At 57.6% G+C, this 60,744-nt stretch overlaps 2 protein-coding genes across 2 annotated transcripts; one reads left to right on the forward strand and one right to left on the reverse strand.

Moving 5' to 3' along the window:
• The first annotated feature begins 14,309 nt into the window (after positions 1-14,309).
• SLC6A3 (solute carrier family 6 member 3) lies at positions 14,310-49,499 on the forward strand. Its single transcript, XM_004274508.3, has 14 exons — positions 14,310-14,629; positions 15,772-15,903; positions 21,492-21,717; positions 25,925-26,063; positions 27,181-27,315; positions 31,144-31,247; positions 32,674-32,798; positions 36,226-36,338; positions 37,496-37,624; positions 38,262-38,361; positions 40,723-40,823; positions 41,970-42,137; positions 42,991-43,062; positions 48,217-49,499. The coding sequence occupies exons 1-14, from the start codon at positions 14,344-14,346 to the stop codon at positions 48,238-48,240; spliced, it is 1,854 nt and encodes a 617-aa protein (XP_004274556.1). The 5' UTR covers positions 14,310-14,343; the 3' UTR covers positions 48,241-49,499.
• A 1,104-nt stretch (positions 49,500-50,603) lies between these two features.
• Positions 50,604-57,044, reverse strand: LOC125963978 (uncharacterized; the record flags this gene model as incomplete). Its single annotated transcript, XM_049707887.1, has 6 exons — positions 57,032-57,044; positions 55,187-55,298; positions 51,843-51,876; positions 51,354-51,529; positions 50,865-51,178; positions 50,604-50,719 (listed from the first exon to the last, which is right to left on the reverse strand). Coding segments are annotated over exons 1-6 (765 nt in total), but the record flags the coding sequence as incomplete, so codon positions are not given.
• Between the last annotated feature and the right edge of the window lie 3,700 nt (positions 57,045-60,744).

Here is a 60,744-nt window from a genome sequence, read left to right on the forward strand (position 1 = left end):
TCGAAGGAAGGGGACAAGCAGCCTCTGGGAGCTGCGGTGGGGGCGGGGGGGGGGGCACACTGCCGCGGCTTGAGGGGGTTCCCAGCGCCCCAGAGGGGACGGGTGTTAAGGAGTGGAGGGCGCTCAAGGTGTTCCTGGTGGCGATTCCTACAGAAGCAGAAGGTTCACCTCTGCCCAACCCCCTGCCCCCATTTGCTGATCCGGCCGGAAGCCTTCCAGCCAGTGGGACAGTGGCAGACCCCGGCCCCCTCCTGGGGCAGAGCGCTGCACATGGGGATGCCGCCGAGAGCAGCAGGCGGCCAGTGGCCAGGACAGCCCATCCCTCCAGCCACGCAGGGCCCATCCTCGCTCCTTCCCGCGAGGGAGTGACGCACGTGATGTAATGGTCACTTCTGCAAACGCAGAGGCTCCGCCTCCTCCCAGAAAGTAAGATCCCGGGAACCCTCGCGTCCATCCCGGAGATGTTCACTCTTCTGGTGCTGGCAGACACCCCCCGATGCTCTGCCACACGGAAAACTAGGTTTTCCCTAGTTCCCAAAGTGCCCGCTCCTCAACACTGCCGTTCCCTCTGTAAACTGAGTACACACACACACACACACACACACACGCGCGCGCGCGCGCGCGCCAGGCAGGAAGGCGGCTGCAAGGGCGCTGCCGTCCTCACTTCCGGGGCCGGTTGTGTGGCTGAGGCCGGTATTTACTTCCTTCCTTCCTCCCTCCCCTCCCCCGTCCCCGTCCCCCGTCCCCCTTCCTCCGTGCTCCCTCCCCCTCCCCCACCACCCTCCCCTCCCCCACCACCCTCCCCTCCCCCACCACCCTCCCCTCCCCCACCACCCTCCCCCACCCCCTCCCCGCTCCCCATCCCCCGCCCCCCATCCCCCTTCCTCCAGCCTCCCTCCCCGCTCCCCCACCCCCCTCCCCCGTCCTCCCGTCCCCCCTACCCCGTCCCCCGTCCCCTGTCCTGTGGCCCCCACCACACCTTGGACGGTTGGGTCTTTGCCCAGTGAGACGACTCACATTTTCACTCCAAAGTATCCGGAGCCTGTGGTCTTGCCTCTGCTGGTCACAGGATTTGTCCTGAAAGTGCGGAGAAGCACCCAGAGGAGCCCCGGGCCCCCTTCCCCTGCTGCCGTTAGCACCCGTGACACCCCCAGCCCTGTCACGTCGCCGGCCGGAGGAGCCCAACGGCTGGTGGCCATCTGAACTTGCAGCGCGGAGGCTCCGCGGTGTCCCGAGTAGGAGTGTCTCATCCAGCGGAACGGAGACCCTCAAGACGGACAAGCCCAGAGCTGCAGAGAAGAGAACAGAAGCATGTGGCTGGCTCTCGGGCCAAGATTCAGGGCAGCGACGGGTTACCCCTCACTCACCTGTCCTGGGGCAGCTCCAGCTGCCTGTCCCCGCGCGTCTCCGTCTGCCAGCGCAGCCTCTCTCCCGGGTCCAGCCAGGCGGCCGCACAGGGAAGAGAAGAGCCCGACGCTTCTGCACAGAAATAAAACCCTACCGCTGCTCACATGTCCCCGGCTGGAGCGCAGCACGTGGCACCCGAGTCCCACAGGCTAGGGCATCCCACAGACGCAGAATCACACAGGCCACACCCTGCGGTCTCCGGCCATGAGGGTGAGAAGAGCGTTCCCACGGGCCCCCGGGTGTCGCGGACGTGCGTTGTGCGCGAGCAGCTCGAAGCACAGCCTGCATGCCACGGGGGCACCCATTAGGACGGGCCCCGGTCTCTGAAGCGTCAGAAGTCGTTTCTCCTCCCGTCAGGCCGGCGGCTTCTGGTGGGGGCTCGCTCAGAGCTGCCAGGCTTCCCTTGCGGTAAGATAAATCCCTTCTTGACGTAACACGAGCTGGGCGGCGGGAGTCAGCCACCAGTGAGGTCCGCAGGCCGTGCTGCCAGAGCCGCAGGGGCGGGAAGGAAGTCCACCCCCGGCACAAGTGCATCAGGATGACGACAAGCATTTCCCCTCGAGGACGGGGGTCCGGTGCGAGCAAGCCGACGCCCAGAGAAGGGGCCGCGCTGGGAGCTAAGTCCTGGGCCCGTGTCTGACAAGGCGGGGTCCGGCCCGGCCACGCCAGCCGGGGCTGCTCTGGTCGCTCGCCTCCGGGTGGGCATCCGTGCCTCACCCAGCGCCTCCGTCCCCTGCCGTGCTGTACTCGCTGGGTCGGCTGGGAAGAGAGGCAGGCCCATAGCCACCAGCCGCATCCCGCCCTGGGCAGGGGCACCTGAGATACGCACTACAGAGAAAACACCACGAGCCCATCGTGTAGCAATGTGTGGGCCCAATGGAGCAAAGACTGGGTAGAAAGCTGACCGAAAGAAACACCAAGGGTCCTATCACAGGTGACGGAGGCCCAGGGAAGGGGAGGTTAGGACAGAAAAACCTATTGGACAGAATAACGGCCAGAGTTTTCCCAAATCTAACAGCTCAGATATCCAAGAGGCTCCACTCGCCACAAGCAGAAGAAATATAACAAAAATACGGCAAAAGGCACTTTACAAAAAATTCTGGAAGCCGCTGGTAAAGAGGTAATCTTAAAAGCAGCCAGAGAAAAAGAAAATACTATCATGGAACGAATAAGAGTGACATGCATGTGGAAACCCGGCTCTGCAGAAAGAATTAGTGTTATTTAAAGAGAGACCGTGAAAACTTAAAAACGTATTGGAAGCCTTCAGAGAAAACAAAATAAAAACACAGAGGTATGACTAGTTAATAAGCCTATAGATAAATAAAATGGGATAGCTTAAAACAATAATTTCACCCAGACTAAGCAGGAAAGTAAGAAGAAAAAAATAAAGAACAAAGGACAGATGATACAACTAGAAAACAAACAGCGTGGTAAACTTAAATCCAACCGTACCAGTAATTACATTAAATATAGACTAAAAACTCCTAAAGGACAGTCGCTGGACCAAATTAAAAAGCAAACAAAAAACCCTAACTATATGCTGTTTAAACACATGTTGAAAGTTTAAAAAAAAAACAAAAAACGGAAATATATGTAATGTGCAAACATAACCACAAGACAGCTGATGTAGCAGGATTAATAATATCACAGTAAGTGACCTTTAAGAGGAGAAGGATTACGGTGTCAAAGACAAACACTGCAGAGCCATGAAGGGTTCAGTTCACCCGAGGACACAGTCCTCCTAAAGGGGTACATCCCCAGTGATGTACCTTGAAATATACTAAGCAAACATAGGCAGAATGAAAAGAGGCAATAAGTAAATCAGCAAACATAGCTGGAGATGTTCACACAATTCTCTCAGTCGTCTATAGAACCGCCAGGGAAAGAAGCACAGTTCTGTAGAAAATTTGAAAAACGCTGTTTACCAAATTGACTTCATTGCCATTAAAAATGCACATGAAGCAGTTGGCAAAATAGACTCCATGCTTGGCTCGAGAGTAAATCTCAAAATATTTAAATCGTACAGTGTATGTTCTCTCATCCAAAGGAAGCCGCCCACATTCCAGGGGCAGGACCGACCTCCATGGCCCCCCAGCCACACGAGAGTCTGGCAGGGGTCTACCACAGGATTGTCAAGAGCTGCTCGGGCTCTGATTAGTTCTTTCAACTTAATAAACGTTAATGAGGCCACAATTTTGCTTTTGGTCAAGATGGAGGGGCAGAGGCTGCCATCCTGGAAGGGGATTTCGGGTGGAAACTCAGATGGGTTTCCTGAGTCGTGAAGAAGTCGTAACCCCCTCGGCCAAACTCGACTCTGGTCTTGCTACACAAAGCTTAAGAGCAAGACCTGAAATAACGACCAAACTCTTTGTAAGTAGCTTACCTGCAGCCCAAAGTTCGAGAATATTCAGAGGAATATACAACTACCCAGCATTCAAGGGGTCAAATTCACAATGACTTGCATCCCATCAGAGGTCACCTAGACGCAAAAAAGCAGGAAGGATGATCTACAATCAACGAAAACAGACCCAGAAGTGACTCGGGTGATGGAATTAGTAGATGAAGGCATTGACAATCATTATGCAAAATCCGTGTTCCAAAGCTAGCCGGAAGCAAGACTAACCATGTGTAGTTAAGACATGACAGGTGTCTTTTAAAAGACACAAATCGAAATTCTACAGGTAAGAACTACGATGTTTGTACGCAAGATACCCTGGTTGGGATTAAGGGTGGCTTTGACATCACAGAGGAGACAGCAAGGGAACGTGAAGAGTAGTAGTACAAACTGTTCAAAACAAAATAGAGAAAAAAGACCAACATTTGCACTGAGCACCAGTGACTGTGAGACTTCAGGTGGCCTGATATATATACCACTGGAGTCCCAAGGGCAAACAAAAATATTTGAAGAAATACTTTCCCAAATTCAGTACAGACTATAAACCCCTGGGTCCAAGGAGCTCAATGAATTCCAAGCACAGGCGCCATGGAAGAAACACACCAGGAGCATCGTAATCGAACGCTTAAAATGATGATAAAGAGAAGGTCAGCCACCAGAGGAAAAGGACACAGCAACGACCGTGTGCACAGAGCAGATTCTTCATCAGAACGACAGAAGCCACGCCCATAAAATACGCAAAGAAAAAGAACACGGTCAACCCAGAATTCTTCACTCGGCAAAAACAGCTTTCACAACAGAGAAATAAAAATGTTTTTAGACACAAGAGCTAAAAGAATTTGTCACTGGCTGGCAGACCTCACTACACAGTGTGTGAAAGTAAGTCCTTACAGCAGAAGGAAAGTGATTCCATTCTGAGATCTCGATCCACACGGAGGCCTGAGGAGGCTCAGAGCCGGAATCATGTGGGTAATAGAAACACTTGTTTCTCATCATTTAAATCTCTGTAAAGGATGAGTGAGTATCTAAAGTAAAACTGACAATGCATTCTGGGGTTCATAACACACAGGTAACAATGGCACAGAGGCCGGGAGGGGTGACTAGAAGTGGCCCCAGGTCCGTCCTAATGACATGTACAGCAGTGTGATGCCACTGGAAGGTGACACGAAAATGACACAGCAAAGAGATACGGCTAAGAGTCCAACAGGGGAAGCAGAACGTGGGACTTGAAAACTCCTCAGTCTGAAGGACAGCAGGAACGGTGGTAAAGGGGGACAGAGGGCACAGTGTAGCAGATGGTAGATGTAACCCAACTGTATCAGCACTACATTAAATGTAAATGGTCAAACACCCCAATCAGTCAGCAGAAATCGTCAGATTGGATGTAAAAGCAAGAACCAACCACAAGATGCCGGCAAGAAGCACACTTTACCCGGCCACCAATGGGCCAAAAGGGAAAGGACAGCGCCAACTCCATCCGAAGAAGGTAGGGTAAACGTTGATCTCAGAGCCCAAGTGGTCAGCAGGTGTAAGAGAGGTCATTTCACAGTAAGGATTCAGCTCCCAGGAGGCCGTGGCAACCCTAAGAGAGCTTCCACGTGAACCATGCAAAGACAGCAGAACCACAAGGACTATAAGACCAGCCCCCATGGCTGTGCCTCAAGGTTTCAACACTTCTCTCCCAATGACCAATAGGACAAGGGTACGAACCTGATCTGTACTTTACACCATGGTAATTTTAAGTGGATCTTATTCATAAGGGTAGAACCTAAAATTTTAAAACTCTTAGAGGAAAACTTTTTTTGTGAAAATTTTTGTGATCTTGGGTTAAGTAAAAATTTCTCAGACACGGCACTAAAAGCAGGATTCATTAAAAAATTTGATAAGTTGGGCTTCATCAAAATTAATAACTTCTGTTCTTCAAAAGACTCTATTAAGAGAATGAAAAGGCAATCCAAGATTGGGAAAGATATTTACAAAGCACCTGATAAAGGACTTGTATCCAGAATATGTAAAGAACCCTCAAAACTCAATAATAATATAACAAACAAACAACCCAAATGTGCAGAAGATTTGAACGTCCACTTGACAAGAAGTGATACTGATGGCAACCACACACATGAAGGACTGCTGAAACACTTAGTCATTAGAGAAATGCCAATCTAAACGGTAATGAGATACTACTGCACACTTATTAGAATGGCTAAGATTTAAAAGACCGGCCGTTCTAAGTGTTGCCAAGGACGTGGAGCAATGGAAACTCTTGCACTGTTCTTGGAAATGTCCAACAGTATCACCACTTTGCAAAACAACCTGACAGTTTTTGAAAACAGTTAAACACACATCAACCAAATGACCCAGCCATTCCACAACCAAGCACTTAACTCAAGAGAGATGAAAGCACATGTCCACACAGAGACTCGTGCACAAGTGTTCACAGGGGTTTTATTTGTAAGAGTCAAACGTCCATCAGCAGGTGAATGGATGAATAGATTATATGCTCTATCTATACGATGGAACACTACTCAGCAACGAAAAGGAATTCACGGATTCGTGTAACAACACAGATTCAGCTCAAACCTGCTGCGTGGGAGGAAGAGACCAAAAAACAGCCCTTCCTGTAGGTTCCACTTATATAAAATCCTAGGAAGAAAAAAGGAATCTATAGCTGTCGGACGAGCGGTTGCCTGGGTGGGGTGGATAAAGATGGATACGCAGGAGCTTATCACGGACATGGTCTTACCACTCCACTTCCTCCGGCCCTTTCAGTTCTTCAGCAGTGTCTAGATTTCAACATTCACGTCTTGCACGCACGCATTTTATGCCTAAGCATTTTGTTTCGGATACTGTTGTAGATGAAATTATTTTACATTTTACTTTATAGTTGTTTCCTGCTGGTATGTAGACATACAATTGATTTCTGCGTATCCTGTGACCTTCTAAATTCACTTGTTAATTCTAGCTTCTGTTTTGCAGATTCATTAAGATTGTCTCCATAGGTGATTACGTCATCTGCAGATAAAGGTCATCAATTTCCCGATTTTCTTTGAACTCTCTTATCACACAACCAAACACTAGCCAATGTGTAAGAATCACTGAGACCCGTACCTCTGACTGTCTTCTTCCTGGCTAAGGTACAGCCCTGTGCACTGCTCAGGTATCTGCCCACTGGGAAGACTTCCCTGTGTCTTCCGAGCGTGGCTGCAGTGCTGCAGGCTTCCGCTCCCCGGTGGGATCGGTACACTGTGGGATCCATGTTTCCGCAGTCAGATGGTCATAAGAAACGCCCGTGAAGCCCAGGTACGGCTTAACGGGGTGATACCGGTGCAACAAGGGGGGCACCTGTTCCTGCAGCTTAGTTGTGTCTGCAGCACCCGCCCGAGCCTGAAAGCGTGTATATTGCCTCCACTTGGTGATGGCAAATTGCTGTCTGTACCAAACTTTATGGGTTGGCTGGTTAATTTATGCCAGGCAGCTCAGCTTATATGCTAACTGAGTTTCTTTGAGTTTCTACTATGGCTCAGCGGTCTACTAATTCAAACGGAGCATAAGGCTTTTCAGAAGACTGTTTGGTTATTCTCCAAAACTCCAAGTGTTTGCACTGAGTCCCTGCAGGGGCTGCCAGGGGCTCCACGCTGCATCTCTATCTTCCAGAATCTTCCACGCCCCATGGGTCCGGCCAGGTCAGTGTTTCTCAGAGTGTGGCCCCAGCACCAGCAGCAGTGGCATCCCCCGAGAAGTTGTTAGGAATGCAGGTCCCCACGTCCCACCTCAGACCTGCTGACTCAGAGCCTCTGAGGGTGAGACCCAGAATCCTTGCTTTGGGTGCGGGCCAGGGTTTACGCGGGTGACTTGGGAACCGCGCTAGGTCACAGCCCCCTCTTGCCAGTGCCGCCTGCTCTGTGCTCCCCTCAAAATGAACCCCATGAATAACTTGGGAAGCAGGCCCGCCCACGGGCCTCCTCCTCCGTCTCTGCAGCTGCCCCTGCGGGCTTGGCCGGTCTTCCCACCGCAGACCCTGAGCTGGCCTGACGGAAGCCCTTCGGGAAGCGCAGTCCTAGGCTCCAGCCTCGGCACGTGGGAGCTTGGGATGCAGGGTCCAAGCATCTATCCGGACAGATGGCCACAGCAGCATGGAGTGCCCGGGGGTGCGCCCAGGCTGCTGGCGGCTTTTCTTTCCGTCTGCTCGCTGCCCTTTGTCCCTCGGGGAGGAGAAGCCAGGCCAGGGTGGCCAGGACCCTCTGAGCGCAGGAGGCCGCTGAGCACAAAGCCCGGCGCTGCCCTGAGGGTCGCTGCCGGAAGCGATCGTCATTTCGGTCCCTTTCGCACCGTGTGAGGGTGGTCAGCAAGCAGAGGGGAGGACGGAGGCTGGGCCACCTCACGGACGTCGTGTGACCTGTGAACGTGGGGTGAGGCCTTGTCCGGCCACCTGGAGCCCGGCATCCTGGTCTGGTGTCGATGCCTGCAGCAGCGTAGGGTCAGAAAGGGCGAGGGAGCCGTAGCAGAGGTGCTCCCATGGGCTCCGCGCCCAGCGCCCAGTGAGGGTCTAAGCACCACGGTTCTGCATGGCCCCTTACGTCTAAAGCAAAGCCAGAGGGAGCGAGGCCTGCACTGAGCCCCAAGGGCCCTGCCAGTGCCTGAGCAGGGCATCTTCTCCCACCCTCTGCTGGCACCGCCCCCGAGAGTCCCTTCTTCCCTGGAAGCAGCAGGATGCCTGAAGCCAGCTCTCCTGCACCGCGCTCCTCCCCCTCCAAGACTTTGCGCGTCCAGATTAAACTAGCCTGAGCTGCTGGGACCACGTGTCGGGAGGCTCTGACATGTTCTAAGCTGCTCCCCTCGAGAACGGGCCTGTTAAGGTTCTTCTTTGTTGTGGGTTGAACTGTGCCCCCAGATTCAGATTGTGAAATTCTAAGCCCCAGGACCTCAGAATGTGGCCTTAATTGGAGCTGAGGTCTTCGCGGAGGTAATCAAGCTAAAATGGAGCATTAGGTCCGGCCCCGATCCAACATGACACAGACACACACACACGTGCACACATACAGAGAACACCATGTGAGCGTGAAGGCGGAGACGGGGCGATGCTTCTACAAGCCAGCAATGCCAAGGATGCCAGCAAACCCCGGAAGCTGGAGGGGGGCCTGGAACAGACTCCCCCTCAGTCCTCGAAAGGAGGCAGCCCTGCCGACGCCCTGATCTCAGCCTTTTGGCTCCAGAACAGAGAGGACGCTATTCTGTCGTTTAAGCCACCCCATCGGTTACGGCAATCACCCTGAAAACCTAGCCGGGGACCGACCCCATCACCAGTGTGGTGACACCTGAGCTCTCCAGCTCTTCCTAACAGAGCTTCGGGGTGGCGGCCCTCCAGCCAGGCACCTCCTGACAGACGTGCATCTGGGGATGAAGAAGCACCTCCCCTCTGCTGTTGGACTGCTGTGCTCACCGGGCACCACTACCCCGGCCTCACCTGCAGGTGGCTTTCTGAAGCGCGGATAGAATTCTGCGTTTATCCACCATGGCTCCAGCCTCTCGGGAACCTCGAAGGCCTTGATATCAGCGCGTGGTCTTTGTCCTCCCGTGGATGGGCCACCTGTTGGGAGAGCACCCACGCTGCCTTCCAAGTCAGGGTGAAGCAGGCTGCTCGAGACAGGACACAGGGCAACGTCCAGCAGCGACCTCCTCGGTTGGCGGCACCCAGATGGGTGTCACCATTGGGGCAGAGCTGCTCTGGGGGCAGCAGCTGGCAGCCAGAGCCCCAGGCTCTCCCCTGGGCCCCCCCACGGGCTCTGCGGCTGCAACGGGTCCACAGCAGACAGCGAGCGACTGCCCTGAGGGTCGGCAGGACGATACTCTGAGATACTTCGTCCATCCAGGGCTCTGAGCCAACAGCAGCCACGCCAATAATAAACCTTGGGCAAAGGTCCAAGCATGCGAAGGCCGCCGTCTAATCAGCTCTAACCCCACAGGTTCCACCCGCACAGGTGCCGACAGGGGGGCCCTGCCGGGGACGATGCAGGTGCCGACGGGGGGGCCCTGCCGGGGACGATGCAGGTGCCGACGGGGGGGGCCCTGCCGGGGACGATGCAGGTGCCGACAGGGGGGGGGGCCCTGCCGGGGACGATGCAGGTGCCGACAGGGGTGGCCCTGCCAGGGACGTTGCAGGTGCACAGGAGCCGGGCAGCTGCCTGCTCTGTCTTCTGCGGCCAGGCTGCGGGCCCAGCTCCCACGTCATTCTGCTCCAGAGCACGCGGGCTCTTCATCCTGAGTCACTGTTAGAAGAGGGGGCGGGTGGGGCGGGGGGGGGGGCTCCTGGACGCACGCAGGACTCTTCTCCTCGGTGCAGGTTCACTGTTGGGCTTGAGCCACAGCTGCTCCCCCCTCCCTGGCCCCGGCAGGGTTTGCTCTGCTTCCCAGGTGTTTCCATCTAGTATGTGTGCTTTTTTTTTTTTTTGCGGTATGCAGGCCTCTCACTGCTGTGGCCTCTCCCGTTGCGGAGCACAGGCTCTGGACGCGCAGGCTCAGCGGCCATGGCTCACGGGCCCAGCCACTCTGCGGCATGTGGGATCTTCCCGGACCAGGGCACGAACCCATGTCCCCTGCATCGGCAGGCGGACTCTCAACCACTGTGCCACCAGGGAAGCCCTAGTATATGTGCTTCTAACATACACATCTGAGCTCACTGGCTCTGCTCTGTGTTCCTGTGACCCTGTCCATTAGGCCCAAACCTAGGATCACTCCTCTTTCCTGAAACCCATTGTGGAGCATCTGTGGGGAGAGCCCGCCTGCTGTGATGCCACTGGTCACAGATTCAAGGTGGTACCTCACCATCTTCTGAAATCCCTGCCCCTCCCCAGGTGTACGGAATGAATTGCGTCCCCAGAATTCATGCTGAAACCCTAACGCCCGTGCGATGGTCTAGGAGTCGGGCCTCTGGGAGGTGGTCAGGTCACGGGCTGAGCCCTCATGAGTGGCCCCAGTGCTCTTATAAAGGTGGTTCCAGAGCACTTCCGCCGTGCGAGGACTTGACTTCCAGCCAACACTTCCCTGTGCGTAAGCTGCCCCGCCTGTGGCGTCTCTGTTAGCATAGCCAGCGGAAGCCGGGACCCTGAGTCGTGGGCTCTTCCACGGATCCCAGTCCTGCCTGGAAGAGCAGCCCCTGCCGGTGCTTCCCCGGTACCAGGTACCAGCCCTGTCCTGGGCACCAGCCCCTGGTGGGGAAGCTGTCGGAGGGGCAGTGAGATGAGCCAGGGTGCTCTGCGGGCCCCTGTACAGGGTCACTGCTTCTGCGGCACCGCCGAGGAGGGACATACGGCCCAGACAGGGTGGAGAGCAGCTGGCGTGGACGCCCCTCTGCAGCCAGCGCACGGCAGGAAAATCAAAGCTCACACGGAGTGGGGAGGGGAGGGTTACGGCCCAGGCTTGGGTCACCAGGGCCTCCACCATGTGCAGAGCCAGGGTGCCACCTACCTTGATGCTGTCCTGCACCTGGGGGTCCTGGGCCTGCTTGGTGGTCTGGGGACTCCATTCCTCCGTGTCATGAATGTGCAGTCTTGCTGGGGGTCATCTCAGCAATGATTCCGAATCAGTCCGTCCTGAGCCAGTATCGACAGCTGTGGCTTTCCGGGCTGTCCCTGGAAATCGTGTTCCGATGCGAGTGTGATTCGAGCCCCCTTGGCTCCAGTCGATTCGCGCTCCATGTGGGCAAAGCGCGACGACGCTTCGCTCCTTGCTTGACGTGCGCGGACACTGGGTCCTGCGAGGGGTCGGCTCTCGGGCCACAGAAGGACCCGCGTCCCCGCAGCCCGGATCCGGGCGAGGATCGGGTACCTCGCGGCCGGGGCGCAAGACCGGAGGAGAGAAGGCAGAGACCCGGGCGGGGTCTCCGCGGCCCGGCTAGGGACGCCCACAGGACCCCAAACGCCAGACGCAGGACCCCTGCCCCCAGGCCGGCCCAACTCGAGTGGGACCGGCTGGTGGAGGTGATGCCCCCAGGGCTCCAGACCTCGGGATGGGCGGCCGCGGCGGGAGGAACGGACGGAACCGACGTCTGGGGAGAGGGGTCGGTGCAGCATCGGGAAGGCGGCCCCTGCGGCAGCGGCGGGAAGAGGGAGAGTGGGCAGGAGAGGGGGAGGGAGGCAAGACCCGGCTCGGCCCCGCGGGATCCCGCGCTGTGCCCCGCGCGCCCGCCGCCCAGCTTCCTCCCCGGGCGGAGCGGCGGGTGGGCCAGGGGAGCCCCGCCCCGGGCAGATGCGCGGGGCAGCCCCGGGGGGCGCAAGCTCGAGTGGAAGGAGACAGAAAACCGCCCGTCTCGGTCCTGCGAGGCCTGGGACCCAGAAGGGACCCTGCTGCCACTCGCCCCAGGTTCCGGGACGCGCGAGGCCTCGGGCAGAGCGCGCTGCTGGCCGCTGACTGGCGCCGGCGGTCGGGTCCTGGGGGGCGGGGCTCGGGGGCGCGTCCGGGCTCGTCCTCCGCCCACCCGGGGCGGCACGGAGGCGGAGCCAGGGCGGGTGAGCGCCCCCGGTGGCCGGCGGGGCGGGTCCCGGCGACAAGATAAGAGCCCGGAGCGCAGCGGAGCCCGAGCGGGAGCTTCCGTGGACGCTCGGTGTCAGGACCCCAGCAGAGTCGAGGCTGGGGCGCACAGGTGAGGCCGGGCCGCCCCGTGGCCCGCTCCCCGCACAGGTGCCCCTGCGCATCCTCCGGGCGCTCCGCTCCCGCCTCTGAACCCGAAGGCTGCGGCCGGGGGGCGCCGGGCCGGGGCGAGCACCGTCGGGGAGCGCCGTGTCCCGCAGGCTGCGGCGTCTCCAAAAGTCGCCAACAGTTGGGGTGCACAGCGCCGCGACAGTGCCGTTGGCGATCTTAAGGTGAGGTGGCCGAGAGGTGCGAGCCCCGGAGCGGGCACGGGGCTGATGTGCGCCCCCGTGGCCCCTGGCCCCATCCTGCCCCAGGCTCGGAGAGACGGGGCAGGGGCCGGCTGTCCCGGCTTCCCTGAGGCGCTGACCCCTCCCTGCTGAACCAGACCTGCCCGGGGCTGGGGGCACCTGGGCAAGCGGCCCCCAGAGCCAGTAGTGGTGATTTTCTCAGCCATCGCTTCTTCTCACAGGGCTTAGTCTTTGACTTTTAAGGCGGGGCAGGGGTGCAGGGTTGTGGGGTGCTGAGCGTCCAGGCTGTAGGGTCGGACTGCGGCTCTGTTTCTGTTCTCGGTGCAGAATCACACTTTCTAAGCACCACATTCGCTTTCTGTACCCAAACCTGGCCTCTGAGGCCGGGGCTTCAGGGGTGGGGTGAGCTCACCCCAAATGCAGAGCCGGGGTCTCCCTGGCAGGTGGTCCCCGATGCGCCTGCGAGGGCCGCTGTCAGAGCAAACCGGCCGGGATCTGGAGCCTGCCCGGCCCTCTCCGCTGGACCCCGCTGCAGGCCCGTCCCTCCCGCTTCTCCCCACCCCCGAGTCCCTTCTGTCCCTTTTCATTCATCTCAGGAATGTGCTGTTGTGTTTGTCACAGAGACGTGGTGCATACAGTGACGTGTTGTGGGTTTCTGTTCAAACTTGGGTGCAGAGGAAAATAACCCCTTTACCACTACCATCCTGCTACCTGCTGCTTCAGAGAGTGTGTGTGTGTGTGTGTGTGTGTGTGTGTGTGTGTACACGTGCAAGCGTCTGCAGTTGGAACATCCAAATGCCAGAAGAAGTCATATTTGAAGCTGCCCTGGGCCTCGAGGGCCGCGTAATTTCTGTGTTACGCACTGTGTGTAATTCCTTCTGTTCTCCTTGATTATGTTACCCAGAGTTTCAAGAAGGTAACCTGGAGATGATTTCCCTGGTAAAGCTACTACGTGCAGGAGCTAGTCCTGTAAACCCCCAGGTAAATCCTGGCTGGAAGGATTTACCTGACCGGGAGCTCTTGTCCCTGCCCAGCCCTTCCAGGTGTGGCCACAGGTGGACGTGAAATGTGCAGCCATTCCTTGAAGGAAACTCTTGTAATCGTTCCTTTGAAACTTTGAATTCCCGTGGCTGACTCTGGTTTTAGAATTTTGCTTTTGCCTTTGGTCTCTGAGTATAAAGAATGTATGTGCACTGTCGTATTTGAAGGTTGTCGAGATGGGGCAGGGGTGCAGGGTTGTGGGGTGCTGAGCGTCCAGGCTGTAGGGGTGCTGCCAGTTACTCCCTGGCCATGTGGGGAGTGCGGAGGTAGCATCTTGCATTATTACTAAATTAGAGAGGACACAGCCTTGCACTTGGATGGGAATGGAGAGGGGTGCGTGGGAAGGGGGGAGTGGAGCAGAGTCTGTCCTGAGGTCTCCACGGCCCGTCTCCCAGCCCCACGAGGAAGGCAGCTCATCTCCTACTGTCCTCAACCCTGGCTGTGTCCTCCTGGGTGCTTGGAGTGCGTTTGCTCTGCCCCCCAAAAATGGCTGGAAATGCCTCAGATCTGTGCTCAGGCCACCGGGTGCACCGTGATCCGGCTACTAAATCAGTGCATCCCTGTGTGTTTCTCTTTCATGCTGGCTGTAGACCAAGAGGGAGGAAGCTCTGAGTCCAGGAGGCCATGAGTAAGAGCAGGTGCTCTGTGGCACTGATGTCTTCCGTGGTGGCCACAGCTAAGGAGGCCAATGCCACCGGCCCGAAGGCGGTGGAACTCGTCCTGGTCAAGGAACAAAATGGGATGCAGCTCACGAACTCCACCCTCCTCAACCCCCCGCAGAGCCCCGCGCAGGCCCAGGATCGGGAGACCTGGAGCAAGAAGGCCGACTTCCTCCTCTCGGTGATTGGCTTCGCTGTGGACCTGGCCAACGTCTGGCGTTTCCCTTACCTGTGCTACAAAAATGGCGGGGGTGAGTGCGTCCCCCCTCCCCCGCGCCCTCCTGCCAGCCAGGGCCACACGGCTGGCATCTGGAGGAATGCGGCGTAAGTGGGGCGCAGTTTCCCCAGATGAATGTCCTGGAGCTGATGCTGAGGCCAGGAAGGCAGGGTCCCCGAGCGAGTGGTCAGAGGCACCGTGGCTCCACTTTCTGTTTCCAAAGGTGACTTTCACTTTGGAAGAGAAAATTCTCCAAGGCCCAGAGAGTGGTATCTTTGGCTGATTTAACCCGTGTTTACAAGCATGCAGAGGCCCGTGGCCGTTGACAGCACCAAAGATGCCCTGGGAGTGTGCCCGTCCCCCTCCCCCTGCACAGCCGGTCCCAGAACTCCCGTGTGTGGACTTGAGGCAGAAAACTAAGAGATGGGCCAGGGTCACCACGAAAATTCGAGCTGAGAACAGGTTGGTGCCTGTTTCCCGTGAGTCCCCCGACTCTGCCAGCCCCTGTCAGGGGTCACTCCATGCCCCACACTTGGGGCTTCGGCAGGCTTCCTTGGGGAGGGCCTTCCAGGGTGCCTGGGCGTGGGTCGGCGTTTTGGCACCCCACTGGAGACCTAAGCAGGTACAGAAGTTGCCCCAAGACAGGCATCACTCTGGGGTCTCCCTGTCTCCCCCGCCCTCCCTGGAAGAGAGCCGAGACAAAGCCCTTATCTGAGGGGGAGCCAGAGGGCTTAAGGAGGCTGAGCCTGCGGGGCCTGAACTCTGTGCCCTGAGCGAGGCTGCAGCCCCGATGGAGGGAGGCTCCACATGCCAGGGGCCGGGCAGGGTCACATCCCAAGGATTCACGGCTCAAGAGGGGGGCAGGGGGACACAGGGCAGGCCCTGCTGCACAGGTGGGGAAGGGACGGCGCCCAGGAGCAAAGCCACGACGTGGGCTGACCCGTGACTTGGGGAGGGAGCTGACCGGAGTCTTGGACAGCGGGGGCCAGGCATGGAGGCAGGAAGCTCACCGCCCCTGCCTGCAGGGAGCTTCAGGGAGAAACAGGGACAGGAGACGGATGACAAGGGTCGTGCCCAGGACACACGTGGTCGGCTGGGACGGCCGAGCCGTCGCCCCAATGACAACAGGCCAGCCCGTCCTCGGCCGCAGGCTGAACACACTGTCGTGTCCCCCAGGTGCCTTCCTGGTCCCCTACCTGCTCTTCATGGTCATTGCCGGTATGCCGCTTTTCTACATGGAGCTGGCCCTCGGGCAGTTCAACAGGGAGGGGGCTGCCGGCGTCTGGAAGATCTGCCCTATCCTGAAAGGTAACGGCGAGGAGGGCCCCTTGCACCCGGCGCGGTGTGGACCAGGGCAAGCCTGGAGCAATTCTGAGCAAGTCAACCCCAGCTGTGTGCGTTCAGTCCTGCTTTGCTGGGTGTCTAGACACGTGGACACATCCTTTTAATGTTGGTCCTACTTTAAAGCTCTGTAATGACTAAGGATTTGAGTGTGTCTGCTTGTTCCCAGGTGAGGCCAGCCTGCAATGGATGAGTAGTGTTGTTTTGTCAAAGTGCTAAAACAGTAGAAAAGATAAAGCATACTCCTAGCTCTAGATCTGTCATCCGTCACCTATAATCTGCCATTCATCTATCTCTGCATCTGTATTAGTTTGCTAGGGCTGCCTTACGAAGTGCTGCAAACTGAGTGGCTTAAATAATAGATGTTTGTTGTCTCGAAGTTCTGAAGTCCAAACTCAAGGCGCTGGTGAGGTTGATTCCTTCTGAGGGGAGGAAGGGGGGGCGCTGCTCCAGGCCTCACTCCTTGGGTTGTGGGCGGCTGTCTTCTCCCTGGGTCTTCACATCCTCCCTGCATGTGTGTCTCTCCATCCAAACTTCCCTTTTTACAGGGACATCAGTCACACTGCACTAGGGCCCACCTCTGTGAAGACCCTGCCTCCAAATAAGGTCACATTCTGAAATACTGGGGGAAAACGTCAACAAATGAACCTTGGAGGCCACGATCCAACCCACAGCACGATCTGTCTACCATCTGTGGTGGAGTTCTTCCTTTCGATGGCCTGCTGGGTGAACCCTAAGGCATGAGCCCCTTTCTCCTAGGCTAGATGATGCACAGCTCACCCAGCCATGCAGCTGCAGGGAACCCCTGGCCCAGCTCACCCCACACGCCTCTGCAGGGCGAGGCAGCAGCTCTGGGTTCAGGTGCCAGTGCTGGGCGTCCCCTTAGCAGGATTTGCTCACAGCAGTCAAAGCTTAAGTAAGTCACTGGAACGGCCTCTGGTGCGCTCGGGGTTCCCGAGGGCGGAAGCGCAGGAAGCTGAGACTGCGGGCGCCTCTTCAGAGCCGGGCAGGTCGAGGGCACGGCCGGTGTCTGCGGGCAGGGCCGATACCGTCAGGGGCGGCGAGTCCACCCTGACACTTCAGGACGCGTGAGTTCATCCTGTCCTCCGGGCCTGCCGGGCAGCCAGCATCTCCCGCGATGGGCTGCGCAGCAGTCGGTAGTTACACAGCACGAAGGTGCCGGGTCGGACATGAGGTGGGTCCGCCGTCAAGTGACCGTCCTGGGGGCGCCAGGGAAGGACGCCGGCTGTGCGACACGTTTACTTCGGCCTCTTTCCCGAGAAAAAGGACGCTGACCCCAGGGCTGCAGGCCCGCAGACAGAAGCACATTTCCAGCCGTGTGTCCTACCAGAAGAAGAATTTTCTCCAACAAAACTGCCAAAGTGAATCTCTACACTGCAGTTTGTAGAACGTCAATGAGGGGTCTCCAGGGGTCTCGAAGGACTAGTTAAGCCGGAAGAATTTGGTTACTGCAGAACATCCGACTCGAACAGCGAGAGTGTCAGCCCCTCCACGGGGAAGTTACGCGTGCAGCTGCGGGGCCGTCAGCACGGCCTGGCCTCGGAGCCTGGAGACCCGGGCAGACACCAGCTGGCTCCGAGCTCTACTCCACGTCACAGCCCATCCACGCTCCTGCCTCCCAGGTCTGGAAACTCATCCTCCTGGAGGGCTGTGCGGGGCCAGTGAGGCCACATGGAGAAGCACCCTGCAGCGCCCGCGGGCTGGAGATTTGGGGAAATCGCACATCACAGAAAGTCAGCCGTTGAGCCTTGGAATCTTGGTGTTATCAGCACAGGGCTGTTTGTTGCAGATCAGAGAATCACCGCAAGAACTTCTATGTGTGAAGAAGAGACACCTTGAATGGTTTGATACTAACGAAGCTACGATCCCTAGCAGGTGATCACCTGCTCATTCAGGTTAAGTTTCTCCATAGGATGCCCATTGGACGGGAGGTCGGCATCGCTCCTTGAGTGAGGTGAGGCAAACCGTGCTGTCCTGGATACCCTGATACATGTCTTCCTTTCCTTCCTTGTCTTAAAAAAAGTTTAACTAATAAAATTGCACGTACTTTCATGTGTCATCAAGTAGGGGGAACACATGATAAACGAAGACATCAGTTAAAATGCCCCAAACGGTCATCATGGGGCTGCAGGCCCTCCAATGGGCGATTGGCGCATCCGGGCCCTGCGGAAGGGAAGCCAGCTCTCCGGGGAGCCCTCTTCCCCGTCTTTCCCTTCCCTGGACCCGGGAGTCCTTCCATGGGCCTGACAGCACTGAGATCAACCCGAGAAGGCCAGGCAGTGATGCCCACGGTCAGGGCGAGGGCCCTCAGAGGGCCGTGCCGTGTCCTTGGTCCCCGGCACTGTCCCTCCAGAGGCTGTCGGTGATGCTGAGGGCAGCCAGTGTGACCACGGGGCCTGGGACGGGGTCTCTCCAAGCTCTCCCTCCCTCCCTCCCTCTCCTTCCTCTGTCTCTGTCTCCCCTCTCCCTCTCCCTCTCCCTCTCATTCCCTCCCTGCCCCTCCCCTCCCCCTGCCCCCTCTCTCTCATAGACACACGCACACGCACACACACACACGTGCACATACATACGCACACACACACCAAGTAGATACGAAAGGCACTCAGACCCACAGTGGAGGAATTCTCTCCTGTTTTCTTCAAAGACCTGCCAATGAGTCTTGCAAGGAATGGGAGCTGCCCCATCAGGGCGTGTCCTCCAGCCGGGGTCCTGGAATTACTCTTTGGCCCCGACCCCCTCTTCCTGCTGAAGCCAGCTCCGGGGCACGCTCTGGAGTGACCTGGCTTTAGTGGTGGAGGAGGGGGCTGTTGTCCCTCTTGAGGCCCGAGGATGCCCCGTTTCAGGTTGTCTGGTTAATTGCCTAAGAACCCCCCCCCCCACTGTGTGTACGGCATGGAAAGCACCTATTTTAGCGACTATCAAATAATTTATTATATTTTGTGGTCAGTAATATTTTAGTGTGGTTTACCAACTCTCCCTCTTTCTAAAAAGGAATTTTAAGTGGCTTGAAAGAAAACAAAATGCATGCAGAGTTGATATTAAAAAGACTGAACAAACTGAGATTTAAGAAAATTGACCTTAAAAGCTGTGATCGAAATTCACACTCGGTCTCGAGCCTCCAGGACAAAAGAGGAACACAGCAAGTTTTCCTTCATATTTTCACTGGAAGTATTAGAGGGGACCGAGCCTGCCACCTCCTTGGGAGGGACGTTTCCCGTGACACAGAATAACAGAAGAAACGTATCAGGTGGGGCTTGATTTAGCGTATGTGATGACGTATGAACACTGATCGTTCACTGAACAGGAGCGTTCTCAGAGCGAACAGGGCAGTGGCTTTCGTGCGGCTGGGTCTTAAGTGACAGAAAGGAAGAACTTAAAGGGAGGGTCGGTGAGGGGCTGCCCTTGGGCGGCCCAGGGCCAGGGCTTCCTGGGGCTCTGTGGTCCTGGAGGACAGAACTCAGAGGGACCGAAAGAATGGCTGGCGCTCACAGCCACATTCCCAGGAAATCGTTCCTTCACGCAGGCCTTTGGGGCAGCTGGACGGCAGCGCCCTTGGATGGGGGACCCTCCGGGGCTGGTGTGCTGCGGCTGATGGGGCAAAGCCCACGTGTCCTAGGAGCCACGCCAGCCCGGGGCACCCTTGTCCCTCTGCTGTGACAGCGAGAAACCTGGCCTGCCCCGCGGAGGGCTATCCACACGGCACCGGGTTCTGAAGGACCGGAAGCGGAGGCAGCTCTCTCCAACCCCGGATTGGACCTGCTTTAGCGTTTGATCAGAGGCTCCGTTGAGTTCCCCAAACTTCAAGCGGAGGATTTGGTGTGCAGCGCTGTCACCTTCCAAAGATTTCCGGGCAGGCACCCACAGCCGCTCACCACCACGGAACACCTTCTGTGACGCACTTCCCGCCGACGTGGCTGCCGGGGCGAGTTCAGGGGCAGCCAGCCTCTCCTAAGGAGCTCAGGGAGCAGAAGTGCAGTAAAGAGTTATTTCACATTGATGAGTCCACGTTGCAGAAGGCCTTCTGAAGGAACAGTTTGGGTTTTGCCATCACTGCTACTGAGTGTGTTTTCCAAGAGGGACCACGTACCAGGGACTGTTTGCTTTTAAATAAATCACTCCTGATACTGGATCTGTTTAATATCTACACATAAGTAAATTGTAGTCCCTCTCTTTTTGCTTTCAGAAGAGGAAAGAGAATTTTAATGAAGTGTGCTGAGCAGGAAAATAGCTTCTCCTAAGGGCTAGACCCATAAAAAACAAGGCAAGCCACTCCCCGAAGACGTCAGCTTGAAGGCAAGCTCCTCCCTGGACACAGGCAGGCAGGACGGGGCAGGGCGCCCCCCAGGTTCTAAGACAGTGAAGTTACAGTCAGAGCCCAAACTAGTCCTAGCAGCAAAGCCGGGAAAGAATGCTGAAACAGGAGAGCTCTGCATGGAGCCTGTTACAGTCAGCCGCAGTCACGGGACCCGACAGTGCTCGTCCAACGCTGAATAGGGAAGAGGTCTCACTGCCAGACCGTCCTTCCACCACAGCCAGGATGTCGCGTCTCCAAAGACTGCTCACCACTCTGTTCTGCTCCAGGAGCCAGGAGGCCCTCAGGGACCGTCAACAAATTCCAAGGCTTGTGATCCGGGAAAGGGACTCTGACAAGCCCTGGGGGCCCCAGCGTGGCCATAGGTGACCCTTGGAGACCCTGGATGGTCATGCATGGTCCTGGGTGATGTTGGGTAGACCCAGCTGACTCTGTTTGCCCTGAGTGGCCTAGAGGGGCATGGTTAGCTATGGGTGGCCGTGAATGGCCCTGGACAGCTCTAGGTAGCCCAGGTAGGCATGGATTGTCTTGGAGGCCCTGGATGGTCCTGGATGAGGCTGGATGGCTGTGGAAGAGCGTGAAAGACCCTAGTTATCCCTTAGTGACTATTGGTGGCCCTGCATGGCTCTGGGAGGCACTGGGCATCCCTGGGTGACCCTGGATGGCCTTCATGGCCCTATTGGCATGGGTGGCCCTGGATGGCCTTAGGTGACCCTGAGCGGTTTGGGGTGGCCTTTGTCGACTTGGTGTTTTGTACCCTTGGGTGTTCCTAGATGGCCCTGGCTGGGCCTGGGTGCCTGCAGATAATTCTGATGGTTTTGTTTGGCCAGCGGCCCTGGATAACCCTGGGTTGAGTTGCCCTGGGTGACCCAGAGTGGCCCTAGATGACCTTAGTGAGCCTGGATGACCCGGACTGGCTGTGAGTGATGGTGGACAGCCACGGATGGCCCTCAGTTACCCCGTATGTCTGCGGGTGACCTGGCTGTACCAGGGCGTCCCTGGATAGCCCTGCATGTCTGGGTAGACGTCAAGGGCCACGGATGGTTTTGGAAGTGGGCAGCCCCTTCTCTGACCATGACGCGAAGTCTGGGACCCACCCTTTCCCTCGTCTTCTGGTGTGTCTAAAGGCGCTGCCTGGTTTCAGGACAGCCCAGGTGGAGCTGCGACCCGTGAGGGGAGGGGCAAGGGTGAGCTGCTAATGGGGCCATGCTCTCCCCACCAGGCGTGGGCTACACGGTCATCCTCATCTCACTCTACATCGGCTTCTTCTACAACGTCATCATCGCCTGGGCGCTGCACTACCTCTTCTCCTCCTTCACCACGGAGCTGCCCTGGACCCACTGCAACCACACCTGGAACAGCCCCCGCTGCTCCGACGCCCGCGCCCCCAGCTCCAGCCCTGACCCCAATGACACCTTCAGGACCACCCCTGCCGCCGAGTACTTTGAGTAAGTGGGGGCCTCGGGGTCTGATGACACCCCCGGGGGTGGGGAGGGGGACCCGGGCCAGCCACCCGCCCCTGCTGCCTCCCGAGGATGTGGGGAGGACCCCTCCCTGGCCAGTGCCACGTCCCGTTCCTCTGGGCTCTTGCGGGCTTACTTCTGACCCCACCTCTAGCAGCTCAGCACGGCTCCTGCAGGGAGACCTCGCAGGGAAGGGAAACTGGATGGGCTGCCCTACCTGCTCCCTGTGGCCCTTTGGGGTCTGTTGGGGGGGATGGCCTGTGACCCTGCAGATGCCGCAGGGAGGAGGCGTGTGGGGCTGGGCTCCGGGGGCTGCAGCACTGCCTCCAGAGGGGGCCGGGCTCCCCTTTCCCAGTCACCTTCCCCGTTCTCCCTCCGCTCATGGCCCGGCCTCCAGCCGGAGGCAGGACCATCAGACAGTTGCCCGAGGTCTTCCCTGAGGGAAGGCACCGTCCCACTCCTGGGGCCTGTGGAGCTGGGTGAGACAGCAGGTGTGCAGGAGAGAAACTGAGCCTTCGGGCACTGGGAGAATCTGTCGTGTGGGGGTAGGAGTGACACCGCCAGAAGGGCAAGGGATGTTCATGGAACCTGCAGACATTCAGCATCTGAAGTTGTGTGTTTCAGATACTCAGGGTCTAAGTCCTTTGCTCTAGAATCCCCGCCACACGTGGGGAACGTATCTCCAGGACTGGCTGCTTCAGAAAGTGGCAGCGATGGGCAGGAACGGAGCGAGGCGGGGTTTGGGGGGCCTGGGGGGACCGCCGGAGGGATGGGGTGCCTTTCTCAGGCATTATTGGGAAGAGCATGGTTAGCATGCGGACGAGGGTTGTGTGTGATGGGACTTGTTTAATTTTTTGGAAGATACTCTTTTGGGCAGTTTGGGATTAGAGAGTGAAGGAGCCTGGGGAGGGCAGGGAGGGAGGTTCCGCAAAGGGGGGAAGAGAGGGGCCACCGAGAACCCGCCTGCCCGGAGGAGGGAGAGTTCAAAGCTGGGGGGTGAGGACCTGGGTCTCCAGGAGCTCTCAGGAGGGGGCGAGCAGGTTTCAGAGGACGGGCTGGAGATGAGAGTCCACCTGGGATGGGTCCCATTAGATCTGCCTGAAAGACACCAATGCGGACGTACCCGCAAGAAATGGAAACCCAGGCCCTGTCACCTGAGTGTGTGGGCAGGACTCAGAGCGACAAGCAAGCAAGAGATGATAGATTCGTCCAAGTAGAGGAGAGCAGAGCGTTCATCAGAGCTGCCTGTGCATTCTCAGGGGCTTGTTGCCGGCCGGTTCATTACTGCATTTCCCAAACCTAAGAGCATCTCACGGACAGGTCAAAGCCCGGGCTGCAAGTACTCTCACCAGTGGCCCAGCTCTCAGGTTTCGTGTGTGATGGGAGACGGGGGACCAGAAAAGAGAGAGGGAGGGGTGGGGACCCCTGCACCAGAAAGCAGACATGGCTGTGGGCAAGCGCCTGGGAGCATCCCACCCGTCCCACCACTGACAGACGTGCAGAATCAGCTCTCGCTAGAGTTGGGTTTAAGTTATCATTTCACCAACAAAACGATGGCTAAGTTTTCAAGCTAGTGTGTCTTTTACAATTTTAAGATGGATTTTGGTGCAATTTAGAATGTTTAGAAAGCTTTAAGAGATATCAAATGTGTCAGGTGAGGCCCTTTGGGGATACTTACCTTTTGTTTGGGAGGTGTGGAAAGAGTTGATTTATCTAAGTGATTTTTCAGATGAGAAAAATAGAGGGAAAAAACTGATTAGTCAATGATTTATTATTAAGAATGCTAGAAGGCAACATATGTGATAGGTGAATTAAAAAAAGAGCTCACTAGTGAAGTCTGTTTGGAAATTCCAAATCTGGAGGAGAAAGATTGAGCTGGAAAGCTGCCTGAACCCTCCACGTAAAGGGCTGTTAGCAGGAGCAGATGTCCAACCGTATTTGGAGGTGACCCTGGGACAAAGGCAGGGCCTTTGAAGGTTTACGACGAAGTCATAGATCATTAATGACACGATGAGTTATTAAACTGAACTGATGACACGCCAGGTGATTTCACTAACGGTGGTGACTGGGTTTCCCTGAGACAGGCCCCACTGAGTGTCAGGTCTGCAAGGGTTTTCTGGAATGTAAACCCACTTTATAAAGCGGATCTTTGTGGAAAGTATTACATGTTCTTGAAGGCACATGTAATTAGGGAGCTCACATCCCAGCACGAAATTCCAGGATAACTATAATCATTGAAGTAGTAAAGCTGTAAGTGCTACGGAGTGCATGTGGGCTTCGGAAACCCCAAAAGATTGGCCCCTGTAACTCCAACTAGTGTTAAATTTCCCTCAACTCCATAAACACTTATTAAAACCACCTTCACCTACTTTCTAATATAAATTAGAACACGATATATTTAAAGCTACAAACTTGCCTCTAAGAGACTGCTTTAGCTGCCTCCTGCACGTTTAGTATGTTGTGTATTCAAGTATTCCCTGATCTGCCTTGTGATTTCTTCTTTGATTCCCAGGAGATTTTTAGAAATTTGTTGTTTGACTTTAAAATACTTGGAGGTTTTCTAGATATGTTTCTGTTATTGATTTCTAATTTAATTCAGATTTGGTGAGATAATATATTTTAAAACCTCATTATTCCTAAATATACTGAGATTTGTCATATTGTCCAATATATGGTTTATCCTGGTAAGTATTCCACGTGCACTTAGAATGTGTATCCTGCTGCTGTTGGGTAGACATGTTGGCTAGGTCCTGTCAGCTCCTAGTGCTGTTTAAGTTTTCTACATCCTTACTGTTTATTTGTTCTATCAGTTACCGTGAAAGGGGTGTTGAAATCTCAATTATAATTGTGGATTTGCCTATTTCCCTTCACAGTTCTATCAGTTTTTGCTTCATTCATGTATTTTAAAGCTCTGTTCTAAAGTGCACACGTTTATCAAATCTTTTAATTGAGCCCGTTTCCATTATGAAATGTCCCTCTTGGTACCATTCCTCATTCTTTTTTTTTTTTTTCTTTTTTTTGGCTACATTGGGTCTTTGTTGCTGCGCGCGGGCTTTCTCTAGTTGCGGTGAGTGGGGGCTACTCTTTGTTGCGACACGTGGGCTTCTCATTGCGGTGGCTTCTCTTGTTGCGGAGCACAGGCTCTAGGCGCGCGGGCTTCAGTAGTTGTGGCACGCGGGCTCAGTAGTTGTGGCTCGTGGGGTCTAGAGCGTAGGCTCAGCAGTTGTGGAGCACAGGCTTAGTTGCTCCACGGCATGTGGGATCTTCCCAGAGGAGGGCTCAAACCCGTGTCCCCTGCATTGGCAGGCGAATTCTTAACCACTATGCCACCAGGGAAGTCCCTATTCCTCATTCTGATGTCAGCTTTGTCTGATATTAATATGATCGCTCCAGCTTTCCTATGAATAGTGTTTGCATGGGATATCTTCTCCATCCTTATGTTTTAAACCTATATGTATCATATTTGAAGTGGGTTTCATGCAGACAGCACAGAGCTGGTCCCTGCTTTTTTATTCACTATGACAATCTCTGTCCTTTAATTAGAGTGTTTCCAATCAGCATGGTTGGGGCTTAGCCTTTCGTCTTGCTCGTCCCACCGCTTCGTTGTTTCTTGTTTCCTCTGTTTATTTTCTTTGGAATTAGCCCATCATTTTGGCTGCCACTTTGCCTACTCCATTTGCTAATAAGCTCCAGCTCTTCTTTTCTTGTTTTGTTTTGTTTTCTTGGCCACACCACACAGCATGTGGGATCTTAGCTCCCCGACCAGGGATCAAACCCGTGGCCCCTGCACTGGAAGCGTGGAGTCTTAACCACTGGGCCACCAGGGAAGCCCGTCTAGCTCTCTGTCTTCATTTTTAGTGGCTGTTACAGGGTCTGCAATCTGCGTCTCTAAGTTATCACAGTCTACTTGCTCCTGACCGTGTGGCCCTGGGCCAGGGCTGGGCTTCTGTGGGCTCCCAGCGTGCGGTGGCCCACCTGCTCTGCTCACCTGGAGGGTGGGCCCTGCATCTCCACTAAGGCTGGGGTCCTGGCCTTTCTGGGGTGGGGGGCGAGGGGTGGGGGTCTCCATCAGGCCAGGTCCCTGCTGCCATGCCGAGTGGGGGAGGGCAGGTCTCTGCACAAGTGCAGCCCCCTGTTCCAGTTCTGGGCAGGGAGGCAGCCCCCCCAGGACCCCCATCTCCTTCCTCTCCAGGCGCGGCGTGCTGCACCTCCACGAGAGCCAGGGTATCGACGACCTGGGCCCTCCCCGGTGGCAGCTCGCATCCTGCCTGATACTGGTCATTGTCCTGCTCTACTTCAGCCTGTGGAAGGGAGTGAAGACTTCTGGGAAGGTGAGGCAGCAAGGCTTGCCAGCTGGGGAGTGGACAGGTGGCCGTGGTGGGTTGGGAGTGGACAGGTGGGCCGTGGTGGGTTGGGAATGGACAGGTGGGCTGTGGTGGGTTGGGAGTGGACAGGTGGCCGTGGTGGGTTGGGAAGTGGACAGGTGGGCCGTGGTGGGTTGGGGAGTGGACAGGTGGCCATGGTGGGTTGGGAGTGGACAGGTGGGCCGTGGTGGGTTGGGAATGGACAGGTGGGCTGTGGTGGGTTGGGAGTGGACAGGTGGCCGTGGTGGGTTGGGAGTGGACAGGTGGGCCGTGGTGGGTTGGGGAGTGGACAGGTGGGCCGTGGTGGGTTGGGGAGTGGACAGGTGGCCGTGGTGGGTTGGGAGTGGACAGGTGGGCCGTGGTGGGTTGGGAATGGACAGGTGGCCGTGGTGGGTTGGGAGTGGACAGGTGGGCCGTGGTGGGTTGAGGAGTGGACAGGTGGGCCGTGGTGGGTTGAGGAGTGGACAGGTGGGCCGTGGTGGGTTGGGAGTGGACAGGTGGCCGTGGTGGGTTGGGACAGGTGGCTGTGGTTGAAGAATGATGTCAGGAGAGTGCTTTCAGCGTGAAGACAAGCACAACAAAATATTTTTGCTGATGAAAATATTTTGGTCCTTATCTGGGCGCCCAGAGCAACGACGACCAGAATGCCCCGTCCCTCGGGCTCACACCTGCAGGGGCTCTCCAGCGCCTGAGGGTCTCCCGACGGCCACAAGGGCTCTCCTCCACACCCCCGCGGCCCAGAGTCCATCTTCCACAAGTGAGCCAGGTGCCCATTTGCACAGTCAGTGCAAATCACTCACATCTGCCTCATCAGGAGTTCAGCCAATGCTGCCTCCTGCCATAGCCCAAGTGCAGAGAAGGAGGGCTCCTTCCTTGCCAAATTGTTTGTCCATTTTAATCCCCGGGAAAGACAACATACAGGATAGAAGGCACTGGACAGTCTCGCTCCAGGAGGCATTTTTTGAGCTGGTGTCCTGTGACTGTTTGGGCACCGGGCTTCCCAGTCTGAGGTCCCCCTCTCTGGGCACAAACCATGAGGGTGGCCGGGGGCCGGTGCGGCCTGGTGACACTGTGCGCTCCCCAGGTCGTGTGGATCACGGCCACCATGCCGTACGTGGTCCTCTTTGCGCTGCTCCTGCGAGGCGTCACCCTCCCTGGGGCCGTGGACGGCATCAGAGCGTACCTGAGCGTGGACTTCCATCGGCTCTGCGAGGCCTCGGTGAGTGCGCCCTCCGCTCGCGGCCCCAGTCCTTGTGGGTCACGGGGCTCTACATCCCAGGCAGGAGACCCCAAAGGCTCACTCCCCCCGCTGTGTGCTGGGCCCACCGAGCAGAGTTCCCTGTCCAGGTGACGAGGGGCCGTGTGGGCACAGCAAGCAGCTGAATGGACCAGAGTAAGGACATTAGGGGAACAGGTCACCCAGGTTTCTGCAGGGAGAGAGCGAGAGTCGGCTGCCTCTCGACCTCTTCGCCGTGGGCCGTGCTCTCCCTGGAGGAACGCTCCCGGCTCCTGGGATGAGCACCTGTGGGGCCGCCCGGTCTGTGCCCGAGGCTGTTGCCGCTCAGCTGGATCGCAGCCGCAAGCTCTGGCCCCGGATGCATCCTCGGAGCTGGGCTGAGGCTGCGTGAACTAGGGTCCCCCTCGGGGAGCCAGACCTTGATGGTCAAGCACCCGGCGCCCCCGGCATAAAGGCGCGATGTGACCGCATCGTGGCCAGAACTTACTCCACAGTCAGGCTGCAGGTTTCTTCAGCAAAGGAAGAAGTAATTCTGGGTTGAAATATGAGAAGACAACCTCATGAAGAGAGGAGGCTCTTCCGGGCAATGGCGGGGCGGCGGTGGGTGGCGAGAGAGAGAGAGAGAGAGAGAGAGAGAGAGAGAGAGAGAGGCAGCAGCATCGCAGGGAAACAGGCCCAGAAGCGGGGAGGCTGGGCGGGAGGCAGGGTCACTGGAAAATCAGGTGGACTAGACTGGGCAGAGGGAGGGGCCCCAGTGGCCACCCAGGGAGGCTGAGCTACTGGGAGCAGCACGAGGGCGAGGGCGTGGGGCCCGGGCCTGACGCTGCCAGGTTGTGAGAGGGTCGGCTGTGGGGCTCATCGGGCCGGAGGAAGCACCGCCTGGGGCAGCAGTGGGCAGGAAGGGCGAGAAGGGGAGGCAGACGTGGCTCCGACCCCAGGAACCGTGGGAATGGGGGGCGCTGGCAGGGCGGAGGTCGGGCGCCGAGGGGCAGCGAGAGGAAAGCCCCACGGTCTCGGCCCCACAAGCACACAGGCGAGGGCAGCCGTGAGCAGGGCACCAGCCGGGCAGCCCACCCGAGGACCGAGGCTGTGAGGGCAGCACACGGGTCTCCACGGACAGCTAAAGGCAGAGTCCGTCCAGCAGCGGGTCCGGGGCCCCACAGCTGCAGAGCCGAGCCCGGGGAGCTGAGAGGTCAGCAGGGCATCCGTCCTCAGGAAAGCCCGTGGCAGCTGGGGGGTGCTGGCAGGAGGAGGTGGTCTTGGGCGTCCAAGGCCAGCTGGGCGTGATCTGGAAGTCAAAGAGAAGTGGGGCGTCAGGAAGGACAGGCAGCATGAGGGTGCGCAAAACAGATGCCAGGGGTGTGAAGAAATCAGAGAAAAGTAGGAACCGGTGGTTGTCACAAGCGAGGTAGATTGGCAGATGGACGAGACAGATAATAGATTTCAGTGGACGGATGATGGATCATAGGCAGACAGGCAGTGGATGACAGATGGATGACAGAAGGACAGGCGTAGGTGGTGGGCGACGGAGACACAACAGGACTGGACCTGACCTGAGTGTCCCTGCCTCTAACAGTCCCGTCAGCTAGGGAGGGGAAGAGCAGAGACCAGGACAGAGCAGGCCCACAGCACTGGGCTCCTGGGAGACCACAGTCCCCAAAGGACAGGTCTATGCAGTCCCCAGCGCAGAGGCTGGGGCCGTTCCTGGTGCCCCCGTGGGGTTCTGGCTGACTCTGCACCACGTCCTCCAGGACAGAGCAGGGCCTGGGCCTCACCCGCTGGGCGGCCGTCCTGAGCCGTCCTCCCAGGACTGCTCCGGGCCCAGCGGCTGCCTGTACACCCTCTCCCAGGCTCAGGACAGCCTCCCTCAGAGACTGAGCGGCCCCGGCACCCTTCCCCTGGGGCTTGGCAGTGGGGGGCCAGGTCCCACAGGCCCCGAGGGGATGTGGTTGGGGACTGGCCCAGATCGGGGTGCAGGGCCCCAGCACCGTCCCAGGCTCGTCCCTGCCCACCCCCTGGGGGTTCAGCCATGGTGGCTCAGTCCAGAGGGGCTGAGGGAGGGGCCTGGCCAGGTCCTCACTGGTCCGGGCCGGGTGGGAGCAGAGGTTCCACTGAGGGGCCGGGCCAGCAAGCGGATGGGGCGGAAGTAGCCGTCGGCTCCGTCCCTTCTTGTGCCCCTGGCACCGGGGACCCTGTGCTGCTCTGACGTGGAGGCTGCCCTGCGGCCTGGGGCCATTGCTAGACCCCCATGGGGATGAAGGGGACTGCCTTCGGGGTCAGCGCCACTGTCCTCAGTGGCATCCAGAGGCCCAGCCCTTTCAGGCCGTCCAGACTCTCAGTCGTTCATCTGCGGCTCTCGTGGAGCTGCTCCAGCGGACAGGCGGGGTCTGGGCTGGACAGAGTGCTGTCTGGGAGGGCTCCATTCCAGCAGGAGAGAGGAGGACGGGAAGTAAAGGAAGGGCAAGTCCAGGCCAGTTCTGAGAGGCTGCCCAGGCGGGCCCCAGGGTGGACCGTGGCCTGGGTCTGGAGCTGGGTCCTAGGAGCAGCAGTGAGCAAAGGCCTGGACAGATGGCTGGGAGACGTAACCTGATGGGTGAGCTGCACGTGCAAAGACTCTGGGGTGGCCGCTGCCCACTGTGAGGACCTGGGGTTGAGAGGAGACAGGAGCCCCCCGGCGACACCGCCTCCTGTCCGCAGCTACCTGCCCAGACGAGCTGGCTGGTGACCAACACGAGGGGACCCCTCGGCCCCCTGCCCACCCGGCCACTCTAGGCCTTGAGCTGGGAAATGCTGTCCCCAGTGCTGGGGTGACCCCAAGACTGGGCGTGCTGCCCGAAGGACCGAGCACCCTGGTCCTGGCGTGTGGGCTCCACGTCCAGCCCCCTCACTCAGTCACACTCAGGCCAGCTGCCCTGTGTCTCCAGCTGGGGAGCTCTGGAGTCACTGCCTGAGGACCTCGGCCCACAGGCCTGCACCACGGGCTGTGGGGACAGCCCCCGGGACCTTCCGGCACAGCAGGTCTGGCCAGGCCCCCAGGGTGGGCTTCCACTCTCTTCATCCTTGCCCCAGGCTATGCAGGGCCAAGGGAGGCCCACATCGCCATCACCAGCTGGTCTCCACATCACCCTGACCAAGAGGGTCGTGTCTGACTTTTAAAATACCTCCTTGGTCCAGTATCGACCGCAGGCCTTCACTTGTCATGTGTGTCGGCACCCGGATGTCACCTGTGCCACCCCCAGCAAGCGCACAGTGTCAGAGCCACGGTCAGCTCCACAGGGCTTTCTTCACGTCCCGCCGCGTGCTCACCCTGCACTCACCCCGTGCGCTCACCGCGCGCTCACTGTGTACTTACCATGCACTCACCAGGCACTCACCCTGCACTCACGATGTGCCTCCATGGGAAGGACAGAAAGCGCGTGTTGGTGGGCACGTGTCTGATTGAGGCACGCACATCACACAGCATTTTCATAAATTACTGCTGTTACCAGGGTCACGGGCCAGACCAACCCTCACCAGCTGGAGTAATGAGAAACCGCAGGTCCTGCAACAAGACGCAGCCCCCTGTGTTTCAGGCTCTCTCGGGCCAGCAACCCGGGAAAGGTTTATTCCCTGAGATGACATTTGCTTGTTGACGATGATGTCGAGTTTAAGTTCGACCCCGTTCCTTGGAGCCCCTGGCAGCGAAGGCGCGGCCGTCTGTGGGTCCACCCCATGTGGGTCCACCCCATGACCACTCCCTGTCCTCGGGCTGGCCGAGCCCCCCGCAGGGACCTCTCACCGCCGCTCTGTCTGTGTCCCTGCTCCGCGCAGGTCTGGATAGACGCCGCCGTCCAGATATGCTTCTCGCTGGGAGTGGGGCTTGGAGTGCTCATAGCTTTCTCCAGTTACAATAAATTCACCAACAACTGCTACAGGTGAGTCCTGGGCTCCTGTAAGAGGCTCTGCAGAGCCAAGTGGGGGCACAGCTGATGTGGGGGGGCATCGCTGGCTTTAGGAGGTAATGTGCCCCTGGATGAAGGGAGGGGAAAATGAGCTGTGCTTGCAACTCAAAGCAAATGGCTTTTAAAGTGGAAACCGAACAGGAAAGCTCTAGGCTCAATGCTGACTGTGGCTTTAAGGGAGCATCGAAGCAGTGGAGATGCTGATTGCCTCGCTGGGAGGAGGCGTCCCGGACCCCCCCACACACCCAGGCCCCTTCCTCTGCCCCCTGCTCCATCCCCTGCCCCACCCAGCCGGCCTCACCCTCCCAGCCACCCACTCAGGGTGGGTCTCCTCCCCCACGTGCCCCACGAGGAAGGGCCTGCATGTGTCCCCGCCTGGCCCGCACCTAGGGATCCTGGGCCCCAGGGGCATCCCAGACTGTGCAGAGGCCGCCGGGGACCCGGCACCGGGACAAGCCGGAAGGTGGCTTCACTGTGCGCCCAGGGCTCTGGCAGCATCTCAGCTGGGGCCGCCCCGCCTGGATGACCTGAGTGACCTGCAGCCGCTTGCTGGCCCTGAAATCCTTCTGAAAACAGAGAAAGAATTTCATCCAGGACTGCGTTCTTTGACCTTCATGAGCCTGTGTTTATTCTCTTTCATATCATGAGGATAAAAATGCGGTAAAAATACAAAGACGGTGCGCACAGCAAAATGGCCAGGCTGACTGCTACCCAGAGGGCCACACAAAGGTGGGGTCTGCACGACAGGGCCAGAGCCCACCCTGTGCCCACCTGGGTCTGAGCACCCTGCAAACGTCCTTCCACTCGGGCACCAGGAGGGCTGACCCCACACTCCCCCTTCCCTGCTCTCTGAATTCTCAGCCGTCAGATTGGGGTCCACAGGCCGGCAACACGGGACCCCCAGGAGCCAATGGGAAACACAGCATCTGGGGCCCACCAGACCCGCCCTGTCAGAACCTTCATCTTAACAAGCTCCCGGGGAGACATCTCAGAGCCCCGCCTGGCAGCCCCTGTCGAGCAGGGGTTGGGACCCCTGTGGTCGTCTGTGCTGCCCACCTGGAGCCCCAGCTTTGCTGGTGGGACGGTCTCGCCTTCAACACTGAGTCGGGGTCCCCAGGCAAACATGGACGGGCCGTAGGGCCTGGCCTAGCCAACGTCTGACCAGAGCCCTGAGCCGCTCAGTGGGGGCTCCAGGTGGGAGGTCCTGTCACCATCACCGGGCGCCAGCCTCCCTCCCGCAGGGCAGCCCCGGACAGCCTCTGGGGCTGCAGGAGGGGCTGGCCTGCTCGACTGGGGAAGCGCCCCCCGGGAGCTGCCTGCCCCAGATGCAGTAAATTACGAATAATGACTGGAAATTGCAGCAGGCCGGGTGCTGAGACAGCACGTCTTGTTCCTGCAGAGACGCGATCATCACCACCTCCGTCAACTCGCTGACGAGCTTCTCCTCCGGCTTCGTGGTCTTCTCCTTCCTGGGGTACATGGCCCAGAAGCACAGTGTGCCCATCGGGGACGTGGCCAAGGACGGTGAGTGCCCCGGGGCAGGCAGGTCCCTCCCCCCACCCTGCCCGCTCCCGAGGTTCAGGCTGCCCAGTTCTCGATGAGTGTTTTCCCTGCAAACCTAGAGGGAAATGCACAGGCCTCCAGAGCCCTTCCCACGAGCTGCTGCTGCTACTGAGAACAGGATCCTGGGTGTAGCGCGCCCTGCGCCTGCCCCCTCGGGCCGCCGCATGCAGAGGCTGGGGCGTCTTTGCCCCTCGTCCCAGGGTGCCTTGCAGAGGCCACTCGGCTGCAGGACGAGGGTCTGGTTCCCCTCACTGGGTGGCCCCCGCCGTTGTTTACACCTGGCCAGGGATGTGAAGTTCAGGGCTCTGAGCTGTTCCAAGCGGCACGGACCTCGGTGTGGTCAGCCAGAAGGAAGCTGGACTGGTGTGGAATTAGCAGTTACTCTGTTCCAAGCTTTTCCTCCAGATACCCAGTGGCCATGGCACGTGTAGATGGGATTTGGATAATAGCTGAGAATCCCCTGAAGTCTCTGGACACGGTGACAACAGAGACCCATGTTCCCAACCTGCTCACCATGCTGTCACAGACACCGTGTGTCTGCAAACCAGGAAGTTAGCTGAGGGGGAGTGGGCGGGGGAGGGCTTGGGCCCAGGTGACACAGGGACCGAGCTGGGCCCCGCAGGAGAGAGCCCCCGGGGTGCTGGGCAGAAAGTCACGGCTTAGGCAGCCTGAAGCTGGGTCAGCCCAGGACCCCAAGGCCTCCCACGACGGCCACCACCCTCACCGGCCTGCAGGATCGCTGTGCGCGAGCCAGGAGGGGTCTCCCCCGAGACCGTCCTGCTCGGGGTGGGCCCCTCCCTTCCCCTGGGAAGCCCCTCTTCTCCCGGGGGCTGGGGGACTGATCTCCTCCTGGGTCTTCTCACTCTTGAGCGGGAGGGTAGCCTTCAGGGAGGGGCTGAGGGGGACAGAGGGCCGACCCCACCTGCGCCCTGAGCTCTCAGCGGGTCGGCCCGTCAGCCCATCCAGTTCTTGAGAAGTTGAGTGTTGGGAGCCACACTTTTTTTTTTTTTTTTTTTGAATTTTATTTTATTTATTTTTTTATACAGCGGGTTCTTATTAGTCATCAATTCTATGCACATCAGTGTATACATGTCAATCCCGATCGCCCAATTCATCACACCCCCACCCCCAGCCCCACCCCCGCTGCTTCCCCCCCTTGGTGTCCATAGGTTTGTTCTCTACGTCTGTGTCTCAATTTCTGCCCTGCAAACCGGTTCATCTGTACCATTTTTCTAGATTCCGCATATATGCGTTAATATACGATATTTGTCTTTCTCTTTCTGCTTACTTCCCTCTGTATGACAGTCTCTAGATCCATCCACGTCTCAACAAATGACCCAATTTCGTTCCTTTTAATGGCTGAGTAATATGCCATTGTATATATGTGCCACATCTTCTTTATCCATTCGTCTGTCGATGGGCATTTAGGTTGCTTCCATGTCCTGGCTATTGTAGATAGTGCTGCAGTGAACATTGGGGTGCATGTGTCTTTTTGAATTATGGTTTTCTCTGGGTATATGCCCAGTAGTGGGATTGCTGGGTCACATGGTAATTCTAGTTTTAGTTTTTTAGGGAACCTCCATACTGTTCTCCATAGTGGCTGTATCAATTTACATTCCCACCAACAGTGCAAGAGGGTTCCCTTTTCTCCACACCCTCTCCAGCATTTGTTGTTTGTAGATTTTTTGATGACGGCCATTCTGACTGGTGTGAGGTGATACCTCATTGTGGTTTGGACTTGCATTTCTCTAATGATTAGTGATGTTGAGCATCCTTTCGTGTGTTTGTTGGCAGTCTGTATATCTTCTTTGGAGAAATGTCTATTTAGGTCTTCTGCCCACTTCTGGATTGGGTTGTTTGTTTTTTTGTTATTGAGCTGCATGAGCTGTTTACACATTTTGGAGATAAATCCTTTGTCCATTGATTCATTTGCAAATACTTTCTCCCATTCTGAGGGCTGTCTTTTCGTCTTGTTTATGGTTTCCTTTGCTGCGCAAGAGCTTTGCAGTTGCATTAGATCCCATTTGGAGCCACACTTTGAAAGCAGGAAACAGAGGTTTGGAGACGGGGCAGACAGACCCCTCCAAGACTGCGGTGGGAAAGCTGGGGGCTGGGGTGAAATCTCAGCAAGTGTTTCCAAATCCATACTCTTTCCTGTAGGAAAAAAAATCCAATATAGGCAGGAGAAAGGGAACATAATGCAAATAAGCACAGAGCAGTGAAATTTACTCTGTTGCATTTATGCATTTTCACCGCTCTTTTGCCCTTTATTATGGTAAGTAGCAATAGTTTGCAAGAACCTCCATCAACCCCTGAAGTCAGCTGAATGTATTCTATGCATTTCCGTGACAAGCAAAGTAAATGTCATTTATGGCTCTAATTCTCAAGAAAACAGGGTGAAATGTTAACCCGAGAACAGAAATGAAAGGTGAGGATGTTGCGCTTACGTTCGGCCGAGCACATGGTTATATCTTCCCGGGTTTGTGGCATTTAGACTGTGGAGCTTTTCAAACGAGCCACCCCTTCGCTCCACACCGGAAACCCTGCTCCTTCCGTGGGGTTGGGAATCGCAGAGCACAGGCCTGACACCAGGGCTCCTAAGAGACCCTGGGGGGTGGACCCTGGCTCTGACCTTTGTTTCTCTAGAAGGATCAGTAAGTGCCCTGTTCCTAACAGCTGGCACCCGAACAGGCCCCGCTGAGGACGAGGGAACCAGAAAAGCTGTCACACCTCCGTGATCAAGTGCTCGGCAGCCCGTGCCCGGGAGCTACGTGGCGCATCTTTTTAGGTTACCCGTGAAAATGATCAACTAGCGGTTTCCTGTGGGCATCTTTTTTACTTTGGGAACACTTGCTGAGATTTCACCCCAGCCCCCAGCTTTCCCACCGCAGTCTTGGAGGGGTCTGTCCGCCCCGTCTCCAAACCACGTAACAGTACGTGGTTTCTAGAGATGATACTCAGAGTAATACGTTGGCACAGAAAAATGTGTACAGTGTGGGCTACGTGGACCACAGCATGCCTGAGCGTGTGGGCAGCGCACGTGTGTCCACGACAGGCACGAGAGACAAACCAGGAGGCGCCCCGAGTGCTTGGAGCGATAAAGGGTAGGGCCCCTGGAAGCCACTCCCACCCTCTTCCCGTTGGCTGTGCCCCCTCCTCTCCCAGGGCCCGCACAGCCCCGGGAGGCGGTCGGGGGGGCTGGAGGGGACAGAACAGAGGCCCTCCCTCCCATGGATCCAGTTTCCATTCTCCAGAGTCCTGGGCCCTGACTTCCAGGAGGGAGGACTTTCCAAGGAGGGCGGAAAGAAGGCCGTGGGCAGGGCTTTGTGGTCTCCGGGCGGGGGTGGAGCTGGGGGTGGCGGGAAACAACGGCGGGGTCTGCTTTCAGGGCCGGGGCTGATCTTCGTCATCTACCCCGAGGCGCTTGCCACGCTCCCGCTGTCCTCCGTCTGGGCCGTGGTTTTCTTCGTCATGCTACTCACCCTGGGAATCGACAGCGCCGTGAGTGACCTCGGCGCTCCGCGTGCCGTGGGCCCGCCAGTGACAGCCAGCCCTCACAGGGCCGGGCCGGCCCCGGATGCCCTTGCGGGTCTCCCAAACCCCTGTGCCTGCACAGAACCCCTGCGTGGGAGTCAGGGTCCCACAGTAACTGGCAAGGAGGCTTCGGACCAGCTCGCCCCTCTTCTTCCCCTGGGGGTGGGGGGGGAACAGCAAGCCCCCTGAGAGTCCTAAACACACAGGCACAGGGCCGGGGGCAGCAGGGCCGTGCAGGAAGACGAGGCAACGGGGCGACGGGACACACAGGGCCCCGGCAGCCTGACTCACGCCTTCCCTGCCCCTCAGCCGCCAGGAGGAAGGGTGCCCGTGCGGGGTGGGAAGCGGAGGCTGCAGCCAGGCCCTCTGAGCATCCTGTGGCGGACCTGCGGGCGCATGGGCGCTGGCTCGGCAGGCGGACTTCCTCGGGCTACTCCTCCACGTGGCCTGCTGGGACCACCAGCCGGGACCTCAGGCCCCACGTTCATCCGAGCTTCCTGGGAAGTGCGGAGGCCCACGGATCCCCACCGTGTGACTGCTGGCCACGCGCTGTAGCCCTCCACCTCCGTCTCCCCGTCAGCCTTGTCACCTGCCCACTGGGTGGGCACAGCCTTGGCGGTGACTCCCATAGTCAGCACTTCCTGGAGGAGGCGGTCCCAGCAGCGCAGGGCAGGGAGGCTCCCCAGCTGGCCGGGTTTCGTGGGCGACACCCCGTCACGACAGTACTGAGAGTCAGGAGGGCTTAATCAGTGAGGACATGGCCAGTGGCCACGCCAGGTCCTCCCTGGGAGCAAAACTAAGCTGTGCTTGTGGGGCAGACACTTGCTTAGAAAAGCCCAGCAGAGCTGAGCCTTTGTGGCGACGCAGGGGACGGTATTACGAGGGCCACGTAGCGCTCCACCCCCGTCTGGCAAATCCTCACCAGGGGACAGGGCATCTACCCAGGACCTCCCTCTCCAGTGGCCGCGTCTCCAGAGCAGCCCGTGCCGAGGGTGCATTCTGCACCCCGGACACTGTGCAGCTCCTGACTGTGCGCGTCCGTTGCGTTGCCCGAATGGCGGCCTAGGCGGGGTGCAGAGCGCCGGCCCCGCCCCCAGCGCTCCTCTGCCCTGTGTCGCCTGCAGATGGGCGGGATGGAGTCGGTGATCACCGGGCTCATCGATGAGTTCCAGCTGCTGCACAGGCACCGGGAGCTCTTCACCCTCGTCATCGTCCTGGCAACGTTCCTTCTCTCCCTCTTCTGCGTCACCAACGTACGTACCTGCGTACCTGCGCTCGCCCGCCTGACGATGTCTCATTAGAATTTGGTGTTGGGCAGCAATGGTTACTGCTGTCAGACCAGACAGAACCACAGCATTTCCGAGGGCTGCACCCCTCCAAACAACCCGTGACCCGTAATACATGGGTGGCTGTGGTCACACTCGGGGTGGCCTTGAACACACGCAGGGAGCCACGGTCACTCAGAGTCGCCATGGTCTCACGCGGTCCCTGGGTGCCTGAGCACTTGGTCTGGAGTGTTTCAGAACCTGGACAGCTCCCTGGGAAGAGCCCGTGGGTTTGTGGGCCAGGAGGCTCAGGGGAGGCCTGTCGGGGAGATGCAGGACCCAGGTCCCCTCCCTCACAGAGTCCCTGCCAACTTTGGCATTTGCTTTGCCTTCATCCCTAATTGCTGGGGAGGAGAGGAGTTTTTCTTTTTCGGAATAGATGGGTCCCTAAGCTGCTTGTGGACTGAATTTTAGTGATTCAAATAACACTCTCTAGGGAGTAAACTAGAAGTTGTCTGTCAACTGAAACTGCAGGCCAGGTTTATGCTTTGGAGAGCACACCTTCGTGGGCGAGGCGTGCCACACCGGGCACCCCGAGTTCAGCAGGCGCTCCCCTCTCTCCTAGGGTGGCATCTATGTCTTCACGCTGCTGGACCACTTTGCGGCCGGCACGTCCATCCTCTTCGGGGTGCTCATGGAGGTCATCGGGGTGGCCTGGTTCTACGGTAAGGACGGAGCTTCCCTCGGGGGGCTGGTGTGCTCCAACCGCAAAGACCCAGCCCCTGTGCCGTCACTGTGACCGGCCGGGCCGGCGTCCTTGGGCTTTGTCGCTGTGCTGCTTCCTTTCTGGCAAAGCTGCCCTGCTCTGTGGTCACCACACATCACAGAGGAGGCTTGGCGGCCAGCGGTTCCATGGATCAGTGAGGACAGCCTGGACGGCAGCCCGAAATCCTTACTGCGGTCAGAGCTCTCGGGGTGGCCACATAATCACGCTGCTGGTTCTTGAGGAGGAAGGATTTGTGAGGACGCTGGGACACTGGCTGGTGCTGGAGGCGAGGTCTCAGCACCGAGGTGGCAGGGGAACAGGCTGAGTGGGCTTCTTTCTGGGGACGTGGCACTAAGGCCCTCAGCTGACGGGAGGGGTGACGGTGGTGTTCAGAGAGCCGCTGTTCAGCGTCAGGCCAGAGCTCCTGACCCTGCGCGGACAGCACCACCTGGACTCCAGACCACCCCCGGCCCTGGTCCAGCGCTCATTCGTGGATTAGGCCTGGGAGCCCCTCGAGGCCAGGGGCCTGCTGGTCAGCAGGCAGCCCCTGGAAGAGGCGCAGCCCCGCCTGCAGCCGTGCTCCCCGGCCCCTCCTGGGGCGCCCGCCATGTTTCCCGGGATGTCCTGCTGTAGGTTTGACAGCTGCAGACGCTGTGCCCTTTCCAGCCTGCTGCCCGGGCCCACCTTGCTCTCTCTCCGTTTCTTTCCTGTGACCTGGGGTCATGGGGCCTCTCAGCTCTCCTGGCCAGGTATCCTTGGGGGAGTTTGCAGTGAAAGCTCGCGATAACGGGCACACGCCTCTGCACGTGTACGTGCCGCAGCCCAAGCCAGGTCTGTGCTGTTCAGGAACCGCAGTGTCGCAGCAGCCCTGCTGTCACACGAGGGGGCCACGGTCTCTGCCTCGGCCCTGGAATTACAACCTGAAAAGCACTCTAGCTTTGAGAGGCTTAACCTGGCAAATAGTCCATATTCCAAGAACTCTTCCAATTGTAGTTACTTTGCTACAGAAAAGGGAAATATCGAGCTCTCTGTGCCTTCATTGGCACCTGGAATCAATACTTGCCTGTAGCTTTAAATCATAATCTCCCCACCCCAAAATAAAACCTCAGAGAAGGAGAGAAAGTGCTTCAAACGTATCCCACAGCCACGAACGTGGGGCTGGCAGAGACGGAGGGAGGCTGGCCCTGCAGGGACCGGGTGCTCCCCGAAGCCTCCGAAGACAGAGGTCACGCTGTTTCTCCGGACGGCAGCTCACACCCAGAACGCGCCCACCTCTGTGCCCCCAGGTCCCTGAGGACGGGCTGGCCCGCCCTGGACCTGCCTGAGGGCCCGAGGGGCCTGGCGGACACGCCCGTCTCTGCTGGCCTTTGGGGTCAGCCCCCTCCACCCCACTCCTCCAGGGTCCGAGTCCGGGATCTGCTGGTGGGGTTGGAGTGTGAAGAGGGGATTCTGCACGGCGGTGTAGCTCTGCTGTGTCCCCGCATGTGGCACAGACTCGGCCAACCAGCTGCTGTCACATGACCAGAGGCCAGGCCAGGCTCAGGGCAAGAGAAATCACTGTAAGATCTGGAGAGAGCTGTGGCACACGGAGCTTCTAGAAGTAGCTTTCCTTACAAAAGAGCATTCACATAAACGGAAAGGACATTGTGACACATGCTACTACAGCATGGAGGAGCCTTGAGGACACCATGCTCGGTGACATAAGCCAGTTACAGAAGGACAGATCCTGTGGGAGTCCCGTGAGGTCCCCGGAAGAGTCAGGTTCACAGACAGGAAGTGGGATGGGGGCGTGGCATGGGCTGGCTGAGGGGGTGGGGAGTGAGCATTTAATGGGGACAGAATCTCAGGTGGGGAGGATGAGAAGGTTCTGGAGGTGATGGTGGTGGTACTCGCACAACAGTGTGAATGTACTTGATGCCACTGAGCTGTGCACTAAAAACGGTTAAATTGGTAAGTTTTATGTTGTATATATTTTATTTTATATATGTTATATATTTTATGATTTTTGTAAATGAAAAAAGTGATTACAGAGGGGAAGCACGGATGGCCGTGGGCCACAGGGAGGAGGACCTGAGATGGGAGGAGGGCGGAGGCCCCACAGGCCCCCTTGGGGTCATCGGTGATCCCAATGTCACCACGGGGACATGCATCGGGCCCGGGTCAGCAAGACCCCTGGGCGGCTGGGTGGGGCGGCCTGGGCACCAGCGTGCAGCCCGAGCTCCAGGTCTGCTGGCGGTGGCCCGGGGTTGGTAAGGGCCCGGCGGGGCCCGCGTCTTGGGCAGGTGCCGTGCTGACCACCTGCTTGGCCACCTCCCCACAGGCGTGTGGCAGTTCAGCGACGACATCAAACAGATGACCGGGCAGCGGCCCAGCCTCTACTGGCGGCTGTGCTGGAAGTTCATCAGCCCCTGCTTCCTCCTGGTGAGGCCCCTCTTCCCCGCTCCCCCGCCACCTGGTCCAGCAGGGGCCACACACGCCTGATGCTGGGGGAGGGGCTCGGTGCTGCCCGGGGACCAGGGTCTCCACGGGCGGGAGTCAGCAGGTCACCGGACTCAGGCAGGAGGGCAGGCTGGCCCCCCACATCCTCTGGTCTCCTGAAGATCCCCCCTGACTGGAGCCACTGAGAAACCATTCATGGGAGGCAGGGCTCCCACCCGATTAAGGCCCTGCTCGTCCCCTGTGCTTGGAGGGTGTCAGCTGACCTCTGCCTGGAGGCCCGAGAGAAGGGTTAGAACCTGGGAAGACGGGTGCTCAGATGCGAGGCCGGACGGGAGCCGCTCAGGTTCTGTGACAGCACGGCCCCCAGGGCTCCCCAGTAGCTGCTGTCATCCAGGCCAGGGGTCTGCAAGCTCGGGCCTGCGGCCAGGTCCACCCACCGCCTGTTGCGTTGGAACAGGGCCGTGCTGGTTCATCCACACATCCACACCACAACCTCAGGGCTGGGTGGCTGTGACCGAGCCCCGACGGCTCACGAAGCTGGAACTGCCTGCCCTGTCTGGTGGCCCCAGGCAGCCGTTCAGCGGCCTTCCAGCTCTGAGTGCAGAGCCCAGGCCGGCGAGCACCTCGTGACCTTGGCCCTCCTCCTGCCCAGCCAGCCCAGCGGCACCCAGGGTGTCCACAGATGGGGCAGGGGCCTCGGGCAGCGCCCCCTCCACCCCAAGGGCCCGTGAGAGAGGAGGCGGAGTGGGGGTGAGGTTCCCGGTTCAAGCCCCAAGCTCCCTGAGCTGCTCCAAACCTGCAGGGGCTGCTGGTCACTCCAGCTACCCAGCAGCCTGGGGCATGTGACCTCCAGACCAGCCAGGTGTCCTGCTTCTCCCCGCGTGGCAACCTGTGAGGTGTACAAGGGACAGCGAGAGAATCCCCACCCATCAGACTTAAGAACTGGAGGGCTGTGTGCCCCCCAAGCACGCCCGCCCTGTCCCGCAGCAGCCCCGGTCTGCAGAGTACACACAGACGCCCGCTGCCCAGGTTCACGGCCTAGTCCCGTTGTGCGGGGGGCCCTCCACCGGAGCCACCCGCTTGGCACCCCTGCCCCCAGCCGCCCCTGACCCCGTCCCTCGGTTTCAGTTTGTGGTCGTGGTCAGCATCGCGACCTTCCGGCCCCCGCACTACGGAGGCTACATCTTCCCCGAGTGGGCCAACGCGCTGGGCTGGACCATCGCTGCGTCCTCCATGTCCGTGGTGCCCATCTATGCTGCCTACAAGTTCTGCAGCCTGCCCGGCTCCTCGAGGGAGGTGTGTATCTGGATGGGTCTCCCTCACCTGCCCTTCCCCCCGCCCCCAATTGTGAGGCCACCAACAAGGTCAGGCGGGTGTCCCTGTCCCAGGCCTGCTCCCGCCTGCTCATCTCTGCCCAGCAGGAGGGGCTGGAGGGGCCGGTGATCATGCCAGAGACACGTGGGCTGGTGTGGGGGTGGGCTGTGCCTGTGCGTGCGTGTGTGCGTGTGTGTGTGTGTGCGTGTGCCTGTCTTTGTGTGTGTGTGCGCCTGTGTGTGCCTGTCTTTGTGTGTGTGTGCGCGCACCTGTGTGTGCCTGTCTTGGTGTGTGTGTGTCCTCACGTGGGCACATACACGTGCGTACTTGCCTGTGTGTGTCTCTGTGTGTGTGCACACATGCTCTACAGCGTGCAGTGCAGGTGGAAGGGCAGTGGTCTGAGGGTGGGGGTGGAAGCAGGGGACCCACCCTCTCCTGGGACCGAGTCCACATGGGGCTGAGCAGGGCCAGCGGGATCCCCAGGCGGGCACCCCCGTGTGGGTTGGGAGTGGCTCTGGGCCTCGCAGTCGCTCGGGCAAGCTTCTGCATCACCTATGAAGGAGGAGGTGGGTGGGTTGGGCACAGGGGTCCCTCCACCTCACATCTTGATGCCAGGATTCCTGGAAGAGATGGAGGGCGCCTTTGCTCAGGGCCCACCGTGAGCTTGACGTGGAGATGAGCCTCCTCCAGTAGTGGCTACTTCGAGTTGGGCTGGACTTTGCTCCAGGGTCTAAGGAGACCCAAGCCATCAGCTCCCACGTCGACAGCCATTGACCAGGGCCCGTTCACCCCGCTGAGGCTGGGCCGGCGCCCACAGTTGCTCCTTGTCTTCTAGAAGCTGGCCTACGCCATCACGCCCGAGAAGGAGCATGAGCGGGTGGACAGAGGGGAGGTGCGCCAGTTCACGGTGAGTGCCACTCTCCCCGCCGCTGGCTGGGGGCGGAGGCGACCTGGGTGGGTGACCCTCCTCCAACCCCAGAGCGAGGTGCGTGGTCAGGACGCCAGCGTCAGCTGTGAATGCTGCACAGCTGAGCCCTTCCAGGGCGTGGACACTCTGACTCAAAAGCTGCGTAAGGGGCATGATTTTAGGCAGGGGCGGAGGTGGGGGCCTATTGGGACAGAGAACTTCCCCTTGTGCAGTTCGAAGGGTCGCGACTTGGTTGCAGGGTGCTCTGTTTGTGCTTTGCTTTCTGTCTCGTTCATTTCAGCTGTCATTATTTCTCCCTTCTACTTTCATTGGTCTACTCTGTCATACATTTACTAACTTCTTAACTTAGACCATGGATCATTAATTTTCAACCTTTCTTCTTTTCTAACATAAGCATTCAAGGCTAAGAATTTCCCTCAAAATACCCTGTTGGCTGTGTTCCACAACTTTTTTTTTTTCTTATAATTAGACATTTTTGTTAACATCTTTATTGGAGTATAATTGCTTTACAGTGTTGTGTTAGTTTCTGCTGTATAACAAAGTGAATTAGCTATATGTCACAACTTTTAACATAGCATTTTGTGTATCATTTAGTTCTAAGCGTATTTTAATTTTCATTGTGACTTCTTCCACCCATGCTTAGAAGTCTGCCTTTAAATTCCCCAATATATGGGGATGTTTCATTTATCTTTTTGTTATTGATTTCTAAATTAATTGCATTGTGTTCAGACACCTTTTTACTCATTCTTTGGAGTGTATTGATACTCCTTTATGGCCAAGTACCTAATCAAATTTTATAAGTGCTACGTGTATCTTTAGATGAGATGTATTCTCCAATTGTTGACATGCAATTCTCCTTCTGTCCATTAGATTGAGCTTGTAACTGCGTTGTTCAAATCTTTTACAATTTTGCACATTTTAGCTCTGTTTAACCATCAGTAATCAGTAGATATTTATGGGATATCTGACCTTGAAAGCGTATTTGTCCAATTTTCCCTTGTAGTTCTACTGGGTTTTGTTTTATCTACTCTGAGCCTGTTTTCTGGGACAGTTATGGGTTCAGAATGATCACATCTCCTTGGCCGATCCTTGCTCCCTTGCTGTGTTTTTGCTCTTAAAGTCCTTCTTGTCTGAGGTGACTACAGCTGCACTAGGTTTCTTTTGAGTTTACCTGAAATGTCTTTTGTGATCTTTTAACTTCCAATTTTGCAATCATCTTAACATTTAGGTGTCTTTTGCAAACCTTGAATACACTGGAATGCTTTAGTCTGGCAACTGGGCAGATTAATCCATTTATATTTGTTGTGATTATTGGTACAGTTGGGCTTCATTCTTCTATTTTTTAACCCTGTTCCATTTTTTAATGTTTATTTTTCCACCTTATTATTGCCTTTTATGATTGATTTCTTGGTCTTTTTTTTTTCTTGTTCTACTCTTTCCTCTCTGTTTGGAATTTATATACTTTATTCTATTCATTTCATAGTTGTTTGTGAAATTGTACCATGCATATTTCACTTTAAGTATAAAGTTAAACATTATCTGAACCCCCATCCTGAATATCACAAGGACTTAAATTTTCCTCCTACAGATTAATAAGCTATTATTGTCCAATATTCCATTTATGTCATTTTTAACCCACAACTTAGTCACTATTATTATTGTTGTTATTTTGTCCAGAAACTTCCCTGGACAAGTGTGCATGTCCAGTGTTTATTTGTTCACTCTACTTTTTGGCATATACGTCTTTCCTTTGAGGACCATTTTCTTGCCTTTCGAAGAAGCATCCTTCAGACATTCCTTTAAGGGGGTGTCTTAATAAACTTCCTCACTGTTGTGTGTCTGTGAATGTCTTTACTTTGCCCTTATTTATGACAGAGTTTCCACAGGCATGTGGCTCTCGATCAAGTTATGGTCTTTCAGCATTTTGAAGATGTTGGTTCTCCACCTGCAGCCCTGCAGTCCTGCTGAGACATGTGGCCCCATGGGGCAGGGTCCCCGGACCCGTTCCAGCTTCCCTTGCATTTGGTGCTGCAGTTCCCCTGTGATGTGTCTGGGCATAGATTTCTTTTATTTATATTATTGCAAAGCTATTATAAGTAGTTTTATTTACTTATTCCTCCCGGCATCTCTTGTGTGCCCAGGGTCTGTAAATTCATGTTTTTTGTGAGTTCTGGGAATTTTGCAACCCTACTTAAATCTTGCCCCTTGCCTCTCTGCTTCCGTCCTGGGCTCTGCCACATGAGGCTTCCCTGGCTCCTCCGGGTCTCATACTCTTTCAGGTGTCTTTTTAGGTTTTGTGTCCGGGTGCACCATTGTACATTAGTCCACCCGTGCCTGTGTTTCATTTATTTAACCACATAACAAAATAAACCCTTGTGAACAACCGTACAAAAGTCCACCTTGATAGTAACTCACATCTACCTCCGTGTCTGCCACCCTCCTGCCCCTGAAATCAACACCATCTCAGTCTAGCTGAATATTTCCCATGCATTTTCTGCTGCACAGTTTTGTTGCATCTGTAGGTACTGCTCTATTCCTGAAAAGTAGACTGTTTGGTTTCAGTTGTTTTTAAATTTATTGAAAGGGCATCACGCTGCCTGAGTCTTTGGGTTCATTTCTCCACTGTGCACGGTTACAGCACCGTACTTCATGCTTCTCATACCCACAGTCCACTGAGCCTTTTGGAACTGTGGGTTTATAATTTTCAGTGTATTTGGAAATTTGGGGCTATCATTTCTTCCATTTTTTTCTGTCCCACCCCCTTCATGGGCTCCAGTTACACATATTTTAGGCCACGTTAATTCTCTTCCCTCTGTGTGTTTTATTTTGCGTGCTTTCTGTTGCTTTTGTTTAGTCCACTAATTTTTTTCCTCTGCAAAGTCTAATCTGCTAATAATCCCATCCAGCACACCTATCATTTCACACCTTGTAGTTTTCATCTCTAGAAGTTCACGCTGGGTCTTTTTATGTCCTTCGTGCCTCTACTTACCTTTTTGGACATGTGGACTGCAGTTATAATCACTGTGTAATTCCCTCATCTGCCAGTGTCAGCATCTGTGTCTGTTCCGAGTCAGTGTCAGTTGCCTTTTCTCATAAGGGGTTGAATTCTGCTGCTGCTTCACACATCTGGTCATTGTTGATTGGATTCCGGCTACTGTGAGTTTTACCTTGTGAGAGGCTGGATGTACCTGTGCTCCTTTACATATTCTTGAGCTTTGTTCTGGGTCGTCATTAAGTTACTCAGAGACAGTTTGATCTTTGGGGGGCTTGGCTTTTAAGACTTGTTAGGTGGGACCAGAGCGGCATTTAGTGGGGGGCGGTTTCCAATGCTGGTGCAAGACCTTGGTGAACACTCTACCCGGCGCCCCGAGATCCAGGAGATGCTCCAGCCTGGCTGCGGGGCGGGGCACAGCTCCCGTCCTGTGAGTTTCAGAGACATTTCCCGAATCCTGCCGGGAGGGTGTCTCCGGCCTCGAGTGCCCTGAATGCTCAGCTGAACCCTCGGGTCCCTGTGCACGTGCCCAGGGCTCAGTGCCGCACTCGCCCCTCTGCAGCTCCATCCCGTGAACTCCAGCCATCTTGGGCTCCCCAGCGCTCACCCCAGCTCATCAGGCCAGGGGTTCGCTGCCCCACCTGGGCGTCCCCTCCCCCGCTGAAGCCTAGATAGCCCCTCGAGGCCGCAGTGGGGCAGCTGGACAGACCCCCCTGCTTGTCTCCCTCGGGGAATCTGTCCTTTGTCGTCTGGCCTCCTGTGTCTGAAAACCCACTATTATATATATTTTGTTCACTTTAAGCTGTGTCAGATGGTGGAATATATTCAGTCCCCATTACTCCATCTGGACCAGAAATATCTTTGTCTGTAGCTGTGGCCGTTCACTTTGACGCTGCACATGGAAGTGTCACGTGTGCAGTTATGGAAACGCGTCTTCGTCACGTACCCCCTTCCTGTGTCCCCCTTCACCGACAGTTACATTGTTCACGTGTCTGGAAGCAGCAGTTGGCCTTGGAACTGTGCAGCACCGTGCGTGGCATCTATCGCTTTTTAAACCATTTCTTACCCAGCTGCCCAGTAATCTGAGGACCACACAACCTCTCTGGTCCGCGGGGATCTGAACTGGAGTTTCCGGTTCTTGCCGACCCGCCCGGGGTGGCTGCTACCTGTGCTTCTGCCCTTCTGGCTGCAGCATCACGGCCTGATCTCCACCTGTGGGGACTCTGAGAGGCCCCGTAAGCACACCTTCCTCTGAGAAGGTCGCCTTCGGCTCATCTGTGGCCAGGACACAGGGCCACTTCACCCCCGGGGGCGGGTCTCAGCTGGGGCCCCAGGTGTGGCCCCCCGGCCTCAGCACTGGTCTGGGGCGTCCCTGGTCAAGCCCTGCCCTCTGGCGGCCCTTTGGCTGCTGTGTGGGTGTGTCCTAAGCAGGCTCTCCCCGTGGTGACGGAGGGCCCTGCGGTGGGACCACCGGAGGCAGCATCTTCCTACCCCCGGTGTGGCTGTGTCAGAAACAAGCCCTGCCCGTCTTTGTCTGGAAATGTTTACAAAACACAGTCCTTGCCATTTAGTGTGATCGAATGGCCTGTGCTCAAAACTAAGCTGAACTAACAGCTGGGTGATAACAGGTGATGACATTTGTGGACAACTAAATAGGGCCCCGTCCGTCTCACCCTTCCCCGAGCGGTGAACGAGGCCTCATCCCCCACCCACAGGGTCACACAAAGCAGACAGCTCCACGGGGTGCAGGGTTCCACTGGGTCGGGATCAGAGGCCCCAGGGGGCCAGGGGCGTCGCAGGTCACGTGCGAGCCAGTAGGCGAGAGCTCTGGACCAGCCCAGGCACGCTGGCATCCAGTGTCTGCCCAGCAGCTGATGCCACACTGGCCAGGGATGGCAGAGGCCGCTGGTCCCCGCTCTGGCCCCTCGAGGCCACTGTGCCCGCCGACAACATCTCTTCGTGAAGTGATGACTTGTCTCCATAGGCGTCAGGTCTGTGGTGCCCCAGGAGCAGTGCTGGGCCCCCAGCCGCCCGCTGGGCTCAGGGATCTCCCAGCTACAAGCCGGGCCGCCGGCCCAGGAGCGGCTTTTATCCAAGGAGCTCCTCCCTTCACGTCTGAATAAGCCCTGTTTTCTTTCCAGCTCCGCCACTGGCTCGTGGTGTAGAGGGGAGCGGAGGAAGGAGACCCGCAGGGCACCGTCCACGGCAGGACAGAGGCAACGAAGAAGGGAAATCGGAGTTTTGAGAGAAAGGAGGGCTGCTCCCATGCTGCACCTTCTGCTTCGCCGGACACACTCAAGCCCTTCCCCTGACTGGTCACACCCTCTGTGCCACGGAGAGACGACCCTCTGTCCGCCGTGTCACTGTGTAACTTCCCTAGTCTGTGCCCGTCCCACAGGTAGAAACGTCTGAGTCGTGTTCTGTGCGTTAGAGCTGCTCCCTTCTCCCGTGCCCACCCCAGGGCCCCCTGGAGCCCACAGCTTGCTGTCACCCACATGTGCAGGAGAAATACGATAATTATAGATTACGGATTTTCTGAGAATCCCAGCGCTCACGATAGCTTCTGGGATCTTTTGTTTTGCTCGTATTAAAAATACCGAGTGCCGTATTTTGCCTAATTGTGCAGAGGTGAAATGGCGGAAGCCATACGAAAGGTGACGAAGTGGGACCACGTGTCCCCACATCACACAGGTCTGCTCAGAGCCCATGGAGGGCCAGGGCCCGGGTGTGAGATGGGGGTGCTGTTTATTTCCTTGTAGCTACAAGAAAACTCCATCAAATGCATGTGGGCTGCCACCACTCCTGCCCGACGTGGACCCCCAGCCACGGAGAAAGTGAGCTTGGCACGAGCAGGAGTGCGTCCCCCGTGGTGGTCCCCGACACGCAGAGCCCCCGAGGTGGCAGCCTGGAACCCCGCAGTCTTGGGAGGGAGACCCCACCGGAATTCTCTCTGAGGCACGTGTCACGTCAGGAAGAGCACTTGTTTCCTCAGGGAACGGCTTTTAGAATCGTATTGACATGGGAATCAAAGCCAGTTCTCAGAACGCAGGGCTGGTTTCTGAAATCTGTTTGCTGACGTTCCCGTGGTCCTTGGCGAGGGTGTTGGACCCTCAGCTGGGAAATGCTCCCAGCACTGCCATCCTGGAGGGAGCACGGCCGCAGTCCAAGCACGGGCTGCTGGGCCGCAGGAGAGGCACTGCCAGACAGGCCCACGGCGGCTCCCTCGGCCATCCCTGCGAATGGACCTCGGCCCAGGCCTGTGGAACCGGCCGCTCAGGAAACCAGCTTGCGGACCGGAGCGCGAGAGGAATCGGGCCCACCCTGTCCTTCCCAGGAGTGTTGAGCACTCGTGTTGTCCACGTCCATCTGTCTCACAGTGGCCTCTTGTGTGGTCGTCACCAACAATAAAAGAAACCCATGGGAAAACGGCCAGGTTCCCGCTCGATGTCGTTTTGTGCCGGAGGCTGCCTCGGGCCCCCCCTCCCCCTCCCTTGAGAACCTGCCTTCACTCACCTCTCCCTGGCCAAGAGCAAGCACAGCCCCTCCAGGTCCAGTGGGCTTAACCCAGACCCACCCCAGGGCCCCCGCTGGCTGCACGCCACCCCCTCCTGCCCCCATCTGTCCCCACCTCTCTCTCAAGCCCTCACCTGCCTGGTCAGCTCCCCTGCAGTCTCCCAGGTGTCCAGACTCCAGCCATGTGGTCTGACCACTGCTACTGCCCAGCCCAAGAGCCTCTTCTGGGGAGACAACACCAGAGTCCCGAGTGGCTCCCTGCCTTTGGTCCCTAAGGATCTCTTGTCCACCCTGGCCAAAGAGGTCCTTCTAGACACCAGTCAGCTCTGGTCACAGCCCAGAGGAGAGCTCCGTTGTTTATCATTATGCTTGGACGCCACCTCTGGAAGTCTTCTCTGGCCCCGCTTCTGGGTTCTGCCCTGCTCAGTGCTCCTTGATCACCCACTGTCCCCAGGCCTCCCCAGCAGGTGTCCCATGGAATGGAGAGCGCTCACTGCCCCCCCCCCCCCAGTTTGAGCAGGAGCTCCCCTGGGAGCAGGGGCTGAGCTGGTCTCGTTCGCTTCTGCCATTGTCTTAAATAGACCTGGTACACAGTAGACAGTGGCACTCAATTTATATTTACAGATGAATGAGTTAATGGATGGGTATTTAGGTGGATGGATAGATGGGTGGTTGGTGGACGGGTGGATTGATGGATGGATAGAAGGAGGAAATGGAGAAAGGAGTGAGGGAAGAGGGGTAGAAAATGGATGGATGGGTGTGTAGACAATGAATGGACAGATGACGGAGGGAGGGATGAATGGATGGATGGAGGGCTGATGAGCAAGTGGTTAGATTGATAGATGAATGATGAATGTGTAAGTGGAGGAATGGTGGACTGATGGATGGGTGAGTGGATGGATGACGGGATGGATGGGTGAGTGGATGGATGGGTGGATGGATGGGTATATGGATGGGTGGGTGGGTAGATGGATGGATGGGTGGATGGGTGGGTGGGTAGATGGATGGATGGGTGGATGGGTGGATGGATGGGTGGGTGGGTGGATGGATGGGTGGGTGGGTGGATGGGTGGGTGGATGGGTGGGTGGGTAGATGGATGGATGGGTGGGTAGATGGATGGATGGGTGGATGGATGGGTGGGTGGGTGGGTGGATGGGTGGATGGATGGGTATATGGATGGGTGGGTGGATGGGTGGATGGGTAGATGGATGGATGGGTGGGTGGATGGGTGGGTGGGTGGGTGGGTGGGTGGATAGATGGGTGGGTGGGTGGGTGGATGGATGGGTGGGTGGGTGGGTGGATGGATGGGTGGGTGGGTGGGTGGATGGATGGATGGGTGGATGGATGGGTGGGTGGATGGGTGGATGGATGGGTGGGTGGATGGGTGGATGGATGGGTATGTGGATGGGTGGGTGGATGGGTATATGGATGGGTGGATGGGTGGATGGATGGGTGGGTGGGTGGGTGGATGGGTGGATGGATGGGTATATGGATGGGTGGGTGGATGGGTGGATGGGTAGATGGATGGATGGGTGGGTGGATGGGTGGTGGGTGGGTGGGTGGATAGATGGGTGGGTGGGTGGATGGATGGGTGGGTGGGTGGGTGGATGGATGGATGGGTGGGTGGGTGATGGATGGATGGGTGGATGGATGGGTGGGTGGATGGGTGGATGGATGGGTGGGTGGATGGGTGGATGGATGGGTATGTGGATGGGTGGGTGGATGGGTATATGGATGGGTGGATGGGTGGATGGATGGGTGGGTGAGTGGGTGGGTGGATGGATGGGTGGGTAGATGGATGGATGGGTGGGTGGGTGGATGGGTGGATGGGTAGATGGATGGATGAGTGGGTGGATGGGTGGGTGGGTGGGTGGGTGGGTTGATGTATGGGTGGGTGGATGGGTGGATGGATGGGTGGGTGGATGGGTAGATGGTGTGTACCTGGGTGGATGGACAGGTAGGTGGATGGGTGGAAACACAGATGGTGGAAGGTCCTGTATTACATGTAAAGGTCTACCATTCTGGTCCAGTCTCACACACCCCAGTAGCCATCTGAATGCTGTGTTTGGCATCTGTTCTCCAAGGGGAGGTCAGGTTCTTTAATACAAGTGAAACGTGTCAATTTTGAAACACCCGAAGAAGTGTTTTCTTTCCACACTAACCTGGTGCAGAAGCCAGCTCCCTGGGCAGGAGGAGGCCGCCCGTACCCTAATTCTGTTGATGGGAGGCCTCGGTCCCTCTGTCCACACCGCACTTTGCCATCAGATTCACACTCTTCACCCAGCGACCTTTAGACACAAAATCTGGGTGTTAAAGCCCAGAAAAGCCGTGTGATTTTTCCTTTGAGAGAAGCATTTTAATAAAGGTTTGGCAACAGTGAAATAGGTGATTTGAAGGGTTAAACAGATTCCTCCGTAGTTGGCTTTCTTTGGTTTTGCCCCACAACTTCTCCCTTAATCTCTATAGACGCACCTGACCAGCATCTTTACCTGTCTCCTGGTCACTGACAGCAGGAAAAGGTCACTTTTTTTGAGACACTTAATTAGCAAGTCCTGTGTTCCATGGTCCCCTGTGGAAGATGCTGCCACGCCCTGACCTCGGGGGACCTTCCTGCTCCCCTCCTCCCCCAAGGACCCCCAGGGCCCCAACGCCACTGACAGAGCCTCCTAGCAGATCGGGGGCCTCCCACTGAGCACAGAAGGCCCACCCAGAGCTAGGAAAACAAAACCAAAGATGGTAGTCCACCTGCCCAGCCCCTGGCCTTAGGTAATGGTGCCCCAGGTGATCCCGGCCGCCCCTGCACTGGGCCACGGCAGACAATTTTTGGTGTCATTACACAGAATGGGAAACGTTGGACTATGCCAATTTAGTGAGTCTGCCTTGAGTTTTTTTCAATTTAACAAAATAGAAAACATCAGAGTCAGCGCACCTAAGAAGGGCAAGGTCTGTTTTGTGAAACGTGCGTTTCAGGTATGCATCTTACCTGCGCGAGGGAGCGACCGCGAGAGAGACAGAAAGTCAGAGACAGAGAGAGACAACAGGGTGCGGGGAGACAGGCCCCTTGCAGGTCAGGGTCAAAGGCCTCGGGGCCCCGCCCCGAGGGAATGGCCTAGTCTCCGGCCCCCTGGGGCCCCACTGCGTCCCCCAGCGCAGGCTGGCTTGCATTTACTTAACAAAACTTAAAACCCAAGTCAGTATTGACTCGGTGCTGAAGATGTTTACCTAGAATTTGAATAATTCTACTTATTCCAAGAACTGAGTTCTTTGCTTCAAGTCATTTGTTGTGTAGACAGGGCGTTGCTCTGGGTTAAAACCCGCCTGGCGTCTGTATTTACGCAGCAGCGCAGTCGCCAGCTCCTTCCCACCGGGATCAAAGGTTAATATTTGGAACAGTTTTCAATAAATGTATTCAAAGATGGTGTTACGAGCCATCAGCTATTAAATGCTCTGATATCTTTAAAGCCTTGTGCACACAGAGGAACTAAATGTAAATTCTAAAATGTTCTATTACACCAGAAATGATCACCTTGAAAGCTTAGAGGTCCAGCCCCCGAAGGCAGTGAATGAGAAGCCGCCGGGAGGGTGACCCTGGGCTCCACCTCTGGTGGTGATGCCGGCCCGGCTCACCCTTTATCTCCTGGGTGGGGACTTCAGCTCTCTGAGGACGAAGCGGGAGAGGGAGGCAAGGGCAGGGCTGGCCCGACTGTCCAGGTGAATAACTGGTTCTGCCGCTGCCTGGGTCCTCACTGCCCACCTGTTTGCCCACCTGTCATAGGTGCCTCCCCCTGCCCACCTGGGTGGCTATTAAAAGCGTTAAAGTGTTAAAATGTGGGAAGTGCTGAGAAGTCCTGGGTGAGTGTGGCTGGTGGTGTTTCAGTCTGCTCTGAGCGGTATCTCAGACAGAGAGCTGACGTTTTCTAATATGCTTCCTGGTTACGGCTGGCATGTAGAAAAGTTGTTTTTAATCCAGCTAATGGTTTGCTTTTATGGCTCTATCTGACTTTGGAAATGCAAATTTATTTGAACCCCTAAGCTGTCCGTTCCTTCGCTCTCTGACCACAGCACCATTACCTTGTGCGCGCGTTGGGACGCCCATCACTCTGACGCACCCCCTGTGGGCGTGGCCCGGGTACGCCTCCCTGCAGGCATCCACGGTGCCCACGTGGATACAGGGGCCAGGGCTTTGGAGATGAGGGCGCAGCCTTGGCCGGGAGACGCTCTGCCCGTGCAGTGAAGTGTCCGTAGCAGCCAACGAGGACCGGGAAGGAAGTGCCTCTTGGGCAGGAAGGAGGGAGTGGATAACGCCAGCGAGGATGGGCGCCCAAGGGTCCAAGGCACCCCCCCCGCTCCCGTGGGCCCCGCTCTGAGAACCTTGTAGATGCAGGGCCCGTTACACTCAGCAGACCGAGTGCAGTGCTCACACCCCCTCCTCCAAGCCCCCATCCCCTTGCACCACTGATGGGTGTGACTCCGGGTGAGATGGGAGGGCCTGGCCGAGGTCTCCAGCCCTGCGCTGCCCTGTGACGTCTCTGGGTCCAGGTCTAGAATTCAGCCTTTAAACACCTGCTCTCTGTGCTGAGGCTCTTCAGCTGGGAAAGTCTTAGACCTTCTCTTCTCTGATGGAAAAACACATCCCTGCGTTTGGGCTCATATCAGGAAACTCTTCCTTGTTTTAGCAAAACAACAGACTTTCACCAAAAATAAAAAAAATGCTTTGAACTAAAATGGCACAAAATGAGATTCAAGCTCCCAGGCAGGGCTGGGAGATTCCAGGGAGCACGAGGGAGATTAATTAGAGCCTCAGCCGAGTCCAAGACCCCTCCCACAGGCCCGTCACCCGCGACCCGGCGCAAACAGGGCAGGCGGGGAGGGGCGCTGGGAACGCCCCCTCTCCCCGCCCCCGCCCGCAAACGCCCTGCCTGTCGCTGAGCGTCCGGCCGACCACCGTCCGGCCCCTTGGGTCCCTGGGCGGCTTCTCCATCCTACTCATGTCGACCAGACGCCGATGCACGTGTGCACTGGCCTCGCTGGGGCATCTTCTCTGCCATCCCCGCCCCGGGAGGGTGTGGCTCATGCACCCAAGCCTCCACCTCCACCCCACAGAGCTGTTCGCCCTCCGGGGACACCTCCTGTCTCAGCCACAGGTGCCCCAGACCCCGCCATCGACCCTGTCTCCAGTCGCCATTGGAGGAAACGAGTCCGAATGGGGCCGTGTGTGACCCTTTCCCCGTGGCCTCTCCCCTGCCCCATGCCGCAGGCCTCCTCTCCTCCCAGGGGTCTGGCTGCCCCGCCTCCCAGAGCTCACGCCCTCGGTTGCCCTGCCCCCGCCGCCCAGCCTGCAGCTCCCATCTAACTGACAGGACGCAGCAGAAATGAAGGGACAAACCGCGGAGGCCGCACCCGCTTTACTGGAGTCTCCTCCGTGATGAGGACGCAGACGGCCCAGGTCCCGGGGGCAGCGGGAGTAGCCTCCGGCCAGCATTCAGCAAAACCGAGTCCGGCCCGCGGCCACGAGAGCAGCCTGGGGGCTTAGACAGAGTCCTTCCCCGTCGGGCCTCAGACGGGCCGCGGCCCGAGACCCTCTCCTGCCCGGCCCACAGCCTCCCGTCACGGTAGCAGTCGACAGACTGGCAGACCAGTGGCTGAGCAGGCCAGGGCGTGAGGCCCCCGTAGCTCAGGGGAGGCCAGGAGGGCTCCGAGTCCCGCAGGGCTGGGACAGGCGGGCAAAGCGTTCGAGGGGCCCCTCGACGGCCCACCGCCCTTCCTGCATTCGGGTTTGGGAGCCAGCTGGGTCCTGCGTGCACGTGAGCCCCTGGCCAGGAGGACTCGGCACTCACTGTGGACGCGTTGAGTTGGGGCTGAAGAAACAGAGGCCCTGAGGGAGAGCTGGGGCCCGCAGCCTGGACGCCGGCCCCCGGGATTTCCAGGACTCCACCACACTTCTTGTCCAGTTAGGGCTGCACTTGTGCCCCCAGATTCGTGTTGAAGTCCTAACCCCCAGTACCTGGGAGTGTGACCTTGTTAGAAATGGGGTCTTTGTGAATAGATTTGGTTAAGATGAGGTCACACTGCAGGACCAGGCCCTGATCCAGTAGGACTGGCGTCCTTGTAGAAACAGGACATTCGGAGATAGACACGTTCCCGGGAGACGCCATGTGAAGATGGGGCAGAGATGGGGTGATCTTCTACAGGTCCAGGGCGCCAAGGACGCCAGCAGAGCAGAGAAGCTGGAGGGGGCCTGGACCAGGTTCTCCCTCGGCCTTAGAAGGAACCAGCCCCACTGACACCTTGACCTCAGACTTCCGGCCGCTGAACAGGGGTTATGGCAGCCCCGGGACACTCACACCTCCCCTCCCTCATCTTTCTGTCCAGTGAACACACATGACATCCTACTAGTGCCAAGCACCTGGGAGGTGCTGCAGAGACAACGGAGCCCCAGACAGGCCTGGCCACGTCCTGGGGTCCACAGCTCACCGGGGAGACTCTCAGCCTAACAAACACAGCAAATGCACTGACGCTGATGTGCTAAGAGGCCCCAGAGCCCCAGGGTCCCAGCACAGCAGGCGGGATGCAGAAGAGATGCTTCAGTGGCAGCTGCAATGATCTGACGAGCTCATGGGGACGCGGGAGAGGAGAGGGCTGAGGCCCCGCTCGGGGGCTGACGTGGGCGGGTGTGGCCGGCACAGCCCCTCCCTGCCGCTCTGTGAGCCCCACCAGAAACACACAGACGGGGGTGGGAGGGGCGAGGGCCGTGCTTCCCGGCCTGCAGGTCATAACCATCAGTGGATGGAGGATCCAACACAAGGGTAGCAACTCTTTCTTTTAATGAATTAGAAAACGCCACGTGCGCTGTATGTTACAAGGGTAAGAATTGTTTCCGGAGACTTTTTGTTCAGTTACTTAGACACAGGTTACGCATGCACTGGGGCTGAGGAGTAGACTGCTTCCTGTCTGACGCCGCGAGTGCCCACCAGGAAACAGATGCACACGACTGATCCACACCTCGATGTCCAGCCCAGGACGGAGGAGGCACCTGGGTGCTGAGCAGCCCCAATGCCTTCCACAGCGGGCAGAGCCAGGGTTCTGGAGCCAGACCGCCAGCCTCTTCCTGAGCGACGGCCGCAGGACAGAGCCTGGGTGCTGGACCCCAAAACCTCATGTGCCGACGGATGCCAGCTGTGTGTGCCCTGTGCTGGCGGTCCCCATCTAACGCTGCCCGGGACCCCAAGTCCCACCCGCTGCCCATCCTGGAAAGCGCACGATGGCCCAGAGAAAAGAGGATTCCCACCAACCTCACCGGTGTCGTGGTCAAGAAAGCACGTCACACGCTCAAGGGAGTGATGTAGGTGTACTCGTGCCAGTGCACGCGTGAGTGTGCACGTGTGTGTAGATGTGTGCTCATGTGAGCATGTGCACGCGTGTGGGGTACGTGTGTGCACTCACCCACACACACCATCGTGGTGCCGGGCTGGGGGTGGAAGGTGCCTGGATCTCTTCCCCAAGTGACTCGGGGGGCAGAAGTTAGAGAGGAGCCCCAGGGATGCACGACAGTCACTGGACGGTGAGATCCGGGGGAAAGCAGGGGTCGCTGAAGGCGAGGGAGGCGTGGCCAGCCCTCCAGGTGTCCCAGCAATCCGGGCCAGGCCAGGGCAGCGAGGAGCGGGTGCTGGGAGCACCAAAGGCGCTGCCCTCTGCACCCAGTCCAGCCGGTGCTCCCCTGAGGCCGCATCGGGGCTGTGCTCGGCACCTCCCTTTCTGCCACCCTGCGAGGGGCTCCCCACTGCTCCCTGTGCCCCGCCGGAAGCCGGAGGGCCAGTCGCATGTCCACATGCTCCACAAAGTAGGTGTGTCCCGAGATGTGAGTCTGCACAGGATGTGCTAACGAGGAAGGGGGCCCACGAAGCTACAGATCCCACCCACGGCGCCAGGCCAGGCTCAGCAGCCACAGCGGACGCGAGTGCCTCTGCAGAGCCGCCACCAGGGCTGGCCGCGAGTGCCCCTGCAGAGCTGCCACCAGGGCTGGCCGTCCAGATGGTCACTCCTGACCCCTGGCCGGGTTGCTGACCGCTCGTCCCACACAGGAGGGGCTGCTCTGCCGTTGGGCACTGCCCCCGTCATCCTCCCCCTGTTTCTCATGGGAGTGATGCTAAGCCGTTGCCTCACTCGTGAGGTTAGTTTAATTAAAACTGAATGACCTGGGTGACCAGGTGCAGATAAAGCACAAACATGCCAGGCCCGGCCACCGGCCTGGTGCCCAGCTCGTGCTCCCGTCCAGCCAGACGGGGGCCAGCCCTTCCCTGGCCCAGGCCTGAGTGTCCCCACGTCCCTCCCTCTCCAGCCCTGCATGCCCCTCCTCCCTCAGCCCCCCTCACTGGGCCGGCCAACCGTCCACCGGACCTAGGGTGTGCCAGCCCAGCCTGTGTGGGTGGACAGATGGACACCTGACCCCAGCCCAGCCCGGTCACTGGAAGACGGTGTTTTGACTGAGAACCGTCAGGCGTAGAGCTGTGCCCTAGTTAGGGCGTTTGTTTTGCACAGAGATGAGTGAGCCATCCTGAAATTGCTCTGTATTTATTCTAGAATTAGGCAAGCAGGCAAACGCGTAGGTAATCAGAACGGCTGCACAGTTTGCAAGTTCTGTTCAAAATGAGAACGCGGGGCCCTTGCTCAAAACTCGCTCAGAATTTCAGGACGGCAACAGCAGAGCCGCAAACCCTCCAAGCACGAGGCCCTGGATAATGCGAGTCTGGGCTGGAGGAAGGAGCCGCAGGTCAGCAGGGGAAGGGGGAGGGGGGCTGCCGCCCCACATGGGAGTCCGCACGCGCTCAGGACTGTGACACAGATATGGGTGTGGACACGCACGGCCAGGCAGGCGGGCGGAGACCTGGGCACACGTGTGTGTGGAAGCATGTTCTGAGCTCCGGTCTCAGACGCCGCAGCGCCCAGGTGGGCATGGAGCCCACTCTGAGCCCAGACCGCAGTTCCGAAGATCCTTCTCCCGCCAGAGGCATCAGGGCACCCTGGAGAAACCGCTGATTCCAGAGCTCAGGCCCAGAAGGCTCCAGTGAGCCTGGAGTGTCCTTTGGGGCCACAATGGGGGGCCCATGGGAAGGACAGAGCCACCCCAAAGGGCTCCCGAAGGCCAAACCTGGGACGAGCTGACCAAAGAATAACAATAATGACAGTGACGGGTTACAGACTCCTGCCTCAGCCCAGGCTGCCCTGACAAACACCACAGATAGGTGTTTAAACAGCAGGCAGATTTCTCACGGCCCCGCAGGCTGGAGGCCCCAGGCCACGGGGCTGGCAGGGTCCTCACGCAGTAGACACAGACACCAGTCCCACCACGGGCCCCACCTGCATGGGCTCGTCTGAACCTAATCACCTCCAAGGCCCACCTCCCCATACTTCCCACTGGGGGTCAGGGCTTCAACATACGGATTTGGGGCACACAGATGTGTAGTCCATCACACCAGCTAGGAAAACAAATGCCCAGATAAGGAGGAGAAGCCGAATTACGGTTCATAAACGCAGAAGGGCCAATGGGCTCAGAACAGCCACTCAGCAAACACCACAGTGATCACTGTGTTAGGCCAGAAGCATCTAGGGATGTAAAAATTGGTGGGAAATTATGATGAGACGTGAGATAGTCTCCCCATGAGACAGCGAACGGAGACGCAGCAAGTTCACGGTGGAGCAGACCACCTGCCGCGCACACGCGGACAAGAGTCCCCCAGAAGGGCCCAGTGCCGCCCCTGTGGGTTCCTACCCAGGGGTGCGTCCTCAGCGTGGCCGCAAGGCAGCAGCAGATGAGCCCCAGCTGACAGGCCTAGCCTGGGCCAGTGTCCCCCAAACGTCCAAGAATGAGGTCTCCTTGGAGGAGACCCAGGAGACATGGTGACTAAACGCCATGCATGTCCTGCGGTGGGTCCTGCTCAGATGAGGCCACGTTGCACCGGTGTCAACAGTGCTCACGGAGCTGGGTCTGTGTTCCCTTCCCCGCTGTGAGCAGGGCATGGTGGCGATGGAGTCGTTGGCTCCGGGGGTGCAGCTGCAGGACACGCCGGAACACCCTGTGCGGTTTTGCTTTTTTATGAGTCCAAAGTCATTTCCAAACGAACAGTTAGAACATGACCCTGAAGTAAACGATGTTCCTTTGTCCTTGGCGTACACCTCACTGACACACAGTGTGAGCGCTGTGCTCGAAGGCTTCGACTTGCATGGTTACGTCACCGCCGCTTTGTCCTACGGCTGTGCCCGCGTGCAATGGCACCTCCCCAAGTTCATGTCCACCCAGACCCAGAACAGGCCCTTATTTGACGTAGGGTCTCCGCAGAAGTGGGTGGCCAGGACGAGGCTGTGCCAGGTGGCGCGGGCCCAGTCCAGCACGGGCGTCCCGTAAGAAGAGGGCGGGCACGCAGAGGGGAGCCGCGGGAACAGGAGGGTGGCCCCTGCCCAGGGACCCAGCCCCGAGCTGCCAGAGCGGGGCAGGTTCTCCCCAGGCCTCAGCGGGAAGCACCGTCTGGCACCTGCTCCCAGACAAGAGACAATAAACCCGTCGCTTTAGACCCTGCAGTTTGCGAGCTCGCTGGGCAGCCCCAGGCGCTTGTTCCCATCGCCTGTTTCTTTTTTTTTTTTTCTTTTTTTCTTTTGGCCACAGCACGCAGCATGCGGGATCTTAGTTCCCTGGCCAGGGATCGAACCCGTGTCCCCTGCAGTCCTGCAGTGGAAGCGCGCAGTCCTAACCACTGGACAGCCAGGGAATTCCCAGCGGTTGCCCGTTTCTTTCTTTCTAACGATAGGATATTATTCCATGTGTGGGAACTCCACGCCCTCAAGTGAGAAGACGAGGCCGATTCACCCGAGGCTGGCCGTCCTCAACCCCGACGGCTAGATCAGTGCTTCCATCATTACAGTGTCGCACAGAGCATCCCCCGCCCTGGAAGTCCTCTGCGCTCTGTCTGCTCATCGCTCCCCACAGCCCTGGTGACCCCTGATGCTTTCACTGTATCTGTAGGTTTATCTTTTCCAGAATATCGTACATTTGGAATCACACCGTCTGTAGCCTTTTCAGATTGGCTTCCTTCACTCGATCATATGTATTTAAGGTTCCCCAGTGTCTCTTCACAGCTTCATAGCTCACTTCTTTTCAGTGT

The sequence above is a fragment of the Orcinus orca genome, chromosome 3, assembly GCF_937001465.1.
Source record: "Orcinus orca chromosome 3, mOrcOrc1.1, whole genome shotgun sequence".
Classification (NCBI taxonomy): domain Eukaryota; kingdom Metazoa; phylum Chordata; class Mammalia; order Artiodactyla; family Delphinidae; genus Orcinus; species Orcinus orca.

Bases quoted from the DNA above. Each gene is read 5' to 3' on its own strand.
- SLC6A3 (XM_004274508.3), top strand. From the start codon at position 14,344: ATGAGTAAGAGCAGGTGCTCTGTGGCACTGATGTCTTCCGTGGTGGCC. The intron at 26,064-27,180 runs GTGAGGCAGCAA...TGCGCTCCCCAG, and splicing joins GAGTGAAGACTTCTGGGAAG to GTCGTGTGGATCACGGCCAC. The intron at 42,138-42,990 runs GTGTGTATCTGG...CTTGTCTTCTAG, and splicing joins TGCCCGGCTCCTCGAGGGAG to AAGCTGGCCTACGCCATCAC.